General features: G+C 34.5%; 1 long non-coding RNA gene and 1 pseudogene across 1 annotated transcript; both read left to right on the forward strand.

The window, feature by feature from the left end:
* Positions 8614 to 8732, forward strand: RNA5SP347 (RNA, 5S ribosomal pseudogene 347; annotated as a pseudogene).
* On the forward strand, positions 19413 to 27797 carry LOC105369452 (uncharacterized). The gene is made up of 3 exons (XR_947941.2): positions 19413 to 19754; positions 24835 to 24976; positions 27274 to 27797. It is a non-coding gene; the product is annotated as an uncharacterized LOC105369452 (long non-coding RNA).
* Positions 27798 to 68428: the final 40631 nt, after the last annotated feature.

The following is a 68428-nucleotide window of genomic DNA, read 5'->3' on the forward strand; positions in this document are numbered from 1 at the left end:
ATTTCCTTCAATTCAGCTCGAATTTTGGTTATTTTTTGTCTTCTGCTAGGTTTTGGGTTGATTTGTTTTTGATTCTCTAATGTTTTCAGTTGTAATTTTAGGTTGTTAATTTGAAGTATTTCTATTTTTTTCATGCGGACATTTAGTGCTACAAATTTCACTGTTAAAACTGCTTTAAAGTTTTCTGCTACAGATTCTGGTATGTTGTATTTTTGTTCTCATTAGTTTCAAAGAACTTCTTGATTTCTGCCTTAATTTGACTATCCAAAACTCATTCAGGAGCATGTTGTTTAATTTCCATGTAATTGTATTCTTTTCAACGAGTTTCTTAGTCTTGACTTCTATTCTTATTGCATCATTGTCTGAGAGTGGGTTTGGTATGATTTCAGCCCTATTGTATTTGCTGAGGATTGTTTTATGTGCAATTATGTGGTTGACTTTAGAGTATGTGCAATGTGACAATGAGTAAAAAGATGTATATTCTTTTGTTAGGGCAAAGATTTCTGTAGAGATCTATCAGATTCATTTGGTCTAATGTTGACTTTAGGTCTTAAATATCTTTGTGAATGTTCAGCCTCAATAATCTGTCTAATACTGTCAGTGGAGTATTGAAGTCTCCCACTATTATTGTGTGGGAGTCTATGTCTCTTCTTAAGTCTCTAAGAACTTTCTTTATAATCTGGGTTATCCTGTGTTGGGTGCATATATATTTAGGACAGTTAGGTCTTTGTTGAATTGAGCCCTTTACCACTATGTAATACTCTTCTTTATCTTATTTTATCTTTGTTGGTTTAAAGTTGGTTTTGTCTGAAATTAGGATTGCAGCCCCTGCTTTTTTCTGATTTCCATTTGCTTGGTAGATTTTCCTCCATCCCTTTATTTGTAGCCCATAAGTGTCATTTCCTGTGACATAGGTCTCTTGAAGACAGAATACTATTGGATCTTGCTCTTTTAATTCAGCTTGTCACTCTGTGCCTGTTAAGTCGGATATTTTACTCAATTACATTCAAGGTTAATATTGATATGTATGGATTTGATTCTGTCATTGTGTTGCTATCTGGTTATTGTGCTGGCTTGTGTGGTTGCTTATAGTGTCACTGGTATGTGTATTTATGTGTGTTTTAGCATCAGCTGGTAGCAGTCTTTCCTTTTTATATTTAGTGCTCCTTTAAAAATCTCTTGTAAGACAGGTCTGGTGGTAACAAACTCCCTCAACATTTGCTTATCTGAAAAGGATCTTATTTGTCCTTTGCATAGTTTGGCTTGATATGAAATTCTTGGTTGAAGATTTTTATTTTTTTAATATTTAATGTAGGCCCTCATTCTCTTCTTGCTTCTAGAATTTCAGATAAAAGGTATGCTGTTAGCCTGACAGCTTTCCCTTTGTAGGTTACCTACTCTTTATTTCTAGCTTCCTTTAACATTCTTTCTTTTATTTTGACCCTGAAAAATCTGATGATTATGTGTGTTGGGGATATTCTTCTTGTGTAGAATCTTGCAGGGGTTCTCTGTATTTCCTGAATTTTACTCTTGGCCTCTCTAGCAAGGTCGTGGAAGTTTTCATAGATGACATCCTGAAATATGTTTTCCAATTTGTTTACTTTCTCCCCTTCTCTTTCACAGATGCAAATGGTTTGTAAAGTTGGCTTCTTTACATAATCACGTACTTCTTGAAGGTTTATTCATTCCTTTTCATTCTTTTTTTAAAAAATTTTGTCTGACTCTTACTTCAGAGATGCAGTCCTCATGTTCTTAGATACCTTTCTTAGCTTGGTCTATTCTGCTGTTAATACTTGTGAACGTATTGTGAAATTTTTGTATTGTGATTTTTAGCTCTGTCAAATCCATTAGGTTCCTTTTTATACTGGCTATTTCATCTTTTACCTTCTGTATTATTTTATTGTGTTTCTTAGTTTTCTTGAATTGGGTTTTGCCATTCTCCTGAATCTCAGTGATCTTCATTCCTATTCATATTCTAAATTATTTTTCTGTCATTTCAGCCAGCTCAGCCTGGTTAAGAACTCTTTTTGGAGAACTAGAGCAGTAGTTTGGAGGACATCAACATTCTAGCCATTTGAGTTACTGGAGTTTTTGCATTGGCTGTTTCTCATCACTGCATGTGAGTGTTAATTTAACTGCAGTGTAGATTGAGTATAGTCAATAGACTTCTTTTCTGGATATTTTCACAGGGCCAAGGCTTTGTTCAGTGACTTTATTTGAAGCTGATTTCTTGTCTTGAATTTCACAGGAAAGGATTTTAGGGAAGTATTTTTGGTGTGGAAGCTTTAGGGTGTGATCCAGTAGGTGGCACTTAGGTGTACTGGTGAGTTGGTAAACTCTTGCTCAGTTGTGTGGCTCCCCTATATTTTCTCACAGTTTCAGCCATGTTTTCTCTCAATGCTCTCAAAGTGTGGGTTCCTCTCCTCCTTGAGTGCTGCCTGTAGATCATGGTTTGGTGCTTCTTGGCTGCCCACTGCCCACCTTGGAGGAGAAAGGGACCTTAGTAGTCATTGTGGCCAAAGGTCTTTTGCTTGTCTCCTGGAGTTTCCACCTAAGAGAGATAAATGTCCATAATCACTCAGTCCAATCAGTCCAAAATGGAAAGCCTGTGCTGTGGGCCCAAGCCAGGGATTCCCTGTCTGGTGATGAGTTGTGGTTTGGGGGGACAGTGAGTGGGACCCATGGGAGAGTGACTGGCCTCCTCTCCTTGGGTCAACTGCAGCTTGTTAAGGGTATGGATAAGGCACTTCGAGTCTTTGCTGTTTCATTAATCCAAAGATAACAAGGGCAGTTCCACTACAGAGGCAGTGACAGAGATGCTTTCAGTTGCCTCTGGCTGCTCTGTCCAAAGCTGATACTAGCTCAATAGCCCTAGAAAGCGTTGGCTTGAGGCCTAGGCCTGGAGGATCTACCCAGTTAGGAGACATGAGAATGGGCACCCACGGAACAGTGTGGCAACTTTTCTATAGGGCTGCTGTGGTATGCTGGTGGTCCACTCCATTTTCTAGTCACTGTGGATTTTCCAGTATCTGGAGGTATCAACAGCGAAGACTGCAAAACAGCAAAGATGGTGGTCTTCCACTTCCCAACACTGAAGGCTGAAAACAGCAAACATGGAACTCCACCCCAGGGAGGTATGGACATGTTGCCGGGCCAAATGCCCCTATAGGAGGTTGCTTGGGATCCTGGTTGGGAGGTCCCACCCAGTGAGGAAGAACAATACTGGGGACCCACTTAAAAGAGTAGTCTTGCCATATTTTCACAGAGCAGTTGTGCTGTAATGGGGGTCTGCCTCAGCCCCTGGTCACCTCAGACTCCCCCAAGCCCAAAGGTTAAAATGGCTAAGTTGGCTAAACTTCAAAGATGGCAGCCCACCTCTCCATCTGGAAGCTCTGTCTCAGGGAGGTGTAAGGCTGCTATGGGTGGCTGGCTGGAGTTTCAAGCCAGTGGGTTTTATCCTATGAGGTGCCATGGAAGCAGGGCCTGCAGGCTGTTGCTGCTCAGCTCCCTGGATTCAGCCCTTTTTCTAGGAATTTGTACAGGAATCTAACCTCCTGCTTTGCCAGAGTTGTAGCTGCTTTTGCAGGGAAGCCCTGAAACCCCAGGTATCTAAGGTTCCCAGGTCTCTGCGTATGCCTGAATGGCTACTCTGCTGAGACTCCATGTAGCTCTGTGTGTCAGACTGAAGGCCCTGGTGGAGTGAGTTGGTGAGAGGATCTCCTGACCCAAGGGTTGCAAAGATTCATGGGAGAAGCATGAGTTCCCAGGGTCACACATTCATTTACCACTTCCCTGAGCAGGGGAGATTCCTTTGGCTCTGTGTCACTCCTGCATGGGTTATTGTCCTGCCTTGCCTTTTCTCTATTCCTAGTGGGTCAAGTTGTTTTCTTGATTAGTCCCAATGTTTGTACCTGGATGTTTCAGTTGGAAAAACTGTATTTATTTCCCCTTCCATTCCAGTCCATAAGACCAGTGCACACTAGCTGCTTCTAGTTGGCCATCTTGGACACCCCCACCAGGTTGGTTTTTAAACTATGTAAAGGCAGCCTCTGAAATTAACCTTAGCCTCCCTGAATGCTTTGTAAAGTGTAATTTTCAAAATTTATAATCTACCCTTGAAAAATTGCTACATATACCCAGATTTTATCTTTCACTATGCTCTATTAATTTTAGAGTGAATTTCTATTCTGTTAGCCAATCTTGCTTTTTCTACAAAACAACAAAAAATTATGCCATTACATATCATACATTCATCCAAACCACAAAAATACTTATAATAAATATAATTGTATAATATTATTTATTATAATAAATATAATTGTAACTGTAATTAACTTCTATTTTAGTCAGAAAACACAGAGAAAAGTCATATAAACTTTGTCATATACACAAATTTTAATGAAAAAAGCAAAGTTTATGAAAAGAAATAACTTTTTTACAACTATCTTCCCTTTTCATCATCTTATATTGACAAAAATTAACATCTAAATTAACATGCCTCAAATAACATATGAGAAGCAAAGGCATTCAAAATCAAAATTTTGCTTGGTAATCCATGTTTCAATATTTCATTTTACATAAGAATTGTGTAAGTTTATTAATTATCCTATGGATTGCTGTCCAATAATTGTTATCCAATAATTATCCATTAATTATCCTACAATTTTTTCCTTTAGTTTATCTGAGGATCTTGGGAATTACGCTCAAATTTACAAAATACAAATCATAATTACTGTTTAAAAGCATTGACAGGAATATGATCCAATATAATAGATCACAAATTTATGATTCCGTATTTCTAAATGTTATGAATGTATAACCTTAGCTTATTTTATCAGTAAACCAGTATAAAATATTTAGGATTAATTAGGCAAACAAACAGCATAGTTTCATTACATTTGTCAGGTTAGTCCATGTGGGTATCTTGTTTGATCCTTTAAAACTGCAAAAATATAATTTTCAAAAGATAAATTACATCCTATTTTCAACTGTAAAATGCCATTTGCCAAATCTTTTATTCAGTACGTTAATTAATGAGGAAGGAAGATGTTAAAATTGATTGAAAGATCATTTGAGGGCTTACATATTTATAGAAAATATAATAGTGGTATGTTAAGTTTCCTAGATTAATTTCAAAACTGACTTAATGTCGTGTTAAGCAATAATTCTCAATATTTAAGTTAACTTTTCTACTATGCATAAATTATTTGAATTTTAACCTGAACATTTATGTAATTTAATAATAACTTTACTAAGTCTAGCAGCTTCTTGCAATAGTACACAGTGACTCAAACACATTTCCTTAGAAAATTCTTAGATGGACTTGAATTATCATGTGACATTAAAATTACATCACCCAACTTTTGCCTTATTTCTATGTTTTGGATTATTTTCCTAAAAATTTCCAAAGATTAAATGATCTGAAGAATAGTTACTATTCGAAAAAAGTAAGATAGCTATGTTTGATAATGTTTTAAAAATTAAAAGAAAAGATGGAAATGTTGCCAATACATAAAATCCTATTCTCATATCTTTGTCCTCAGTTAGGATCATTTATGGACTGGACATTCTTTTTCACAAGATGAACATGGTTGACACCTAATATAGTAGTAACACTTTCTACTTGATTATGACTCTGTGTCTATGTTTCCTTTACATCCATATTCAGAGAGTTGGAAAGTTAGAGTTAGGTTTAAGAGTATGTTTCAAATCAGAAATATTTAGGGCTACTAGAAAAGTTTCACGCTGGGGCAAGTTTCCCCTAAGATGATCCATTAGGGTCTGACACTATCTGGTACATCTCCTTCAAATTCCTGCTTGGAAGCAGCTGCATGTGTATGTGGTGGGAGCAGGGTAGACTCAACTGCAATAATCTGGGATTTTAGGAATGCTCTTCTTGTTAGCTCATACAGAACAGTATTAATATATTTGCATTTTATTATATATTGTAGGTCAAATTATACTTACTATCTCAATATTATATTTGTGAATATGACTTTCACTTCTTTTTCAATAATAGGTTATATCTTTACATAACAGCAGAAAACTCCCAATAAATAGGATTAACATCTCTTTTTCCATTGTCAGATAACCATAAACAGAAATTTAAGAGCTAGCTTACATAATACTAAATATGGCTACAATTGTCAAATATCAGCCAGGTGTGTGGATTCATGCCTGTAATGCCAGCATTTGGGAAGCCGAGGTGGGTGGATCACTTGAGGTCAGAAGTCCAAAATCAGCCTGGCCAACATGGTGAAACCCCATCTCTACTAAAAGTAAAATAATAATAATAATTAGCTGGGCGTGGTGGCACACATCTGTAATCCCAGCTACTTGGGATTGCCCACTATGTAAATTAGAATCACTTAAACCCGGGAGATACAGGTTGCAGTGAGCCAGTATTGCGCCACTGTACTCCAGTGTCGGCAACAAAGGAAGATTTTGTTTCAAAAAAAAGAAAAAATTATCAAATATCTTCTAACATTAATATGCTAGCAATCTAACCAAATAAATAATATTATTACTGAAACTGTAATAATATACTCTTACATTAACACTATAATTTTAAGATATACATCTTAAATATATATGATATATATATAAATATATCAAATTTTATTCTCACAAAAATTACATGAAGTAGTTGAAATAGGTAGTACTAACTGATTTAATGAGTACGAATGCAATAATAATAAGAATTCTGTTTTAAATTCATATGTTTAGTTTCCAAACTAGGTTGCTTATCTGCCTTTGAAACTCGTAAGTTATAACAATAATGTGATAAGATTGACTTCACAAAATATGCATGATGTCTCAAAATATTTTAGACTAATTTAGGTTGCATTTGGGTAATTCTACAGTATTTGTGGAAAGTAAAACTTACATACTCATGCAATTTTATTATTTCTGTTTATACTCCCCATATAAGTGAGCAATAAAATAAATATCAACAGTGGAAAAGCCTTAGATCTTGGGGTAGGATTAGAACACATAAGAAGTATAGCTGTTTATTATTAAATAAGATTGTAGGCACACCAAGATTTTTAATGTAAGTTTTGTTGGACAGGTCTTACTGTATTTTAGTTCTGCACAAATTATTATTTCAGGGAAATAAAACCCCAAATAGAAGATGGCTCATATTCAGGCATGTCATTATTGTTCAAAGATTTAGGTCAGAAGTCAACAAATTACAGCTGAAGAGCCAATTCTAACTCTGACATATTAATTTTAAAATAAAGTTTTATTGAAGCATGACCATGCTTATCCATTTCCATATTCTCTATGAGTACTTTATCACTACAATTATAAGAAGCCATATGACTGGCAAGCCAATTTATCTGACCCTTTACCACAAATACCTGTTGATATCTTTTATAGCAGAAAACATGTTGCTATTTTTATTATTTATATTTTAGTGAATACATACATAATATTAGGTGGGAAACAAATTTTTGAATTTAAAATATCATGTAATTTTTATACATTTTATGCTTGTTGCTAATTCTATCTCACTATTGGCCTCAAATCTCTCAGGGTATGCATTTTTACCTCTCTATTCTCTTATCAGTGTGCCTATATATAATAATTGGATACGTCTTAGGATATGTTGATGTTTCACACAATACAGCTGATGAATGATTCATTTCTTAAGAAGGAAGTCAAAGTTAATACATCTCATTGTAAAATGTATGTCACTCTAAGATACTCAATTTTGGTCACTTAGCCAAGGTAAACTTGGTGTTGCTTTATATTATTTACAGAGTTCAAATTCAATAAGAAATCTCATGTGATCCACGAGTAAGCACCAGTGAAATGATCTTACTATTATTTTTATCTTTTCTACAGAAACTAGCTTGATAATAGAAACATTCTAGGTATATACAGAGATAAAACAAAGTGCCCACGGGAACAACTCAGAAGCACACTTTTCTTACATTTCACTCTGTGGTACTGCTCTAGGATTTAGACATGACTGTGATCAGAACAATTATGTGTCAAGGATGTGTACTTTTACTATCTTATAGAATATTCTGTAGACTTTATACACACGTACTGTTTATAATAAAAAGCCAACCCAGAATTAATGCCAATATCAAATTGAACTATCAACCATAAAAGAAAAGTGAAAGTGTAACTTTAACAGTTATAATGACAAAAATCATAAGAGAAAATTTGCAATGTAACTTTTACAATCTAGAGACTTTCTTTCTTGGTATAAGAACCTCTAGAACTTTGCAATGGAGTTTCAGAAAAAGGCTTATTTTCTATTCATCCAGGACAAGGCATTCCAGAACAAAAACTAATTAAAAATGCTACACCAACACAATTTCTTCTCCATTCCTATTCATTTAGTGTTAACTGGAAATGAATAATTTCAATGCTAATAAACTATAATGATTTATTCCTATCAACTCTATCTTAATGTTGCTTTCAAAATTACTGATGATAAAATTTGCCCAAAATGACCTGTAATAAGAACCAATTATAATTGCCAGTTCATTATATTATGCATAACAGAGCATACCACATTTTTTACTGAAACAGAAAAGACAGAAAAATCTATTGTCTTTACTATTATTCATGAAAATTACCACTATGTAAATGATATCAGTCTACAGCCAAAACACATTGAATGTGCCCAATCTCATCTGATCTCAGAAACTAAGCAGGATTGGGCCTGATTAGTACTTGGATGAGAGACCACTTGTGAAGACTGGGTGCTGCAGGCTTTTTTTTTTTTTTTGAAAATAAAAAAAATTCAAAAATATCAATAGATGCCATCGTATAGTATAGATTTAATATGTCTTTACAGACTATTCAGATCTTTTCTGTCCTGTATAAACGGTAGGACCTCTTATCTATCCACTGTTCCTTTTTAATATATTATAACCAAATCTGTATTAGTTCATTTTCATGCTACTATGAAGAAATACTTGAGGCTGGGTAATCTATAAAGGAAAGAAATTTAACTGACTCAGTTCTGAAAGGCGGGGGAGGCTTCAGGAAACTTACAATTCATGTTGGGAGTGGAAGCAAACACATCCCTCTTCATATAGCAGCAGGAGAGAAAAGTGCAGTGTGAAGGCAGGGAAAGCCCCTCATAAAATCATCAGATCTCATGAGAACTTACTACCACAAGAAAAGCATGGGGAACTGCCCCCGTGATCTAATCACCTCCCACGAGGTCCCTCCCTCAACACATGTGGATTATAATTTGGATTACAATTCAAGGTGAGATTTGGATGGGGACATAGAACCAGACCATATCAAAATCCAAATGATTGGTGAAGTGGAAATATGACCATCAATTAAAAGTTGTATAGGCCAGGCGCGGTGGCTCATGCCTGTAATCGCAGCACTTTGGGAGGCTGAGGCGGGCGGATCACCTGAGGTTGGGAGTTTGAGAACAGCCTGACCAACATGGAGAAACCCTGTCTCTACTAAAAATACAAAAAAATTAGCCAGGTGTAATGGTGCATGCCTGTAATCCCAGCTACTCGGGAGGCTGAGGTAGGAGATTCACTTGAACCCGGGAGGCAGAGGTTGCAGTGAGCTGAGATAGCACCATGGCACTCCAGCCTGGGCAACAAGAGTGAAACTCCATCTCAAACAAACAAACAAAAAAAAGTTGTATAAATGTTTCCTTCAGATGGTTATTCTGAGATTAATGTGAGGTTATCATGCAGCTGTAATTTGTAACTAAGTGAAAAGGAGTAAGCTATATCCACATTTAAAAATTATCTAATTACAAAGTCCCTTCACATTTAATTATAGGAAGGAAAAAGAATAGAAGACTCATTATTATTGCTAAAAATTTATTTGATTAGTTGCTAGTTTACCAATAACATAAGACACATTCCACACATGATTTCTACTTGCATTTATGAAATCCATCTAATCAGCCCTACTTGTGACTGAATACATGCATTCTCTAACCAGTTATTATTTTTTGATGTTCTAGTTTTTTATTAAAAATTTACTTTATTGAAGTATGATTGCTATACAAATAACTGTATACCCGTCACCTCTAAAACCTCTCTCCTGTGTTCTTTATTATTATTACTGAGTGTGTGATAAGAACACTTAATATATGCTGGGGTGGTGGTTCATGCCTGTACTGCCAGCACTTTAGGAGCCTGGGTGGGAGGATGGATTGATGCCAGGAGTTTGAGACCAGCCTGGAAAACAAAGTGAGACTTCATCTCTATAAAAATATTAAAACATTAGCTGGGTGTATTGGTGGTCCCAGCTACTTGGAAGGCTGAGGTGGGAGGATCACTTAAGCCTGGGAGGTTGAGGCTGCAGTGAGTCATGATTTTGCCACTACTGCATTCCAGCCTGAGTGACAGAGCCAAACCCTGTCTTGAAAGAAAGAAAGAAAAGAAAGAAAGAAAAGAAAGAAAGAAAGAAAGAAAGAAAGAAAGAAAGAAAGAAAGAAAGAAAGAAAGAAAGAAAGGAAGGGAAAGAAAGAAAGGAGGGAGGGAAGGAGGGAGGGAGGGAAGGAGGGAGGGAGGGAGGGAGTATAAGATGTATCCCCTTAGCAAATGTTTAAATACACAGTATAGTTAACTATAGACATTATGCTCTACAGGAGATTGCTTGAATTCATTCATCTGTATAATTGACAATTTGTAACCATTAACGAATACTTCTCCCCCTCCTTCTTCCTCCTGAGCCCTGGCAACTGCCATTTTATTCTCTGCTTCTAAGAGTTTGACTATTTCAGACTTATTATATATATCATTGATATGGTTTGGCTGTGTCTCCACCCAAAGTCTCATCTTGAATTGTAATCTCCATAATCCCCACGTGTCAAAGGAGAGACCAGGTGGAGGTAATTGAATCATGGAGGAGGTTTCCTCCATGCTGTTCTCATAATAGTGATTAAGTTCTCATAAGATCTGATGGTTTTATAAGTGTTTGGTCATTGCTCCTGCATCATTTTCTCTCCTGCTACCTTGTTAAGAAAGTGACTTGTTTCCCCTTTGCTTTTCACCATGATTGTAAGTTTCCTGAGGCCTCCCTAGCCATGTGAAATTGTGAGTTGAACCTCTTACCTTTGTAAATTACCCAGTCTAGGGCAGTTCTTTATAGCAGTATGAAATTGGACTAATACAATCATGTAATATTTTTCCTTCTATATCTTCTTTCACTTAGCATAATAGCTCCAAGTTTCCTCTATGTTATCACAAATGATAGAATTTCATAATTTTTAAGGCTAAATTTTATATATATGATATGTATATTTATATATGTACCAAATTTTTAAATTCATGGACAGAAAGTTTGTTACAACATCTTGGCTACTGTGAGTAATGCTTCAGTGAACATAGGAATGCAGGTGTATCTTCGAGATTCTGACTTCAATTCCTTTGAATAAATATCTGAAGATATTTAGCAATATTTTTAGCATTGCTAAAGCATTTGGTATTTCTATTTTTAATTGTGAGAAAAATGTTTTTTTATAATGTTGTACAATTTACATTCTCAGTAACAGTATACTAGGGTTATCTTTTCTATACATCCTTGCTGACACATCTTTTATCTGTGAAAACAGCCATTCTAATAGGTAGTAAGGAGGTATCTTACTATGATTTTGATTTGCATTTAACTGATGATTAGTGATGTTGGGTACCTTTTTATAATTTTTGGCCATTTATATGACTTCTTGAGAGAAATGTCTATTAAGGATTTTGTCCACTCATGGGTACTAACAATTTTTTTATTAGACTTCTCACCATTTTCTATCTATGAGATCATGTTATGTGTAAGTAGTAATTGATAAAAGACATCATTGCATTATCTTGGCACCCTCGTCAAAGATCAGTTGTCATGGTTTATTTCTGTGCTCTCTATTCTGTTCCATTGGTCTATATGTCTGTTTTATCCAGCACCATACGGTTTTGACTACTATAGCTTTGCAACATGCTTTGAAATCAAGTAATGTGATGGCTCCATCTTTGTTCTGCTTGCTTAAAATTGCTTTGCTTATCAGGGGTCTTTAGTAGTATCAGATCAATTTAATTTATTTCAATCTTTATAAAAAATTCCATTGGGATTTTGATAGGGGTTGCATTAAATCTTTAGATTGCTTTTCGTAGTGTGTACATTTTAACAATATTAATTATTTTGATCCATGAACATGGGATGTCTTTACATTTATTTTGTTTGATTTAATTTTTTCATCAGTGTTTTATAGTTTTCAGTATACAATATAATTAAGCCTTTAGTTAAGTTTATTCCTAAGTGTGTTATTCTTTTTGATGCTATTGCAAATGACATTGTTTTATTAATTTCTGTCTCAATAACTCATTGTTAATATATAGAAATGCAACTGATTTTTGTGTGTTAATTTTGTATCCTGCAATTCTTACCTAATTCTTTTATTAGTTCTAACAGTGTTTCAAAGTGAATGTGTGTTTATGGTTTTCTACATATAAGATTATGTCAATCCTAGCACTTTGGGAGGCTGAGGCAGGCAGGTTGCCTGAGCTCAGGAGTTTGAGACCAGCCTGGGCAATATGGTGAAACCCCTGCCTCTACTAGAATACAAATATAGATAGATAGATAGATATTTATAGATATATAATATTATATATGTAATAAAAATATATATGCATTATATATAATGCATTATATATAATATATATAATTTTTATTATATATATTAAATATTATTTATATTATTTATATATAATAATATATAAATAAATAATATATATAATATATAATATATAAATTATAAATAATATTACATATAAATAAATATATTATTTATATATAATATAAAATATATTATATAAATATAATATATAAAATACAAATATATATGCATTATATATAATGCATTATATATAATATATAAATATATATAATATATAAATTTATATATAAAAATATATATAATATATAAATTTATATATAAAATATATAAATTTATATATAAAAATATATATAATATATAAATTTATATATAAAATATATATAATATATAAATTTGTATATATAAATATATACATTTATATATATAAATATATATTTATGTATATATAAATATATACATTAAAATATATATATAATGCATTATATATATATGCATTGGCCAGGCATGGTGGCATGTGCCTGTAGTCCCAGAAACTCAGGAGGCTGAGGCAGGAGAATCGCTTAAAGCCAGGAGGCAGAGGTTGCAGTGAGCGGAGATCATGCCACTGCACTCCAGCCTGGGCAACAGAGTGAGACTCCATCTCCAAAAAAAAAAAGAAAAAGAAATTTAAAAAAAGATTGTGTCATTTGCAAACAGATAATTTTACTTATTCCTTTTTGACTTGGCTATCTTTCAGTTTTTTGTCTTCCTCAATTGCTCCGACTAGTATTGAAACAGCCAGGTTGAATAGTAGTAGTGAGAGTAAGCATCCTTCTGTTGCTCTGAATCTTACAGAAAAAGCTTTCAATTTTTCACTAATTTATTCAGAGTTTTTTTTTGTCATGAAAGAATGTTGAATTTTGACAAAGACTTTTTCTACATCTATTAAGAAAATCATATTATTTGTATCCTTAATGACCTTAATGTATAGTATTACTTTGACTAATTTGTGTACGTTGTACCATACTTTTTTCAAAATTTAATGCATATGATTTATTTTAAGAAATCAAGGGTTTTTTGCCCAAATATAAGCTTAACAAGTGCAAATCCAAGAGCCTTTGAAATAAGGAAATTCGCATAAAGGCAGACAGTAAGACAGATACAAATAAAAGAAGAAATATATTAGCATTAGAGATATATTTCCAGATAATTGTCCTTTTGCTTGTTTTTTTGTTATAAAGTGACAGTTTGTATACATTTATGAGGTACAAAGCGATGTTATGATTAAGGAATACAATGTAGAATAAAATCAAGCTATTTAACATATCTATCACCTCAAATACTTAACATTATTGTGGTGGGAACATTAGCAATTTGCTCTTAGCAATTTTGAAATTTATAATACTCTATTATTAGCGATATTTACAATGCTGTGTAATAGAACTAAAAAAAAAACCCAAAAACATATTTTTCCCAATTTTCCTCATCCTGCAGACTCCATAACCACCATTCTACTCTCTGCTTCTATGGATTCAATTATTTAGATGCCACATATAATAGAGAATATGCAGTATTTTAATAAATAATGTTTCATAAAATATCCATAAATATTTAAGAAGTATTGGAACAAATTATTTTTAAAAATAAATTTGTATTAATAATAATCCATATTTTTAATAATTCCAATCTTTTAAATTTAAAGTAAAAAGTATAAATATATTCACAAGAAAAATCTAAAGATGTTTAATGACATTGTTGCAATAAGCAATTTCAAAAACAAAATCTTGCCCATGTTCTGAAATTAATTGTGCTATTGTAGTTGATACTAGCGTATAATACAATGTAGATAATACTATGTAAGAAAAATATGTCATTTATGTAAGAGTAATTTTTAAAATCCTTTCATTATTTCTACTCCATCTGGAACCAGCATACAAAATAAAAAGAAAAATATATTCCATTTTTTAATCTATGTGGATATCCTATTGATATAGCAATATTATTTGTAATGATCATTGTTTTTCCTGCTAAGGTCATGTTTAATGATCACGTAAATGTGTTTGATTCTAAACTATTTATTTCTATTAAACTATTTCTCTATTCTTCCACCAAAGAAACACTAAAAGTCCCTGCTTTAATAAAGCATATATTATAGTGGGCAAAATAAATAAAATAAACTGGATATTTTAAGAGAATAGTAAGTGTTATAAAGAAAATAATACAGGTCAAATGATAGAGAGCTGTAGGAATTGGGTACAGAAGGAGCTTTATTGAAAAGGCTGCATTAGAAAGTCTGAATACATGAAGAGGCAGTCCATAAAAATTGTGATGTGGTAGTATTCCAGAGGAAGTGAATAGCAAAATACCAGGGTTGATGCAGGAATAAGTCTGATTAGGTGGAGGCCAAAACCTGTAGAGCATTATTAGCCATGTTAAATACATTGGGTTCTATTTTTCATTTCAGGGGAAGATTTGGGAAAAATTTAAGTTTGGGGTGCGTAAAATTGTCTAAAACTTTTAAAGATTACTCTGTCACATAGAAAATTAACTATAGTAGATCAAGTGTAAAAATAGGGCAAGAAGTTTGGTGGTTATTCAGGTAGCCCAAATAATAAACACTGATGTAAATACTTAGATATTAGTACCAGAGGTGGTTAAATTCTGAAAACACTGAGAAATTAGAGATAAGGACAATCACTGATAAAATAGTGGGATAAAGGAAGAAATAAAGAAAGACTTACAGAAAATAACCCATAGAATGTAAATGAATACTGGTGCCGTTAGCTAAAAATGAGAAGACAGGAAAAGGTGTTTGGTTAGCAGGATTGGTACGGATCTTGAGTTCAAGCCTCAGTAATTCTTTGTTGGATTGTTTCTATTTCTTCTCTCCTAGTGTATAACACATTCTTACAAGTTTGCCAATGTATAATTTATATACATGTGGGTAAAATGTACCACTTGACAAGTTTTGAGATATATAAGTATAGATCTCCATCTTATATATTTATATTTTCATGAAAACATCACCAAAATTAATATAAAAATATACCCATTAGCTGCTCATTCTCATATCCATTTGTAATCTCTCACTCTTTTCCAGCCCTCTCTCATGCCCAAGAAACCAAGCACTGCTCTGCTTTCTGTCAAAATAAGGTTGAATTGTGTTTTCTGAAAACACGTATAAATAGAATCATACCATTTGTTCTCTTGGCTGACTGAATTTTTTCACTCAGAATAAATATTTTAACATACATCCATATTGTATAAAATCAACAAAATCAAATCAAATATATTTCTAATAGATAAAAGGCATTTCTTTGCAGGTATATACCACAATTGAAATATCAATTGAAATAAAAATAAATGTAAAGAGATTGAATGATGTAGTTAAATAAAGTTTGTGCTAAAACAATATTGAGACAGCCAAAGTATTTTCTGGACTCATATTTAATACTTAGGACAATGTTGGTGAAGAATAAAGTAGAGCTTGTCTTAATTACCAGAATTTTTTAGAAAAACATAGACTTACATGGAAATTTCTTAAAAGTCTATATTCAAAAACAAACAAACAAACAAACAACCCCCTGAAAACACAGTCTGTTTTTTATACAACACAGAGCTGATCAGAAATGGAAGATACACACATGGGAATATTTACCCTTAGAAGAAAATAATCATATACTAGTTAAGGAACAACATCTGCTCAGCTAGCTGCTGCTGATAAGTTGTGTCACCCAGGAGGGAAGGAAAACCTCAGGGAAAACAAGCAGCAGGGATGTGGTGCAAGTCAAATTAGCAAAGCAGTTCCTTTAGAATAACAAGGATTTGCAGCTTCCGAGTCTAAATAGTCTAGGGAAATTAAGGTGTTTTCCCTAAGGTGAAAAACAAAAATCTGGCTATATTTTACTGAGGACCATGGCTCAAATACCTTATTGAAACTCTGCATTATGAACCAATGATTGCTAGGACCCAGATTTTTTGGATATTCTTAGGAAAATTTTATGTTTCCTTCAACAGTCCTATTCCTCAAAATTAAAATTCACCATGCCAACTTGCATGCCTGAAATTAACAGTTAATTCTAAAATTAAATTTGTATCAGTACTTCTTTTATTTCCTTTGGGGTTATTAGAATTAAACATGCCAAAATCATGCCATTGCTTTCATACATTTGCTCCAAGGGATAAACGCAACTGTCTTTGCTTTCCAAAGACTCTAATTTAGTTGCCAATAAATAAGTACATCCATAAAATAATTTAAAATTTTTATTATGACCAGTGTACACATACATATAAAACTGAATGAGTGATTAGAGTAATAACATAAAAGTCACAATCTATTACTAACTGCATACTTTTCATAAAGCCAAAATTGTACTGAATTTCGTTTTCATTTGCATACTTTTCAAAAATAATTTTGCCACATGGCACAATGTTTTCATTTTTCAGAATTTCATGCTTCACAATTTTACAATTTTTTCAGTTTAGACGCAACTGACATCTTGATGATGAATTCAGCTATACAGCGTAAGTCACTATTGTTTGCATAATTGAATGTTAAGTAATTATTTTATTAATAAAATAATTTCAATGTGCTCATATGGAAACAACCTTTATATTACTAATTTAAGAGGCTTATTTTAAAAAACTAAATGCTTCTGTGTTAACTTGTTTACTTTCTTATTTCCTATTATTTCAACTCCCTATATTTCTGATTACCTTCTTTGAAACCTATACCCAAACTTTCAGGACTGCATATATATCTTTTCAATACATACATTATATATTTTACATATATATATGTAAAAGAAACATATTTGATTTTAGAACAGTCTGAAATATACTGAATCCCATATCTAATTTATTGCTTCTTTTTAGTGGAAAAGTGTCTTTTAATCATTTAGGAGAAGCAACATTCTTACAGCCAATCACAAACACACACACAAAAATCTTTTTTTCCTTCAGAAAATTGAAGTGCATTCAAGTGATGGTTGTTATACTTTTTAATTTGCTAAAGATAGGGATTTTATAAAATTCCATGTGTGCTTATTAACTATCGTCTTTTAGCTTCAAAGCCATCTTTCTATAAGTGATTTGTCATGCTGGGGCTGGGACTAGGAAATCACATTTTCCCTTGCCAGTTGCTCCCTGTTATATCCTCTCTGTGGTAGGTGGAGTGTGGGGGCGGTGTTAGGAAAGGAGCGTGTTGGGCTTGAGGAAGGAAAACAGGGCTCTTTCTTTTTGTTTGTTGTCTGTTCCTGAAAGCTTTACAGAGCAATAATTGACACAAAGGCAGTGGGTATCCGTTTTAGTAACCGTAACAACAATTTGTTACAATTTCCAGTTATTTTCTTTTTTTTTTCAGACTCCCTAAACCAGCCTCATTGTGTGCCCTTAAGATACCACATCAGCCAAGCTCTAACCACTCCTCAGAAATCCACGCTCAATTTCCAGTCGGTTTCTCCTCCAGCCTACTGAGAGGTGACAATGTGCTAGCAGCCCTTGCTTGCTCTCCTCACCTCCTTGGCCTCGGCGTCCACTCTAGCCATGCTTGAGGAGCCCTTCAGCCCACCACTGCACTGGGGGAGCCCCTCTCTGGGCTGGCCAAGGCCGGAGCTGGCTCCCTCTGCTTGTGGGGAGGTGGGGAGGGAGAGGCATGGGTGGGAGCCAGGGCCACGTGTGGCCTCGCAGGCCAGGGGGAGTTCCAGGTGGGCGCAGGCACGGTGGGCCCTCTGCACTCAGAGTGCCCAGCCAGTGCCACCAGCCCCGGGCAGTGAGGGGCTTAGCACCCGGGTCAGCAGCTGCGAAGGGTGGGCCGGGTACCCCAGCACTGCTGGCCGGCCCGTGCTGTGCTCGAATTCTTGCTGGGCCTCAGCCACCTCCCTGCGAGGCAGGGCTCGGGACCTGCAGCCCACCATGCCCGAACCACCCCCTGCCCCGTGGGCTCCCACGCGGCTGGAGCCTCCCGGACAGGCACCGCCCTCTGCTCCACAGCGCCTGGTCCCATCAACCACCCAAGGGCTGAGGAGTGCAGGCACATGGCGTGGGACTGGTGGGCAGCTCTGCCTGGGGCCCAGAACCTCGTGGGATCCACGAGGCGAAGCCAGCTGGGATCCTGAGTTGGGTGGGGTCGTGGAGAACTTTTATGTCTAACTACAGGATTGTAAATGCACCAGTCAGCACCCTGTGTCTAGCTCAAGGTTTGTAAACGCACCAATCAGTGCTCTGTGTCTAGCCAATCAAGTGGGGACTTGGAGAACTTTTGTGTCTAGCTAAAGGATTGTAAATGCACCAATCAGCACTCTGTGTCTAGCTCAAGGTTTGTAAACACACCAATCAGCACCCTGTCAAAATGGGCCAATCAGCTCCTTGTAAAATGGACCAATCAGCAGGATGTGGGTGAGGTCAGATAAGGGAATAAAAGAAGGCTGCCCAAGCCAGCCGCGGCAACCCATTTAGATCCCCTTCCACACTGTGGAAGCTTTGTTCTTTTGCTCTTTGCAATAAATTTTGCTGCTGCTCACTGTTTGGGTCTGCCCCGCCTTTATGAGCTGTAACACTCACCACGAAGGTCTGCAGCTTCACTCCTGAAGCCGGAGACCACGAACCCACCGGGAAGAACAAACAACTCCAGACTTGCCGCCTTTAAGAGCTGTAACACTCACCGTGAAGGTCTGCGGCTTCACTCCTGAAGCCAGAGAGACCACGAACCCACAAGAAGGAAGAAACTCTGGACACATCTAAAACATCTGAAGGAACAAACTCCAGACACACCATCTTTAAGAATTGTGACACTCACCACAAGGGTCCGCGGCTTTATTCTTGAAGTCAGGGAGACCAAGGACCCACCAATTCTGGACACACTACTAAGGTATTTGTCCAGCCAGTGCGGACCCATTCTTCGGAGACTGGGTCTCAGCTCTGCCCCAAGATTTTTTGTTTCCTCAGTTCTGGGGATGGCAATTGTTTTATAAGATTACCACCTCTGTGATACCTCAGTGCCCTAGTTTTGCCTGTTTAATGCATGTGAAGACAGTTTCTTATGTATTAAAATACCTGATGTGGTTTTTATTTTCTGGAGTAACCTTAAGTGAAACACCATGACTAAAGTCTCCTAAGAATGACCTTCATAAATTAAGATATTTTGTCTTTCACAGTAAACATGCTTCCGGTAAGTTTGCCTTTATTTTACTGTAGCCATCAATAAAAACATTATTGTGGTGGTTCCTGTTCAAATCCCAGTTTCTCTGTCCCTTTACATTATGAAATATATTAGATGAAAAATAACGAAGTTTTGTTTGTGGTTTTGGGACTGTATCATAGAAAGGATGATTTTCCCCCTTAATTCTTAAAACAGCACAATGCATAAAGATTATAAAATATTATAATCTGTATCTAAACACTGACTTAAGCTGACAGTATTTTAAATCCAGTATTTTGTTTTGAATCCCGTTATTTTAAACCAGATTTTAGAGTTTAGTTTCTTCAAGCCAAATAAAACAAAACACATTCTTATTCTCTCCACTCCTATGTATCTTGTGCATAAATCTATGGTGCATTTTAGACGGAGAGGATGTGCTGCTTTACATTCTTCCCACTCCATACATGTTAAACTAAAAGGCCCAGAAAGGATATCATTGAGTGAAAAGAAAATATTGAAAAGGCCAGAAACATCAGAATTTTTCTAATACTAGAATACATTAAAGGGAGAAAAGAAAAGAAATAAATTTAAAAAATAAATTTAAAGGGATGATACAAAACTTAAAAAGTGCTATTGTCTAAAAAATATGAGTGCATGAGTAATACATCTCAGTGCATCCTAAGGATATAGCAATATTGTCTGAAATAATAAGGGAATTCATATATCTTTTGGAATGTACACAAACACATACGAATATACATCTGTTTAACATTGTCTGAATAAGATGAATAATGGCATAGCCCATGACCCAGCTCTTCCACTCTTGGGGTTTGTTTTATCTTACAAAATTTCATGCCCTAATACCCATGTAAAACAGGCATGGAACAGCACTTAGGATAGCCTCAAAATGAAAACAACCCACATATTCATCAGCAGTGGAAGGGATAAATTGTGATGTATTAGTAGTATTAAATACTATTCAAGAAGCCACAAAAGAGAACATACAGTATAATTTTATTTATGTAAATTATCAAAACCTGATAAAACCAAACTACATTGTTTTACTCAAAAAAAAATGGAGTATACACAATCTTTTCCAAGTCAGAGAATTATAATTGTTCTTTACCATGTTTATGGGTGTTTTGTTTTGTTTGGAGATGGAGTCTCACTCTGTCACCAAGGCTGGAGTGCAATTGCACAATCTCGGCTCACCGCAACCTCTGCCTCCCGGGTTCAAGCGATTCTCCTGCCTCAGCTTCCAAAGTAGCTGGGACTACAGTTGTGTGCCACCACACCCAGCTGATTTTTGTATTTTTAGTAGAGACATGGTATCACTATGTTGGCCAGATTGGTCTGGAACTCCTGACCTCAAGTGATCTGCTGGCCTTGGCTTCCCAAACTGCTGGAATTACAGGCATGAGCCACCATGCCCCATCTACTTATGTTTTATATGCTATTTCACATATATGTTACTTTTCAAAATAGTAATTTATATAAAACTAATTTTATTTTTCAAACTTAATTGCAATATTCTAGAACATTTTTAATTTCAAGTTACTTTTTAAAGGCTTCTTTTCATTTTTGTTTTCATTTTTATTTTTCAACTTCATTGAGATAGTATTTATATACAACTAAATGCACACATTTTAACTTTACAGTTTCATGAGTGACGGCAACTACATACAACATTGTCAACTTGTAATTACTACCTCTACCTAGGAGTAGATAGTTCCATCACACCATATAGCGCTCTTTTGCCTTTTTGCAATTATGCCTACATACATGCACACACACAGTCCCAGGTAATCACTGATCTAGGTTCTGTCAACAGAGGTTAATAAAAATGGAGTCCTGCAGTACTACAGTACACATACTTTTATTCCTGGCTTCTTCAGCATGTTTTTGAGATCCATCTATGCTTTTAAGTGTATCAGTAGTTTATATTGCTGAGTAATTGATTATTTTATATAGGGCAAACGGATAAAACGTTTGTGATATATAGATTTTTGGGTTACTTTCAGCATGAATTGTTAACATTTGTGTAAAATTTCTTATTTCTCTTGGATATTACTTAGGAGTGGAATTGCTGAGTCACACAGAAAGTATAGATTTTTTTGAAAAAGAGTCACGCTATTTTCCAAAGTGATTTTATCATTGTACACTCTCATGAAAATGCATGCAGGTTCTAACAATGATACATACTGTGCAGTGCTTAGTATTTTTTTTATTATGGAGATGGAGTGTAAGGGTTTTTTTGTATCTACTGCACAAAGGCACTTTGTCATACATACGTGCAAATATTTTATCCCAATTAATGACTTTTTAAATTGTTTCAAAAGAGTTTTTAGAGTGTAAGTTTTTAATTTTCATCAAGTCCACTCTATCAATTTTTTATGTTGTGCCCTAATGATTTTTTGCTGAAACATGTCAGGAAGATTTTCTATTAACATTTTGTCAGATTATATATATATATATATATATATATATATATATATATATATATACACACACATATATACGTATATATATGTATATATAGTTTTTTTTCCCCACAGTATGAAGTCTCAAAGGCCACTGTAACCCCAATATTGCTAAGGTCAATAGGTCCAAATAAAATGGCCTAGAACATTAATTGGAACGGAGGTCACTATTCCTTTTTTTTTCTTTTTTTTTTTTTTTTTTGAGACGGAGTCTCGCTCTGTCTCCCAGGCTGGAGTGCAGTGGCGCAATCTCGGCTCACTGCAAGCTCCCCCTCCAGGGTTTACACCATTCTCCTGCCTCAGCCTCCCAAGTAGCTGGGACTATAGGCGCCCGCCACCTCGCCCGGCTGGTTTTTCGTATTTTTTAGTAGAGACGGGGTTTCACCGTGTTAGCCAGGATGGTCTCGATCTGCTGACCTGGTGATCCACCCGTCTTGGCCTCCCAAAGTGCTGGAATTACAGGCTTGAGCCACCGCGCCCGGCCCACTATTCCTTTATGAATACTATCTCAGAATTAGGAAGCCATGAGAATAAGTCATTTAAAGTTTTCGGTTTATAATTATTCATGTTATAATAATTACCATGTGTCCGGCAGTGTTCTATGTGCCTTACAAATATTTCTTATAAAATCCTGATAATCATTGTATAAGAAAGTGATTTACTAATTTTACAAAGGGGCAAAGTAAAGCCCATAAATCTTTCATAAAGTCATTGACTCATACATGGTGCCAGAATCCTAGAAGGCAGATTCCAGAGCATATTCTCTGAACCACTATACATGTTTTAACATACTTCCGGTAATGGAGTATTTTCCACAGTTTCTTTGTCAAGCGCATCTCTTCTTATTTAACTTAACATAGTTTAACATCCTACACCTTGGTTAGTCCTGAGTATGAATCCTATAAAATTAGGGCCCTGTTTATGGAAGACAATATTTTTTTCTGATTGATTTTTGTTTGTTGACTTTTTCCATTTTCCATTTAAGTAGGAATTCATTGTCATTCAACTTACCCATGAAAGTCAAATAAAAATTAATGATATTCTTCTAAACACAAAGGCTAAAATTTAGCAATAAGTCACAAAATAAAAAGAGAAAGAAAAAATCAATACAACATAACAAAAAAACCGAATCACAATAACACAATATGTTCTGACAATTCCTAATTGGCTTTTGTATAGGTAAAGAAAAGAAGGGGAATGTAATTAGTTCCATAAGGTTTTGTATTTATGTGGAAGTATAAGAATTTTTTCTTTTGTTCAATGTTCAAATGAAATGGCAGATGGTCCATTGGACTGCTTTTGAATTCACCAAATACAAATTATGTACAATGAAGTTTTTTCAGAGGTTGAGATTCTTCAAAAAGCAGATATGTGAGACTAAAATATAGATTATTACTGCTAATGTAAAACTATTTTAAACTTTGAACTGATGTTGCTTGAAAATACAGGATTACATTTCTCTTTTCCATAACAGTTGTCACAGACTCTATAGGCCATTTAATTAATCATAATCAAAATGATATGATTTTTCTTGGTAATATATGAAATATGATGTCATTTTAGAATTTTAGAATCCTTAGAAATTAAACAATTTGGTAACTTTCTTATGAGTTCTATATTAAATACATTAATTGTCTAATTCCAAATCACTACACAACAGCATGACACATGGGCAGATGAACTCGGGCAGTTTGAATAATAGTCACTCCGTTTAAACTTCATGTGTTGAGGTGGCTGAAACTTTATGGTTAGATTGGCTTAGTCTATCTTTCAAAGAATGAAATTGATGTGAGGCAGATTCCTATGAAAAAGCCATTTCGTTTTACCTGGCCTCCACCCCACACCCACTGTCAACCTCCAGTACTTCCCCAGCACCCTACCTTGAAAGGTAACCTTTATCTAAGGGATTACATCCGTAGATTATTATCTAAATTATAAAGATATTTCTAGGATTTGATTAATAAATGATTAATTTTAATGAGATAAAGTTGCTGCTACCTAACTAAATTCTTCAACAAGAGCTCACACACTCAAACTATTTTTCCTTAATCAAATTTACTGAGCCTATGGCTATTTCACTGTCATACACATACACACACACACACACACACACACACACACACACACGCAGCAACACATTTTTCACAATTTTTCAAAATTCCTATAATTGCCAGTGATTAAAGCTGCTAAAATAAAATACGTGACTAGAAAGCATCCTTTTTTTTAAGTAGTCTTCAAAATGTATTGGGTATTCCTTCTTAGTGAGACAACTGGTCATTCTGGGAGCATAGAATTTTACCTCAAGTATTCCTTCATTGTACTTAAAGCACTGAATAAAATTTAGATTTGTGTGTCATCATACTTCATTAATATATCAAATAGGATAGAAATTATTAAAATCAGTTGATGATTTATGGATAAATACATAAAGGGAATTTGATATTTCAACTAACTTTGGAGGAAGACTTAAAACCTGCACATTACCCTCCTGATAGGTCTAGAAATCTTAGATTTAAACTCTTGACTTTTTCTTGTTGTATAGATCACTACATCAAAACTAACATTGCTTATCATTTGAGCAGGTTTCCTGTGTTCAATTCCCAAACATAAATTTTTTTATTATCTTCTAGTAGTCAGAAGTGACACACGGCCAACTCAAAATAGTTTGGGGAAAAAAGGAACTGCATTGGCTGAAAGAATCGAAAGAGTGATTGAAAACCAACGGTAGGAAGTATGGTTATTCAACACAACTTCAGGAATAATTGAAAGCAGGTACCTACATCCAATAGAATAGGAAGATCTGTTTTCTATCTCCTTTTCTGTCCAAATTGGCTTTATTGTTTTGTTCTCTTTATGTGGACTGAGTTTCTCTACTAGGCAGAAAAGTTGGTTTCCTACAGTTCAGATCTTCTTCTCATATACATACATATATATGAAACACTTTCTCCACTAAAAGCGGATAATCATTGGTATCAGTTTGACAGTGCTGCAAGTCCTGGCAAAGAAACTCAGGCATAACATGAATTAGGTGCCCTGCCTGAAATTTGATATGGGTTGAAGGAATAAATAATAATACCAAAAATATATTTGATTCTCACAAAAAAATTATTACTTGTGAACTACCAGTATCTAAATTTTACAGATATTTAATCGATTTAGAAATATTAAATAACTTCCTCTAATCACAAACATCACCCTTAGTGGATTCAGGGTAACTCAACAGCAGTATTTGTGGAGATATTTGAAGGGCAAGGAATGTGATGTCTATTATCTCAGTAAAAGGGAAAGATTTTAGATAGACGTTAATATAAATGTTCATTAAGGTCGTTCCTAGAGCTCTGGAATATCTTGTGAATTTTTACACACCTGGACAATTAGATGGGGGAACAGAGGAGGTAAAAGGGGCAAACTCATTTTACACTTTAAAAAAAGAGGACACAAATTGAATTATCCAAATTGACCAACTATGCCATTTGCTTTATTGTAATAATTAAATAATTATTTATCTATAATATACCACAGTCCATAAAAAGATCACGTTGTTATTCAATATATGGATTAAAAAACTGAAATTTTCCTCCCAGGTGGAAAAAACAATCAAGGAAACTTAGGAGGCAATTTTTAGCATGCATATGCGTGCACACACACAAAATGAATTAAAAATTTATTCAGTTGGCCCAGGGCAGTGGCTCATGCCTGTAATCCCAGCACTTTGGGAGGCCGAGATGGGCAGATCACGAGGTCAGGAGTTTGAGACCAGCCTGGCCGACATGGTGAAACCCCATCTCTACTAATAATACAAAAATTAGCTGGGCATGGTGGCACATGCCTGTTATCCCAGCTACTCAGGAGGCTGAGGCAGGAGAATTGCTTGAACCTGGGAGGCGGCGGTTGCGGTGAGCCGAGATCGCACCATTGCACTCCACAGTGGGCAACAAGAGCGAAACTCCGTCTAAAAAAAAAGAAAAATTTACTCAGTTACATTAGCAAAGGCATGCCAGTTATGGATCAATAAAAATTGTAAGTTTTGTCTGCTCTCAGTCGCTTAATTAAGAAATTCAGGCAGTCAGATGGTTTGTAGAAAGAAGCTTAACTCTTCTGTCATATGAGAATGTGCTCTGAGACAAAAGCTAGTGCAAGGTGACTGTTAGGGAATGGCCGTCTCACAAGTTCAACACAGAAAAAGCATGGTAGCCACAGTTCAAATTCTATTTTGTGCTTGGATTTCAAGAGAGTGCATACAGTAGAGGAAGACTTCCTTAAGCCAAATATCATTTAATGACATTGAACCAAAGCAAAGAAAGTTAAAGGTATGGGTTTAACAGGAATATTTTATTATGATTTACTAAACATTAAAAAACTGATTGTAATGACAAAACAATTTTGTATTCTCATCCTTAGTGTTCATGACTTTTAGCTTGTTTTAAAAAATTGGTCTTTAATGTAATGTAAAAAAAGGCAAATTATTTGTTAGGTTGAAATTTGGTAGATACCAGTAGTTAAATTTTTCTCAATAATACAAGTTTTTTTTTATAATTTTATTATTTATTAGTAAAATTTAAAATAGGTTGTCATCTTTGTCCATTTTGTGCTGCTATTGCAAAATACTTGAGACTGGACAAAATTTTTTTTCTTTTTTTTTTTTTTCGAGACTGAGTTTCGCTCTTGTTGCCCAGGTTGGAGTGGAGTGGTGCGATCTCATCTGGGTAATGTTTAAAAAGCCCAAAATTTATTTCTCAGAGTTCTGGAGGCTAGGGAGTCCAAGATCAAGGTGATGGCATCTGGTTTAGCGACAGCCTTCATGCTGCATCCTAACATGGCAGAAGGTGGAAGGGCAAGTTAGCCAAATGCTCGCCAAAGCTTCTTTCACAAGGCCCTTAATCCCATGGGTGAGAGCCTATCCCTCCTGGCCTAATCACCTCTTAAAGGCATCACCTTTTAATACCATCACGTTGGCAGTACCTGGAGCTTTGAGGGGATAAATTCAGACCTTAGCATCTGCCTTCGGTATGCATTTTGTAACAACATTTTTTTCAATGCTCTTTTGAATTTCATTATTATTATTACAGGGAAGATCTGAAGATAACTGAAGGCAGAAGAGAGATTTTAATCTGTTCGTGGATCAGTAACAGGCTAGACCAAGATTCCTATGTAATGAGCCATGTGTTCATGTCACCGTTCCTTCTGTTTCCTTAAATAACAGAGAATCATTGAATTTAAAATGCACCATCTTACTGACATTTCTGTCTTTTGTCTATGTCTATCAGAAAATGTGTAATTGCACCTTGTGAGTTTGTGTGAAGGTTACAGTGGACTTCTGTATGAAGAGAAAATAACTTTAACAATAAGGTGTCCTGTACTGTATACTGTATTCTCTTTATATATATATATATATTACTCTCAAAGTCAACTGCATTTCATCTTAACACAAGCATACAGGTTTCAAATAAGGAATACATAATATGACTTCAAAGGAATTGCAGTAAGCCTAGCAGAATGTCAGATATATATGCATATAAGAAGCAGAAGATATAATTTTAAGAACTCGAGAAGAATAAAATTAATTCTATTCCAAATTGTTTTCTACTGCTTCTTTGGCATTTCCTTTCTTGGTATTTGAGATTTTATTTAAGAGTGTATTTTATGGTTATCAATACAAATGTCACTGTCTAATAATATCTTAGGAAAAAATGACACTTTTCATGTATATGGAACTTTATGTTTCACAAGACCTTTTTTCATGTATTACTTGTGTAAATTACCAAATTAACTTTTAAATACACTCTATTAAATTTATTTATAGGAAAAGGAACTAAATCTTATAATATTTAGCCACATTATTAAGTACTGTATTTTATAAGTTGCAGTGTCCCGAACAAATATTTGTTTGTCCTTGAAGTAAGAAGCCATGTGCTAAGATCTAAAGTGCAATGCTCATTAATATTAATATTGAATGCATAAATAAAGGAATAAGTGAAAGAGTCTGGGACAAGAAACCATCTCTTTTGACTTTAAAGGCAATGTTAACATTCACAAGTTATTTATTATATAATATTTTACTTTATCAGGCCACCTTTGGTATGATCACTGGACAAGATCATAGTCAACAGCTGGTATCTGAATAATCACATTGCAAATTTGAAGCTCCAGTGTTCTACAGAGTTTATTTGGGGGACAAATAGGACTGAAAAGAGTTATTTTGCTTATATAGCCTCAACATTGATTTCAGTTTCCTGTGACTTTTTATTTCACAAATAATCCAGAAAAGAAGTAATTTAAGAAACAGATTTATTTATTTTTTGTGGGGGATGGAGGTATAATAGGTTTATTAGTTTTAAGGAGTGGCAGGCAAGAAAACTAGTTTCTAGTTCGGTATATGATATTATAACTTCTGTGGGTACATAATAGGTATAGATATTTATGGGCTATATTAGGCATGCAATGCATAATAATCACATCATGAAAAATGGGGTATCCATCCTCTCAAGCATTTATCTTTTGTGTTACAAATAATTTAATTACACTCCTTAACTTATTTTAAAATGTACAGTTAAATTATTATTGAATATAGTTACCCAGTTGTGCTATCAAATATTAGGCCTTATTTACACATTATATATTTTTTGTACCCATTAACCATCCACATCCCCTCAACCCACCATCCACTACCTTTTCCAGCCTTTGTTAACCATCCTTCTACTCTTTATGTCCATGAGTTCAATTGTTTTGATTTGTAGATCCTACAAATAAATGATATGCAATGTTTTTCTTTCTGTGCCTGGTTTACTTCACTTAACATAATGAATGACCTCCAGTTCCATCCATGCTATTGCAAAAGTGTGAATCTCATTTATTTAGTGGCTGGAAAGCACTTTATTTTGTGCAAGTACCACATTTTCTTTATCCATTCAGCTGTTGATGGACACTTCGGTTGCTTCCAAATCTTGGCTATTGTGAGCAGAACTGCAAAAAACATGGCAGTGCAGATATCTTAAATATACTGATTTCATTTCTTTTGAGTATATACCCAGCAGTGAGATTGCTGGATCATATGGAAGCTCTATTTTTAGTTTTTTGAGAAACCTCCAAACTATTTTCCATAGTGGTTGTACTAATTCACATTCCCAACAAAATATATGAGGTTTCCTTTTCTTCACATCCTTGCCAGCATTTGTTATTGCCTGTCATTTGGATAAAAGCCATTTTAACTGGCGTAAGATGATATCTCCCAGTAGTTTTGATTTGCATTTCTCTGATGATCAGTGATGTTGCGCACCTTTTCATATGCCTGTTTGCCATTTTATGTCTTATTTTGAGAAATGCGTATTCAGATTTTTTGCTCTTTTTTTGACTGGGTTATGACCCTTCTTTTCCTGTAGAGTTCTTTGAGTTCCTTACACATTCTGGTTATTAATCTCTTGTCTGATGGGTAGTTTGCAAATATTTTCTCCCATTCAATGGGTTCTCTCTTCACTTTGTCGATGGTATATTTTGCTGTGCAGAAGCTTGTTAACTTGATGAGATCCCATTTCTCCATTATTGTTTTGGTTGCCTGTACTTGTGCGGTGTTACTCAAGAAATTTTTGCCCAGACCAATGTCCTGGAAAATGTTTCCAATGTCTTCTTGTAGTAGTTTCATAGTTTGATGTCTTAGATTAATGTCTTTAATCCATTCTAATTTGAATTTTATATCTGGTGAGATATAGGGGTCTAGTTTAATTCTTCTGTACATGGATATACAGTTTTCCTAGCACCATTTATTGAAGAGAATGTCTTCCCCAGTGTCTTTTCTTGGCACCTTTGTTGAAACTGAGTTCATCACAGGTGTGTGGACTTGTTTTGGGGTTCTCTATTCTATTCTATTGATCTGTGTGTCTGTTTTTATGCCACTACCTTGCTGTTTTGTTTATTATAGCTCTGTAGTATAATCTGAAGTCAGGTAAAGTGATTCCTCCAGATTTATTCTTTTTGCTTGGGACAGCTTTGGCTATTGTTGGTCTTTTGTGATTCCATATAAATTTTAGGGTTTTTTCTATTTATGTGAAAAATGTCATTGGTTTTTACATAGGGATTGCATTGAATCTGTAGATTGCTTTGCATAGTATAGACATTTAGCAATATTGATTTTTCCAACCCATGAACATGGAATATTTTTTCCATAGATATTTAATTCATTTGTGGCTATTATAAATGGAATTACACTTAAATTTCTTTTTAGATTTTTCACTATTGGTATATAAATGCTCCTATTTTTTTCTATATATATTTTGTACCCTGCAAAATATACTCAATTGGTTTATCAGTTCTAATAGTTTTTTGATGGAGTCTCTAGGTTTTTCCAAATATAAGATCATACAATCTGGAACAAAAATGATAATTTTACTTTTTTATTTCCAGTTTTAACAGGTGATAACAATATATGTCTTATAACCTATTATTTTATGCTGAGAACAACAACATTGTTTGCATAAACAAACAAGTAACAAGGAAACTAACAAAGACTATGCCTTAAATTTATTCCCCTGCTTTTTAACTTTTTGTTCTTAATTTCTCCTGTCTAATTGCTCTAGCTAAGACTTCCAGTACTACGTTGTATAACAGTGGTGAAAGCAGGCATCCCTGTCATGTTCCAGATCTTAGAGGAAAGGCATTCACGTTTTCCTCATTCAGTATGATACTGGCTGTGGGTCTGTTATATATGGCTTTCATTATTTTGAAATATGTTCCTTCTACCCCCAGTTTTCAGGGCTTTTATCAAGAAGCGATGTTGAATTTTATCAAATGGTTTCTCAGCATCAATTTAAATGATCATATGATTTTTATCCTTCATTCTGTTGATATGATGGGTCACATTGATTAATTGGCATATTTTGCACCATGCTAACATTCCTGGGATAAATCTCACTTGGTCATAATGAATGATCTTTTTAATGTATTGTTGTATTTGATTTATAAGTATTTTGTTGAGGACTTTTGCATCTATGTTCATCAGAGATATTAGCCTATAGTTTTCTTTTTTTAAGGTGTCTTTCTCTGGTTTTGGTGACAGGGTAAAACTGGCCTCATAGAATGAGTATGGAAATATTCCTTCTTCCTCTATTTTTCAGAATAGTTTCAGAATGGCAGGATTGAGTAGGAAGAACTAAACCAAACATTTAGTTCTTCTTTAAATGTTTGGTAGAATTGAGCTGTGAAGCCATCAGGTCCTAGGCTTTTCTTTACTTTGAGACTTTTTATTAAGGCTTTGATCTCATCACTTGTTATTGGTCTCTTCAGGTTTTGGATTTTTTTGTGGTTTAATCTTGGTAGGTTGTATGAATTTGTCCATTTCTCCTAAATTTTCTAATTTATTAACATATAGTTGCTCATAGTAGCCACTAATGATCCTTTGGTTTACTGTGCTATCAGGTGTAATGTCTCCTTTTTCATCTCTGTATTTATTTGGATTTTCCCTCTTTTTTCTGATAACTGTCTGGCTAAAGGTTTGTCAATTTTGTTTCACTTTTCAAAAAGCCAGCTTTTTGTTTCAATGATCTTTTGTTTTGTTTTCCTCATTTCAATTTCATTTTTATCTGCTCTGATATTTATTATTTCTTTTCTTCTACTAATTTTCGGTTTGGTTTGCTCTTTCAAATTTTTAAGATTCATTGTTGGGTTGTTTATTGAAATTTTCTTCTTTTCTGATGTAGGTACTTATAACTGCTTATAGCTATAAACATCCCTCTTAGTATTGCTTTTGCTGTGTACCATAGGTTTTAGTATGTTGCTTTCAATATCATTTGTTTCAAGAAATTTCTTCTTAATTTCTTCATTCACACACTGTTCATTCAGGGGCATATTGTTTAATTTTCATGTATTTGTGTAGTCTCCAAAATTTCTCTTGTTATCTAGTTCTAGTTCTATTCCATTGTGGTCAGAGAATATAATTGATATTATTTCAATTTTTTAAAATTATTTAAGACTTGTGTTGTGGCCTAACATATGGTATATATCCTAGAGCATGATCCATGTGCTGAGGAAAAGAATGTGTATTCTGCAGCTATTGGATGAAATGTTCTGTAAATATCTATAAGATTTATTTGATCCATAGTGCAGATTAAATCAGATATTCCTTTGTTGATTTTCTGTCTGGAATATCTGTCTAATGCTGAAAGTAGGGTGTTGAAATCTCCAACTATTATTGTATTGGAGTCAAGCTCACTCTTTAAAATAATATTTGCTTTATATATTTGGGTGCTTCAGTGTTTGGGGCATATATCTTTATAATTCTAATTTTCTCTTGCTGAATTTACCCCTTTATTATTATATAATAATATCCTTTGTCTCTTTTTTTTTTTTTTTTTTTGAGATGGAGTCTTGCTCTGTCACCCAGGCTGGAGTACAATGGCGTGATCTCGGTTCACTGCAACCTCCATCTCCCAGGTTCAAGTGATTCTCCTGCCTCAGCCTCCTGAGTAGCTGGGATTACAGGTGCCCGCCACCATACCTGGCTAATTTTTGTACTTTTTGTAGAGATGGGGTTTCACCATGTTGGTCAGGCTGGTCTCAAACTCCTGACTCATGATCTGCCTGCCTCAGCCTCCCAAAGTGTTGGGATTACAGGCTTGAGCCACCATGCCAGCCTCTTTGTCTTTTTACAGTTTTTGTTTTAAAAATTATTTTGTCTGATATAAATATAACTACTCCTGCTCTTTTTTGGTTTTCATTGGCATGGAATATCTTTTTCCATCCTATATTTTCAGTCTATGTGTGTCTTTATAGGTGAAGTGTGTTTCTTGTAGGCAACAGATGAATGGGTCTTGTTTTGTTTTGTTTTGTTTTAATTTATTCAGCCACTCTATCACTTTCAGTTGGAAAGTTTATTCCATTGACATTCAGTGTTATTACTGGTAAGTAAGGGCTTACTCCTGCCATTTTGTTATTTGTTTTCTGGTTGTTTTGTGTTCTTCTCTTCCTTCTTTCTTTCCTTCCTGTCTTCCTTTAGTGAAGGTGAGTTTCTCTGTTGAAATTATTTAGTTTCTCGGTTTTTATTTTTTTGTGTTTCTATTGTATGTTTCTTGGTGAGAAGTTACCATGAGGCTTGCAAATACTTTCTTATAACCTAATGACACTGTTTGCATAAACCAACAAATGACCAAGAAGAAAACTAATGAAGACTTTATACCTTAAATTCATTCACCCACTTTTTAACTCTGTTTTTACTATTTATATCTTATTATAATATGTCTAGAAAATATGTTGTAATTATTATTTTTGATTGGATCATTTATCCTTTCTACTTACAATAAGTATAGTTAACACATCACTGTTACAGTGTTATAATATTCTGTGTTTTCCTGTGTACTTACTAATACCAGTGAGTCTTGTACCTTCTAATGATTTCTTACTGCTCATTAACATCTTTTTCTTTCTGACTGAAGTACTCTCTTTAGCATTTTTTGAAGGACAGGTCTGGTGTTGATGGAATCGGCTTTCATCTGGGAAACTTTAATTCTTTTTCATGTTCGAAGAATAATTTTACTACATACACTATTCTAGGGTAAAGGTTTTTTTTCCTTCAGCACATTAAATATGTCATGTTATTCTCTCCTAGCCTGTACAATTTCCTGAAAAGTTTGCTGCCAGAAGTAATGAAGCTCCATTTTATGTTATTTATTTCTTGTCTCTTACTGCTTTTATGAAACTTTTTTTATATCTTTGACCATTGGAAGTTTGATTATTAAATGCCTTAAGGTAGTCTTCTTTAGGTTAAATCTGCTTGGTGTTCTATAACCTTCCTGTACTTGAATATGCATATCTTTCTCTATGTTTGGGAAGTTCTCTGTTATTATCCCTTTGAATAAACTTACTACTCCTATCCCTTTCTCAGTCTTCTCCTTGAGGCCAATATCTCTTATTTTCCCGTTTGAGGCTTTTTTTTTCCTGGATCTTGTAGGCATGCTTCATTGTTTTTATTCTTTTTTCTTTTGTCTCCTCTAACAGGCTATTTTCAAATAGCCTGTCAAGCTCACTAATTTTTTCTTGTGCTTGATCAATTCTGCTATTAGAGGATTCTCATGCATTCTTTAGTATGCCAGCTGCAGTTTTCAACTTCAAAATTTGGTATTGATTTTTCTAAAATTACTTTAAATTTTTATTTAATTTAACTGATAGGATTCTGAATTCCTTTGCTATGTTCTCCTGAATTTCTTTGAGTTTCCTAAAAACAGCTATTTTGATTTCTCTGTCTAAAAGGTGCCATATCTCTGGTACCTGGTACCTTATTTTGTTCATTTGGTGAGGTCATGTTTTTGTGGATCATCTTCATAATTGCAGATGTTTGTCTGTGTCTAGGCACTGAAGTGCTAGGCATTTATTGTAGTCTCTGCAGTCTGGACTGTTTGTACTCATCCTTCTTGGGAAGGCTTTCCAGATATTTGAAAAGATTTCGGAATTGTGATCTAAGCATTATTTGCTTTTGAGAGGACCTGGAGCTTGGAGTGGTATAACACCAGCACCCCTGTGGCCACCAACCCTAGGACTGCGCTGGGTCAGATCTGAAGTTAACACACTGCTGGGTCTTTCCCAAAGCCTGCTGTAACCACTCTTTGTCTACTACTCATGTTCACTTAAAGCCCTTAGGCTCTACAATCAGCAGGTGCAAAGCCAACCAGACCTACGTCCTTTCCTTCTGAGCAGGGAGTTTCTCCAGGCCACACTCAGGTCTAGAGGTACCATCTAGGAGCCAGGGAGTAGAGTGAAAAACCTTAGAAGTCTACCTGGTTTTCTATTGTACTGTGGCTGAGATGGCATTCAAACCACAAGACACACCCCTTCCCACTCCTCCCTCCTCCTAGTCAGAGGATCCTCACCCCGTGACCACTGCCACCTCAGGCCTACAGGAAGCACTGCAGGCTACTGCTGATGTTCCCTTAAGGCTAAGGGTTCCTCACTCAGTTTGTGGTGAATACTTCCTGGTTTGGGACTCACCCTTCAGGGAAATGGTCTCCCCTCTGGCCCGGAGCAGGTTCAGAAATGACATCCAAGAGCCAAGCACAGAATCAAGTGCCCCAAAAGCCCACTTTGTTCTCCACACCCCTGTGGCTGAGCTGGTACCTAAGGCATAATACAAAATCCCCTCTACTTGTCCCTCCACTTTTCTCAAGCAGAAGGAGTCTTGCCCAATAGGCACCACAGCTGACCACAGCTGATAATGTGCTGAGTCTCGCCTGAAGCCAGCAAGTTAGAGTCTCACTCAAGACCCTCAACATAGTACCTGGGTATTGCTGCTTGCCATTTAGGCCCCAAGGACTCTTCAGTTTGCAGGCAATAAATCCTGCCAGGACTGGTTCCTTCCCTTCAAGGCAGCTAATTTCTTTATGGCCCAGGGAGTGTCTAGAAATGTTCAGGAACTAGCAGGGTGGAAAGGGGGTCTCATGACTCTGACTGGTGCCTTATACTGCTTTGGCTGTGCTGGTATCCAAGATGCAAGACAAAGTCCTCCTCACTCTTCCATCTCCTCTCCTCAAGCAGAAGAAAGAGGTATCTTTTGGAGCTGTGAGCTGTGCAGCCTGGTGTTAGTGGAGTGGTGATGCCAGTCTTCCCTTTGCCATCCTGGCTGGTGTCTCAGTAGGTCACATGCCCTCCCAGTCTACTGTCTCTGGGCCTAGTTCAGCCCTAAGACTTGCCAAAGAGCTGCAGTTCTTATGGCCTAGACTGCCTTTCAAGTTTATTTGGGGCCCCAGGGTACTTTAGCTCACAGTGGCAAGGTTGGCAGGAACTCACATTTCAACCCCTTATGATTGGCAATCCCCCTATGCCTAGGGCTGGTTTAAATGCTCCCTCCATGGGCAGGAATCAGTTTGATCTCATTTTGCTTTCTGCTATAACGAGGGCAGCACTGAGTTCAGTGACTCACAATTGCTGGCTCTCCCTCTCCCCGTGGCACAGAAACACTCTCCACATTAGGCTGCTGCTGCTGCTGAGGGATGAGAGAGGGGTGGTATCAGCAATTAATGGATGTGTTTTAAAACCCCTTCAGTGTCTCTTTCAATGATAGGAAGTTAAAACTAAGTATTATGAGTGCTCATCTAATTTTTTTTTAACGTGCTTTTTTTTGTGTAGATAATTCTTAAATTGTAGTTGTTGTTGTAGGGGGGTGATGATTGGTGATGCCTTCTATTCTGCCGTATTGCTCCACCTATTCCAGGAAACAGATTTAAAATTAAACTTTGGGACAGCATTCTAAATGTATTTATGGCTCATGATATGATAAGGTCTCACAACAAAGCCAAAATCTGTAATGATGCTAAATGAGTAAACAAGGTTTCCCTTTTTGTGAATTCGTATGAGTTTGAGTTTAGATGGCAATGAATAAATACATTAATTAATGTAATATAATTTAATATATATGGTCACAGCATATATATCTATATATGCTGTTACTACATATTAAATCATTTCAGGCTTTAAATTCATAGTTTTATCTTTGTAAATATAATTTAGGCATGGTATCTGATATTTTTAATGAAATAATTCACTTTTTAATTAGTGAAGGCTTGAGATAGACAAATTACAAGAGGGCAAGGAAAGAAAGATTGTTGTGGTCTTTCTGAGAGTCAATACTTTGGGCTCCTAGATCATCTAGTCAATGTATATGCTTGGTAACCTTGGACTATGCATTTATTTCATATATATTTAATAATACTAATGTTATAAAAAAAGCCTACTATAGGCTTTTTTCACAATAAAATGTTGTTTGTGCTTACTCAAATATATTTGAGGCACAGAATACGTTAAGTCTCACTGCTGGAGTTGGATGTTTGTCCCTTCCAAAACTTATGTTGAAATTTGATCCCCAATGTTGCAATGTTGGGATGTGGGGGCTGGTAGGAGGTGTTTGAATCATGAGGTGGTATCCTTCAGGAATAGATTATTGACCTCTCTTCAAAGTGAGTGTGCTCACTGTTAGTTAACACAAGAGTTAGTTGTTAAAAAGAGCCCGGCCCCTCCCTCTTTCTTGCTTTCTCTCTCCCTGTGTGGTATCTTGCCCATGAAGGCTGCCTTTTTACTTTCTGTTGTGAGTTGAAGCAGCCTGAGGCCCTCAGCAGATGCACAGGCCCAATCTTGAACTTTCCAGCCCCCAAAATTGTGAGCCAAATGAGCCTCTGTTCTTTATAAACTACTCAGTCTCAGGTATTCTGTTATAGCAACAGTAAACAAACTAAGACACTTATTAATGAATACATAGATACTTCCAAGTATCCATGGTAATGGGAAGAGATGCAGATAACCAAGTAATATCTGTTTTGATTTTAAATTGATTACCTGAAAATTTTATATTGTATCTTTTATATCTTACTAATATTTTTATTAGAATGGTATTTATTAGATTACAAAACTGAATCATGTACAAATGGTGACACAGAGAAATGAACTCTAAATTAGTAAAAGAAAGCAAATCTGGAGCAAAAAATTTGCTGCAGAAAAATCCACAAAATTGAGACGCTTATGGGTATTATTATAATGTACCACTACTAATATTATTAATAATTATCTGATGCTGATTAGTGAATGCTAAGCACATTGTATGAATTATTTTATTTTTTAAAACACTGTTTATTTTTACAGCAATGCTACAAGATACGTATTATTATTATTCTCCCTTTTCTCATAAGAAAAGCTTAGAAATGCTTTAGGCTACAGATAAAGTGGTTGTCAAAACAAGGATATAAATCCTAACTATAGCATCCGTATTCAACCATGACACTTTTCTACCATTCTACCAGTCATTTATTCACTGTATTTAAATAGAAATTATATCTTTGTAAAGTGCAATGTTCTGGGTACATCTGTGGTTCAAGGTAATAAGTAATCAAGGTAACAAAAATATATGCATTCTACTTTGAAGAACTGTATATATAAGCCTTCATGGAGCTAGAATGTAATATGCAGAGTTAAAAATCATTATATGAACAGACTTGTGAGTATTCACATTTTAAGCAATTTTAATTTGGAGTTTTAGTAATCAGTTGTGGTAAAATCTACAATGGCTACCTTCTCCCACCCTCTGTTTTCTCTAGCCAAGCCTTAGTGATTGTCTTTTAGCCAGGGAGGGTGATGAGGTACAGCATGGAATTTACTGAATCTATAACACTGTAACAGAGGGGGTGCCCAGCAGAGCAGAATGTAGGCGGGACTTAATTAGAAGCTAGAGGGAGACTGAAGGCCTATGACAAGAACTAATCAATGTTTTTGATCATGAGAACTTGCAGAGGCCAGGCTGCTACTGTAACAGGAAACTGGCACAAGCAATTGTCTTCAGAGGCCTTGACAAGCTGTGATACGCTCTTTGGGTCCTGGTTTATAAGAGATCTTTTGACGCTCTATTGTAGCACGGCCATCCTCTTCCTTCTCCCCTTTAAAATGGGAGAAAAAAAAACTATTCTTCTACTGTGGCTTTCCTTAGAAACATCCTCTACATTCTGTAGACATGTGGACATTAAACAAAAATCGTTTAGAGACTGAAACATAGTAAAATAGCGTCACTAAAGGCAGTAGGAGTTTGAATTCTGTATGGTATTTTTCATGTTTGAATCACTCGGAGGGTTTTATACTGGATAAACTGTAAAGCTATATATAGCTTTTAACACAAAAGTCCAATTAAATATATTATCTATGAATATAAACTTTCCTGTGTAATTTAATTTATTTTTTAACCATATAAATCGTTGAAAGTTACTAATTACTAGAAATCAGAAAAGCAGGAATTGTTAAAAGAGTAGTTATCTGTAAATATCTTTAAGATTGTTGATGTCCTTTCACTTTAGACTTTTCCATGTCATAAAATAATTACACAATAACTTCTACTTTGTCTTCAGACTCCTGTCTAGGCATACATTATTAATCAGTAATTATCATTGCAATGGCATTATTGTTGCTCTTTTATTTCAAGTGTCCTCTTATTAGTTTGGCCTGAGAAAAATTAGCTACAAAACTTAAGCTTACTTTTAGGCTATATCCTTTAATTATTTTACTGTGGTATAATTTCCTACCCCTCAGGACCAGTCACCGAGCAAAGAACAAGTTATGTCACACAAATTAAGCACACATTCTGCTCTCAGTGGGGTGTAAAATCATAAGTGGTTGTGAAATAATTACTAGTTTCCTCAGATATTGCACATTCTTATTTGGTTAGTTTTTCCAAATATACTATTTTTCTGATGGAAAAATTCGTATTAATGTTCAAGCCTCTTGTATTTTTTAATGATTTTTTTGCTAGTGAAACAATCACAAAGCTAAATAAAAATATATAGGCATTAGGAAACTAAATTATGAGAAATAGTTTATACATTAAATGTGATACTAAATAATATAGAAAACCTGATGCAGTATTTTGAATAGTACAACTTTTTTTTTTCCTTTTTCTTTTCTTTCTTTTTTTTTGGGGGGGTGGGGACAGAGTCTGGCTCTGTCACCCAGGCTGGAGTGCAGTGGCACAATCTCGGCTCACTGCAAGCTCTGCCTCCCGGGTTCACACCATTCTCCTGCCTCAGCCTCCCAAGTAGCTGAGACTACAGGTGCCTGCCACCTCACCCGGCTAATTTTTTCTATTTTTAGTAGAGACGGGGTTTCACCGTGTTAGCCAGGATGGTCTCAATCTCCTGACCTCATGATCCGCCCACCTTGGCCTCCCAAAGTGCTGGGAATAGAGGCGTGAGCCACCACACCCTGCTCAAAAAGTACATCTTACTGTGCCCGATAACAAAGAGCAGGTATGTGCTAATGATCTTTAAGAATACATCATTATCCTGATTAGTCTGCGACCTCTTTACCATACTCATTGATGAGAAAGTCTTATTTTCATCGTGCTAATCTCAAATACAACTACTACTACTAATTTAAAAATTATCCTTGATTGTAATTTGCGCTTCAAAATTCCTTCCTTGTCTCTGCACCTATATATTAGAACCTCTCATTCTCTATTCAGTCATAATTTCAATTGTTGCAAGAGTTTATCTAAAAACAAACAAAAGAATAATGAAAACGTAATAAAGAACAGCAACATTAATTACTATAACAATAACCCCTTTCAATGGGCCAGGCTTGGTTCTGTGTACATTATATGGTTTATCTCCAAGATAAAGATACTGTTGTTATGCCTATTGGGAAAAGAAGAAAATAAGGCTATAAAAAGCCTAAATAATTTCTCTAGGTCTCAAAAATGAAAAGTGACAGCATCATAATTTGTACCCATGTTGTACCCATGACCACATTCCAAAGAAAATGTTATTAAGCAAATAGCCAAAATATCCCCTACTGCTCATATCATGTTCACCAAGTTCTAGCTATGTGCTTATTCCTATTCTAAACTAAAACAAGTCAATTTTTCACATTCAGCAGATGACCACATTATTTCTCCCCTTCCTCCCTAATCCCAATGCCTCAGTTTTCTTCAATTATCTCTCTTATCTCCATATTCAGAGTAGAAATTCTGATAAGTTCAATCCAATTAATGTACGGCATTTTCCAGACAAGTTTTTGGTTTAGGTCTCCTGAACTAAATGGGGTCAATTGTGTCGAAGGGAAAAATTTTGTTGCTGTTGTCTTGTAGTGTTGCATATTTAAGAGAATGCTGTTTAGCTATCTCTCCAGAAGAACACTATGCAAGGAAATATGTCCTCCACTAGTCATTTTTTTTTTACCGCAATAGGAACCAGGTATAGAAGAACACAGAAAACTGTGGAACAAAGAAAAAGAAAGAACTTTGACCTGATGACAATCCTGACCCTTTAATCATAACAAACCTACAGCCTACCCTAACACTTTTTATTGCCATTAATTTTTATAAACCACTTTAAGGGTTTTCTGCCACCTGCACCTAAAAGAATCCTGATATCAAGATTTAACAACATGTTAGGTTAATGTAAAGATGCCTTCTAATTCCTGGTATGTTTTAACTACCACTTGTTAATTTGCACTGGCCTCTACATCCCGATGTTTTTTTTTTCTTTTCGTTTCCCATTTGAACATGCTACCTTATTGCACTCCCACATTTCTCTATGTCTGTTATCATCAGTCTGCCTGGTGTCTGTTGTGCTTCTTGCTGTGATTCTCACTATTCATCTGTATCCAAACTCTTGCTCCTCAGGGATTCTTTGAACTTTACTGATCCTTAAGTTTGATTCAGCTATCCTCAATCTGGCTATTGCGACTCACAACTCAACAGGACACCTCTCATAAACCTTCCTGCTAGCCATCAAACATTTCAACCATTTTAAAGTTAAATAAAATAAAAAAAAACAAAAGCACATCATTTCTAGATGATAGAATGGTAAGCTAACTCAGTTGCTATTCTTTGATCATTTTAGCTATGCTAAGAACATTTTATGTTTATGGACCTAAAGTAGAAATTTGGCCAGCTGGAAGTACAGACAGTGCCTCCTTATAAATATTTAAAATTGCATTATGGATTTTAAAAATATATGTGTGATAAACAATGCTAATAATGACGATTTAATTTTGATTTACTTGTTTTATCCTACAAAGCTGAAGCTCTATAGCTAAAGTTTTGGTTTTAGAAATGTTAACTAGAGTAGCTATTGTCGATATCCTTGATACCTCAATTCTTAAAAATTATCTCTTCAGCCACTTGTTCTATTCATGTCTATTTTTCTTTCTAAATAGTGTGCATTATCTTTTCATATGATCGATAGACTCCTATATTTTTTTCTTATTATAAATTCTTAATTTATCCTTTCATTGTGGAATATTTCTTTATGGCTTTATTATAATTAATAATTAAATTTTAAAAAGACCCCCTTTTGAGTCTCACATTAAAAATACACTACAGTTAAAAACATAATAAAATAAACATTAAAATTGAATAAAATATTTAAAAGCTCGGCAAACTAGCATCAATAAACCAATGTGAAAAAAATTTTTTCACCCAGACTGCTGAGAAGGAAACCAACCTGTAATCACATTTGGTGGTTCCTTATTTCAAAGGAAGATGCTTCTTTTTAACTGCTTCCTGCTTTTGTAGGCTTTTATTTTCTCAACTATTATTGGTTATTCTGTCATCTTGAGGAATAAATTTTTTAAAAAATTTCTGGACTTCAAAATATCTGGAGACCCTGCTCCTCAAACAAAATTACATTAGTAAATGTACTTAACAATCTTTTAATAGCTAAATTGGATGACTCTATGTCTGGCTTTATTTGACTAGATCCAATTTAACTGATGCCTTCAGCATAATTAATCAGAAAATGCACTTTAGTGAATACCATCATTTCATGTCTTGAGGATAGTGCCAAAGAGACTGGTTTTGGTATCTTGGGTCTTGCTTGTCATTCACGTGACCATCTAGCTTTATTTTATTCTTCTGAGATTAAAAAAAAATGCTAGAATAAAAGCTCTGTAAATGGATATCCACTGTTTGAGTTGACAAATGAAATAATGTTTGATGTATTTTCCTCTTTACCAAAAGAAAAAACAATCAGAAAAGTATTAAATGTCAAGAAAGAAAATAAAGATCCCTAGAGAAGAAAAATAGCATATTTGCATTGTCTTTAAAAAATATAGACACAATATTTTTGCAGTGAAAAACTGCAATTAATGACACACCTCAGAATTGTAAAGACATCTGTTCATAACTTTGTCCCATGGCATTTAACTGTATAATTTGAGATGAAAATTAAAATTCAAAAAAAAAGTTTACCAACAAGCTAATTCAAACATCCCCAAATTAGATGATTTCTTATTCTTTCTCCAATAAAATACAACCTCTTACTTTGCTCTCCAGACATACCAATGGCCACCCCGTCTCTGGACATGTCATAACATGTCACAAATTATAATTCTATTATTTGTATATTCCCCCAAAAATCTTTTGCTTGAAGATATGTCTCTATTTTTATTTCAAGTTGATTATTTTATGCTATCACTCCTAAATCTTCATTTTTCATTCAACCTTGAGTGTCAGGTAATCAATATTTTTTCTGCACTCTTTGATAATCTGGAAACACAAAAAAACCCCTGCAATTATTCACTATTATTTACTCAATAAACTAATTAATTACTAATTAAATACCCATGTAATTACCATGTGATATACATATCAATTACCAGGTGATATACATACCACTTATTTATTAGTAATATTATTAATGATTCCTTATTAGCTAATTATTGGTATCTCACGTTAATAGTACTATTATTAATATTTTCATTATTATTATATATATTTTATTATAATATTATCATTATTATTCTGCTTCTATCACTATCATTCACTAAGGCTGAGACCAGCAACTAAAAGGGCAAACTGAGAAGATCTGCTACTAACAGGAAAAATCCGAGATACATTAGGGAAGCCTGGATTTGGAAAACATCTCTCAAATTTCAAAAAAAAAAAGGCTGACAAACGAGTAGAAAGCTAAGACATTTTTCACAGAAGCATATACATCATGTAATTAAGTTAGGTTTGTGTAATCTCTGAGGAATAAAAATGTTATGAAGGTACGCTCTAATAGTGACATATGGTAACATGGCATACCCGGAACTCAAGAATGACTCAAGGTCACTCATTCTTCAAGGTCACATAAATGACATATCTAAACCATGAGTCCCACTTATTCCTCTTGAATCAAAGATGAAACTCTTAAAAATATTGCTTATAGTAATCACCTGCATCTCAGCACGTAAATTTTCAGCATGTGATAATTATTTTTGAAACTCATGTCAAAAAGTGTGCTTTTTCTGAATTTTCCATCCACTTCAGTAAATATATGTTTTTTTAAAACAATTAATTTATTTGATCTTTGAAATTTTAGCCAAAAAATTTTAAAGAAAACTGCAGATATAGTCAAAGTAGTCAGGATTAAAAGTGTGGGTTTATGTTTATATATATATATGTTCTGGGATACATGTGCAGAATGTGCAGGTTTGTTACATAGGTATACATGTGCCATGGTGGTTTGGTGCACCCATCAACCTATCATCTACATTAGGTATTTCTGCTAATGCTATCCCTCCCCTAGGTCCCCAATCCCCAGACAGGCCCTGGTGTCTGATGTTGCCCTCCCTGTGTCCATGTGTTCTCATTGTTCAAGTCCCACTTATGAGTGAGAACATCTGGTGTTTTGTTTTCTGTTCCTGTGTTAGTTTGCTGAGAATGATGGTTTCCAGCTTCACCCATGTCCCTGCAAAGGAAATAAACTCATCCTTTTTTATGATTGCATAGTAATCCATGGTGTATATGTGCCACATTTTCTTTATCCAGTATATCATTGATGGGCATTTGGGTTGGTTCCACGTCTTTGCTATTGTGAATAGTGCCTCAATAAACATACATGTCCATGTGTCTTTATGGTAGAACGATTTAAAATCCTTTGGGTACATATGCAGTAATGAGATTGCTGGGTCAAATGGTATTTCTAGTTCTAGATCCTTGAGGAATCGCCACACTGTCTTCCACAGTGGTTGAACTAATTTACACTCCTACCAACAGTGTAAAAGCATTCCTATTTCTCCATATCCCCTCCAGCATCTGTTGTTTTCTGACTTTGAGAAAACTCTGTCTCAGCCCAAAATCTCCTTAAGCTGATAAGCAACTTCAGCAAAGTCTCAGGATACAAAATCAGTATGCAAAAATCACAGCATTCCTATACACCAATAACAGACAAACAGAAAGCCAAATCATGAGTGAACTCCCATTCACAATTGCTACAAAAAGAATAAAAGAACTAGGAATACAGCTTACAAGGGATGTCAAGGAACTGTTCGAGGGGAACTACAAACCATTGCTCAAGGAAATAAGAGCAATCACAAACACATGGAAAAACATTCCATGCTCATGGATAGGAAGAATCAATATTGTGAAAATGGCCATACTGCCCAAAATAATTCATAGATTCCATGCTATCCCCATCAAGCTACCATTGACTTTCTTCACAGAATTGGAAAAAACTAATTTAAATTTCATATGGAACCAAAAAAGAACTTGTATAGCCAAGACAAACCTAAGCAAAAAGAACAAAGCTGGAGGCATCACGCTACCTGACTTCAAACTATACTACAAGGCTACAGTAACCAAAACAGCATGGTACTGGTAACAAAACTGATATATAGACCAATGGAACAGAACAGAGCCCTCAGAAATAACACCACACATCTACAACCATCTGATCTTTGACAAACGTGACAAAAACAAGCAACGGGGAAAGGATTCCCTATTTAATAAATGGTGTACACTTATACAAAAAATTAACTCAGATGGATTAAAGACTTAAACATAAGACCTAAAACCATAAAAAGCCCTAGAAGAAAATCTAGGCAATACCATTCAGGACATAGGCATGGGCAAAGACTTCATGACTAAAACACCAAAAGCAATTGCAACAAAAGGCAAAATTGAAAAATGGAATCTAAATAAACTAAAGAACTTCTTCACAGCAAAAGAAACTATCGTCAGAGTGAACAGGCAACCTAGAGAATGGGAGAAATTTTTTGCAATCTACCCATCTGACAAAGGGCTAATATCTAGAATCTACAAGGAACTTCAAGAAATTTACAAGAAAAAAAAAAAAACAACCCCATCAAAAAGTGGGTGAAGGATATGAACAGACACTTCTCAAAAGAAGACATTTATGCGGCCAACAAACATATGAAAAAAAGCTCATCATCACTGGTCGTTAGAGAATTGTGGTTGTTTTTTAAAGCATCCATGAGACAGTTTCTTGTTTTTATCTTTTTAATTATTATAATAAAATAATGTGTATATTTTAATTTTGTTGTACTTCATATCAATTTTTCTATATACATTAACTTGTTTTTCAAAACCACTTTCCAAGCTATTATAAAAACCAGACTTAGACTAAATGAGATCTTTAGTGATATGGTTTGGATCTGTGTCCCCACCCAAATCTCATATGGAAATGTAATCCCCAATGCTGGAGGTGGGGCCTGGTGGGAGGTGGTTGGATCATGGGGCAGAGTACTTATGAATGGTTTAGCACCATATCCCCTTGGTACTGTATAGTGAGTGACTTCTCAGGATATTTGGTTGTTTAAAAGTGTGTGGCACCTCCCCTCTTCCTCCTGCACTGGCCATGTGTGGTGTTCACTCCCCATTTGCCTTCTACCATGATTGTAAGCTTCCTGAGGCCTCCTCAGAAGCTGAGCAGAAGCTAGCCGGCAGAACTGTAAGCCAATAAAACCCCTTTTCTTTATAAGTTATCCAATTTCAGGTAAGTTTTTAATAGCAGTGCAAGAACGGACTAATATATTTAGTACTATTTGGATCTAAATGATACCAACTTTGTATGAATATGATCGCTCATGATGAGGCCACATATCTTCCCCACTCTGTCCAAAGCAAAATACTTTTATTTAGGATACATACACAAGGGCTGAAATCCATGAAAGAAAGATGGAAAGAAAGAACAAAATAATATAAAATTTAGGAAAATAATTTATTCAGCAGGAGTGAAGAAAGCAAATGCAGCAATGAAGGAAAAGTTTATGAAATGTTTCCAGTATATGATGGTATTTTTACCACTAATACATCTGGTTTTTGCTTTGTTTCTTTTTAAATTTGTGCCACCTGAAAGAACACAGATTAATGTTTATGTTTCATAGTATTTTAATTATTTTCAGATTTCTAATTATTTCATTTTTACTAATTAGCTTTTTGCTTTAGATTTGCTCTTTCTTTACTTGCTTCTTTGTATCTCATTGTTGTCCCCTCTTTTTTCTTATTTTTGTTTTATGTAAATAATATACTATATTTCTCTATTTTCAGAAAAATTAAATTTTTAATTTTATCATGTATATATAATTTATCGAAGTCTACAGTAAGTCAATTCACATATTATCCTCTAATCAAGGCAAGGTATAGTAAGTCAATACATATAACATCCTCTAACCAAAGAATATATGTTTGATACCACACACAACCCTTTTGACATTGATGTCATTCTTGTCATATATTTAACCCTAACTTATCCCCTGTCATTCAGTATTAATGAATATTAGGTAGCTGCTTTATCTGCCTGCTAATCATCTCATTATGCCTACTCAAGAAAATAACTCCAGCCATACCTGCCCCCAATTTCTTTGGAAACATCAGGGGGTTTTTTCCCTATTGGGTCTTTCACAGCAAACAAAAAATTCTGTTGTTTCTCACTTCTTCACTCAGCTACTATCCCACTTTTTAAATTCATTTTCAAGAATAACTTCTCTATTTTTTTCCTATACCATTTTCAGATACTTTTTCCTCATACTCTTATGAATCTACTTTAATAGACTCTTCCTTACAATTCTTAAAAATCTGTCTTGCCAAGGTCACCAGTAACATTCATAAAATATCCAAAAGAAAATTCTTAAGTCTCATCTTAAATCACCAGCAGAATTTGATTTCTTTCCTCGTATTTGACTTTCTTGGCATAGGCTTCTTGGTGACCACACTTGTCTGGTTTCCATCAACCTCACTCCCTGTTCCTTCTCAGAATCCTCTTCATATTCATGACCAATGTTTGCCTGTCTCAGGCTTCAATCTGTGTTCCATTTATATACTCTATGTATTCTCACTTGCTTGGAAATTTCGCTCAATTCCATGGTTTCAAATATCAACCAATAGACAATATCTCATAATCTGTTTTTATAGCCCAGCTCTTTCCTCTGATATTCATACCTATATATCCAACAGGTTATTTGTAGAAACTTATCTTCTCTGAAATTGAACTTCTAATCTATTCCTCCACGTTTTTTCTTCCCAGTCTTCCCTATCTTAGTTAATGGCAACACCACACTCTTTGTCAGGTAACATTTTGAGAGTAATTTTGACTTCATTATTTCTTTCAACTTGTAAATTTAGTATGTCAGCATATGCCATTATGGTTATCTTTAAAACATGTGTGTTTATCTTTAAAACATCTCCGCCTCCCAGGCTCAAGCAATTCTTGTGCCTCAGCTTCCCAAGTATATATTTGAAAATAAAAAAAAAAGGATTCTACTCAAAATTACACTGGTCAACAGATTAGTATACTAACTGGGATTCTCATGGACAAAACTGGATATATATAGTTACCCTACTTGAAAGGTCTTGCCAAATATGGTTTCCTGTTACCCTTTTAACTTAGTCTTCCTCTATTTACCCTTTTATTCACACTTTCAGCCATACTGGTCTTCTTGCTTTTTCTTCAAAATGCCAGGAGTATGTGCAAATTTGTACTGGCTGTATTATTTGCCTAAAAAGTGTGTCTCTAAGATATACACACGGATCACTCCTTTACAGATCATTTCTTAAGTGTCATCTTTATGCTAGCTCTCTCTTACTAAGGTATTTAACATGCCAACTTCATAACACTGTCCCTCTTGCTACTTTATGTTTTCTCCATAGCATTTATCACCTTTACATACATCATATGTTTATTATGTTTATTGTTTGCCTCCCTCCATTAGAATATATGATTCACATAAAGAGGTATTTTTGTATTAAGAATCTTTCTTTCTTTCTTTCTCTTTCTTTCTTTTCTTCCTACTTTCCTTCTCTTCTCTTCTCTTCTCTTCCTGACAGAGTCTCGCTCTGTCACCCAATCTGGAGTGCAGTGGCGCAATCTCCACTCACTGCAACCTCCGTCACCTAGGCTCAAGCAATTCTCGTGCCTCAGCTTCCCGAGTAGCTGGGATTAAAGGCATGCACCACCATGCCCAGCTAATTTTTGTGTTTTTAGTAGAGATGAGGCTTCACCATGTTGGCCTAGCTGGTCTCAAACTCCTGGCCTCAAGTGATCCACCCCACTTCAGCCTCCCAGAGTGTTGGGATTATAGGCGTGAGCCACTGCACCCGACAGAGAATGTTATTTTCTAACCCATTTGGAATTTAGATTTATGAAGAGGCATTTATCGACCTTTGTGTTGGCTTATCTGGATTATGTTTCATCTCTCTCAAGCCACAGAAGTGTAAAAACTCTTATGTACAAATTTATGAAGTTTGACAAATGCCCTCAATGCCTGATTAACTAAGTATGAATTGCTTTAGTACCAACTCAAGAACACATTTAAGAAGTTGCTTATCTTGTCAGCTTGTTTCATTTTTTCTAAGTGGGATGATTGAGGAAAGGGGAAATGTCAATGCAAGAGTTTATTCCAACACGTTGCCAGGAAATAAAGTTTCCTAGATAAGATTTTTAAAATTGATCAAATCTAATAAATAATTGCCTTGTGCTTCAATTCGATCTTAAAGTGCTGCCAGATCTGAAAAGTTTAAGTATTTATTAAAACTAATATCAATACTCATGTTACCTTTTTATACATAACTCATGGAGTTAGGACACCAGTTACTTTCATAACATTCTTTCTCATTATTTCTTAGAATCCCCATCCTGTCTCACGTTTCTTTGGGTTCTGTACTCAAAAAAACCACTAAAAAGAAGTAGCATCAAAAAAAGTGAAACAAGTAGCATCAACTGTTGCTGATGTCTTCCAAGAAAACTGTACTTTTTAATCTAGGGTTCCCCCAAGCTGAAAAACTCTTTTTATACCAGAACAATGTCATACTATGTCATAATTTGTTACTGTAGTGGCAGTGTCCAAAGTCTCTTAAGAAGAATTTCTTCCGCAATTTCCTCTTTCTCTTCTCTCTCCAGAAAGGATCACAGTTAATGCATTGACCAGATAAAAGAAGAGAAGCCATGCCATTATTTTTCTACTCATCCTTTTTGCTATTTAAAAAATTCCCATGCACATAAACTTGTGAAAAAAAGGCTAAGAATATTTGCCATTTAAAATTGGGAACCAATTTTGACTTTGGCTAAAGACACGGTGATATTTGCTAACGGTAGATTAGCTTTATTATTTCTTACCTTTCAGCACATATCTTCTAAGGAAATAATTACCATATTGTGAACAAAATATTTTCTATATATTTATATAATTTTTATTGTTTATCTTCATCTACATATTTTCTAAAATACTACTCATTTTTTAATAAATGAAGAAAGATAATTATTCTAGTCTATGACATGTTTTTAAAAGATGTTATGACATTTCTTTGTTAATTAACTAATAATTCTTTAAAAATCAGCTGCCTCTAATCTCAAGTTTAACAAAGATGACAATTTTTTTTGCAAACTTCTAAAATACGTAACTATCAGAGGAGTATAATTTAGCATTTTCTCACATAATATGCAGTTAAATACAACCCCCACAGACATTTCTGTTCCTTGTATGATTTAATCAAAAGAAATATATGTTGACTCTTCTGATATTCAAATATTGTCTAAATATTCACACACATTCATATGTTAATTTATAATAGATTTCCAGTATCTTCTTGAATGTTCTAAGAATTTTGTGAGCACCAATTTTTTTCAATGCAGTGTTATCTGATAGAAGGATAGGAACTTTAGATCCAAAATGACTGGGCTGTTATTACTACTTCTTAATTCATATACTACATAATTGTTGAAAATTAAACTTCTCTCCCCTTGCCTTCATTTGGGCCTCTAAAAATATGAATTACACTTATAATTGTAAATATTTGAACCCAATCAATCCTGTGAAAGAAAAGGGGAAATCGTGTTCATGTGAAGCAAGTTTTCTAAGATACCTGATAAACCTTGAGAACAGTCATGTAGCTGAGACTCCAAATCAACTGGTATCAAGTCCTGGAGCACTGTAAAGAAGCCAGCAAGTCACTCAAACTTTATGTGGTGTATCATTTGCTGTGCATTATTCTTCAACTCTAGAGTGTCATTTTTAGCTTATAAGTATACACGGGCAGAAAAATGCCCCTTAAAAACTCAGCTGTAAATTTTATTAATTTACAAATATGTTTAAACTTAGGCTAAACTTTCCTGCCTCAATTTCAAATGCTCAGTTCATAGACAATTATTGACTGATTTTGTTCAAGTGATCACCCCCAGACCAAACTTCTTGGGGCCAGAGCATCAGCTTCAAATTTTATGAACAGCTGGCTTCTGCTGCAATCAAATGAACAAAGTAGAATTAGGTGAGAAAAGATACTTAAATAGAAAAGGATGCCTGACTTTACAATAGTTGCTTAATACTGTCAAGAAGCTACTGTGAAATTTGAAAATAGTAGGTGTGATGTCTGGCTAGTAGTTGTTATTACGCTTACATATATAAACATTGCCATTCCAGTTAGGTAGCTTCTTGTATCACCCTTCTGAAGTGGCATAGTACTTTCTTTAGCAGTTTAATAGACTTCAGCCAACCGAATATTGGCCCAAGAGACTTAAGAATAATTTAGAAATTAGATATAATTCAATAGAGTAAGAAAAGGAATAGAGCACCATAGTAGATACAACGTGGTGATCGAGAATACCACACTTGGGAGCACACTTGAAAAAATTCCTGTGATTTATCTAACAATTAATTATTTAGATGTATGTTTTAAGGGAGGCTGGAAGTCCTGTAATATTAAGCAGGCACAGAAAAAGAGAAATACTGCTTTATAAATGATATTGTTGTAAATGCGTTCAGATTGGCAGAAGTAGTTCTGAGTTAGTTTGGCTAAGAAACACTTATAAGCATAGATAACTGCTGTGATATAGAGATCAACATTAGCTCTTATCTTTTTGTGCACTCAGCTAAACTACAATTCGAAAATCTTGCTTCAAGCTGGAAACTGTGGCTATGTTCTAGACAAGGGTAAAAATGCCCAATCCTGGCTATATAATGTATTATATGCCATTATCTGCTTGGTATGTCTAGGTTTTTGAGGCTCTAGAAGTCAGCAGGGTCACATAGTACAAGAAATCTCTCCCTTGGTTCCTGCTTATTGCAGTTACTCGGGGTACATAATAAGGGACAACCTAGCACGTGTAAAAACTAAACTTTATTATGCTAAACCACTGAAACTTGATTTGCCTGTTGCTACATCTAATGTTTATCATGGAAATGGAAAGAGGTTTATAACACAAAGTAGAATAAAACTTCCAGAAGTTAGGACCAAAAAACAAAGATAAAAAATGGGGCACAAATAAATCAAATTAGAGATCTAAAAATCTTAAAAAAAGAGATCTAAAAATCCAATCAATAGGTGTTCTCAGAAGAGGAAAGATAATAAAATAACAAAATATTTATTTTCTATTTTATTTTATTTTATATATTCTCTCTTAATTCCTTATGCTTTTCATTGAAAATTGTTAAAATTGAGGAAAGTACAAAGAAAAAGCGTTCATTACCCTATCTCCCCAAAATAGCTACTGCTAATATGTGACATATTTTCTTTCACTTACTGTTTGAGGCTTAACTATACTATACCATATATACTATACTATAAGGATTATATTACGCACATAATATTTATCTTTTTTCTTAACATCATGACATATAAAATTGTCTTTATGATAAATTTTTTGTAAGTATAAATTTAACAATTAATCATCTCAGTAATGCCAATAATATATTTAACAATTTTACTTAAGGCTGTGCATTTATTTTTTATATACCACATTTAATGCTGCATTAAGTGTCTTTATACATTAACATATTCTGAGAAAATTAATATGACAAAATTATCAGAAATGGAATGATCTCATTTATGAAACTATAATTCTTACTTCCCAAAATACGTACATCTAATCACTAATATTAACACCTTTCCATAAGCATGCTTTGATGGTGGCAATTAGCAGAGTACAGCCCCTCATCAGTGGAAATGACCTCCACATATGTTAGGGTTTCAATTGTGTCCCCGTAAATGACATTAAAGCCCCAATCACCAATAATTTGAAATGTAATGTTATTTAGAAATAGGGTTGTTGAAGACTTAAATAGTTAAAATAATGTCATACTGGAGTAGGGTAGGCATTGAATCCCATAAGACTGGTGTCCTTATAAGAAAAGAGGAAGAGAGACATATTACTAGATTTAAGTTCTGCAGCTATGAGCCAAGGAATACCAAGGCTTGCAGGCAATCCATCAGAAACTGTAATGAAACAAAAAAATTCTCCCAAACTACTATCAGGGAGAGCACGGCCTTGATGACATCTTGATTTTGGATATCTAGTCTCTAGAACTATATCACAGTACATTTGTATTGTTTTAAAACACTGGACTTGTGGTCGTTTGTTATGACAGCTCTGGGAAACTGGTGCGACTTGCTCATTCTTGCATGTACACCATCTCACACTTCTACTCCCCCATCCTCCAATACAATCCCTATTCAACTTTCCTCTACTTTATTGTTAGTACTCTTCTACCCATTCTTCTCTGTTTATAGTATTGACTCAAGCAAATTCTTTATATTTTATTCTTTGGGCTGACTTGGATCTTGCCACCCAAGTACTTTCCCAGGCAGAAGTTCAGTTTTCTTCAAAACCTCCAGCATTCTTTCTTATTCATTTCTAGGACAGCAAGTATCTTCTTCCATTTTCTGATTCTTTAAAAAATATCTTGATATCCTTCTTTTATTGATTTCTTCATTTAACCTTTTTATATTTAATCACCTCTTATCTTTAAATATCTTTTCTCATTCTCCAAAAGTCTTTTCTAACTTTACTTAAACATTCATTGAATCAGTATTCAAAAAACCGCCTCAATTTTTATTTTATTTTAGTATCCTTCTAACAAAAAAAATAAAATTTACATAAAGTTAGAAAAAATATGGGAGGTTCTAGTATATTTATTATGAAAATATCATTTTTACATATTAAGGGAAAATATCTTACAGCTACTAGGGATCAGTACTGAGCTTATTCAATGAGTTATAGTTTGGATTAAGCTGTTATTTACATTTGAAGACTTCATTTTTTTCAACTGAGATGTTTAAAAATGAATTTTAATAATAAACTGCCAAATTATTCATTTTAGTTGATTTATAGCAATGTTTAGAGGACTTAGAAAGTTGATTAAAATAACTTGCTGTTGTATTTGCCATCCAAACCTATAAATTTTGTAGTACTTTAAAAATTTATTTGCTCAAATAAACTAAGCTTTTCGTTTGTACTCATTCAGGGGTGGTGTAAAGAGGAAAGGGAAGGCAGCTGCTCCATAAATTTTATCAAGCCTCAGGGCCTCAAATATACAATCTAAGTGAAAGCAGTTGTTTTCTAGGCAAATGCATCATCTAGATAAGCCTCTTGGTCTCTCTTCTACCACCATTACCCATAGCTATACTCCTTGGATATGGAAATTCTGAAGTCCCCACTGATGTTATTCAGCTTTTCTCAAAGGTGATAAAGTCTCTGACTGAACTTTGCTTAGGCTCCTCTGAGCTCTTTTTCACTAGACCTCAACCCTGGGCTTTATGTTCTTCCTTGTAGAATCCAGTTTTAGCAGTAATCATACTAAATTGATGTAGTGACAATTCCCACTTTCGGTATCTAATCAAATCCCTCATCCCTCACCCTTGTTATCTGATCACCCTGCTCCTCCTTTAGCAAGAATCCTGTCAAGTCAATTAAGCCAGAGTCCCCCCTACCCTTGATATTTCCTCTTAGTAATTTTCCATCCACTGACCCTCACCCTACTCCTTGGCTATAAATTCCCATTTATCCCCATTGTGTTTGGAATTGAGCCCAGTTCTATACTGAGGCGTCTTTTCTCCTACTGGAATCATTTTATTTGTTTGTTTGTTAATAAAATTTATCTTCACTATTCTAATTTCTGTCAGCTCTGGTTTTCTTTAACAAAAGTAAGGCATTATTTAGAAATATGTAAAAAGGGGAGTGATATATTTGCTGTAAACACATTATTTTTTTCTTGTAAATAACTAACTTAGGACTTGCTGAGAGACAATTTTCCATGTATCTCATGTTTCTAAAGAGTCCAGGTCCTCTTAAAGTCATTTACCGCCAGCTTAAGAATGTTTATAGAGAGAGAGAGACATTGCAGGATAGTAATGCTGAGGAATATCTTACTACCTGCTGAGGTCCAAGAGGTAAAAGTATAGAGCTCTCCTTCCCTAAGTAAATTCCAGAATAATGATAAGTCTCTCTCTTTCTCTGGAGGGGAGAATGTAGCCATTAGGCTTCTTAATTTCAGGATGGCTTTCCTGTAATGCACTTGAGTACATGTGCAAGTACCATCTGTTCCGTACCACGTTCTGTTTTTGAGATTAGAGCTTGGGGTACTGAAGCAAGCTGTTGCTTTGGCTTCTGATTTTGCAATGAGTAATAAACTGTCTTTGTCTCTGAACCAGAGGCAGACATTTTATGTGCACACACACATGTGTATATATACATATTAATATATGTATTATATGTATCTATATAAACATTTGTATACTGTATGTGTATATATACTACACACACACACACACACACACACAGTGGGAAGCAAATTTGTTAGCACCTAAGTAGATTAAAAACTCAAATTCTTCTGACTTAACTTTCTGAATTAACAGGTCTCTGTTACCTTGTCCATAATACTGATACAGGTTTAAAATTGCTTTCAGCAAATTTGTAATATGGACTGTACATTCGATCATCATATTTTATAAAACTAAATTTTCTGATTTTGAAAATGTGCTGTGGTTATGAAACAGACTGTTCTAGTTCTTAGAAATGCACACTGAAGCATGAAGGAGTAAAGGGGCATGATGTCTGGAACTTACCTCAAGTGAATGAGACAACATAATTCAAAAGAAAAAGATACTAATAAAATAAATGTAGCAAATGGTGAAACTGAGTGAAGATATAAGGGAGCTCCCCAAAAGACCACCAGAAAAGCTTATTGATCAGCTATAGCTCCTGCATTAACAGAGAATGCCACTTTGACCGAGTCTTAGTAATATCTCAAAATGAGTAAATTAAGAGGATAAGTAAGGCAGGTTTTTCCAGGTATGAAAGTGTTTAGAATGGAAAGGAACTGATAATAAATTGCCTTTCGATTGGCAAGCACGGCAAGAGAGTCTCAATGAGTAAACTACAGGTTTTAAGTAATCTGTTATGTTTGTTTACAGTCTTATCTCGAGTAGTTATTTCGTGGAGAAGCAGCTAACATATTTTGTTTGATCCCAGTATTAACACTGTGGCAGAGAAGTACGTTGGTTTCAGTTACCATCTTGTAAATTTTTAACACATTTGAATCATAGCAAAATAAAAATTTTTAAAAATGCACATGATCCTGAGCTATGTATGTAGTCATTAGGGGTAAAATATTTAAAAGCTGGAAAGGGTGTCTAAGAATAGAGACTGAGAAACTAAATGATGAACAATTAAAGGCCTCTATGAGTTTAGTCATCATAATTTTACATTCAAACAATATGAGACTAGCATAATGCATCACCTACATTTTTCTCAGTAGTTAACTTGGATTACTGATTAAAGCGGTCTACAATCCCTGTACTTTCAAGATCAATTTCTTTTGTTTTATGCAGAAGTCAGAAATCAGGCATGAGTGCACAAAAAACATACATTGCAGGAATACATGTAATGTCATATAAAACTGTAAATGACTCAGAAATAACACCACACATCTACAACCACTTGATCTTTGACAAACCTGACAAAAACTAGCAATGGGGAAAGGATTCCCTATTTAATAAATGCTGCTGGGAAAACTGGCTAGCCATGTGTAGAAAGCTGAAACTGGATCTCTTCCTTACACCTTACACAAAAATTAATTCAAGATGGATTAAATTTTAAATGTTAGACCTAAAACCCTAAAAACCCTAGAAGAAAACCTCGGCAATACCATTCAGGGCAAGGACTTCCTGACTAAAACACCAAAAGCAATGGCAACAAAAGCCAAAATAGACAAATGGGATCTAATTAAACTAAAGAGCTTCTGCACAGCAAAAGAAACTACCATCAGAGTGAACAGGTAATCTAGAGAATGGGAGAAAATTTTTGAAATCTACCCATCTGACATAGGGCTAATATCCAGAATCTACAAATAACTTAAACAAATTTACAAGAAAAAAACAACCCCATCAAAAAGTGGGCAAATGACATGAACAGACACTTCTCAAAAGAAGACATTTATGTAGCCAACAGACACATGAAAAAATGCTCATCATCACTGGTCATCAGAGAAATGCAAATCAAAACCACAACGAGATACCATCTCACACCAGTAAGATGTCAAGAATATCAGCAACCATAAATACATTGTAAGGTTTCTTCTTTCACTTTCCACAATACTTTTAAGTTTATGAATTTGCTGGGTGAAGATGCTCAATGATATTAAAATGTATCATAAGACTCAAGACAATCAATGTTATCATCTTAAGTTTTAAAATTTCTAGGCATTTCCCTGCCATGATTGTACAACTGTGTAAGTTTTATACTGAGGTCACGATGATCCCAAATATGAAAGTCCAATATTCTATTTCCAAGCATCCCCAATATGCTAACTATTTTACAACTTATGTTTGCATACCAATATGTGTTTATATGTAAATATTTATATAATGTCACACACATATCACCAGCTATTTCATATATTATAAAATATAATTTCTAGCAATGAATATTCAACATATTAATGTCTTCAAAATTAACAGGCAAAACAAATTATTCCTAACCCATTATATATAATGTTTATCTCTCTCTCTCTCTCTCTATATATATATATATATGTACACACACATATGTAGCCATATGCTTCATTAAGAGGCAAATTTCTCAGACCTATTTTTTATGTCACCTTCTGCTCTTTAACATGTTTACTTCCTCAGAAGTTGAAGTACCAATTCTCAGCTACTTAAATATTTTCTAATGTTAGAGGGGAAAGAAGCAAAAGTGTTGTGTAAAACATGCACAATGAAGCTTTTTTTGAAATGGATGGGCATGGATTGTGGAGCCTCATTTGCATTTTTCAAAACCACATTTACACATTTTCCTGTGGTATGAATCTGTGGATCTGTGGTGACATGTTGGTATTACACTTCTTAAAGCATGATCACAGAAATAGATCTATCAATAATTGAGAAAACGGAGCTGGCCTAAACCACAATAATATAATGTATTCATAAGTAACATATCTGCACTTATATATTTTTAGTGATGTAGAATTTTTTACGCTAAATTCATAAAATAACTGTCACATTAAAGATTATCTCGATCACCACCAGTCTACCAGGTTTATCCCTAATAATTTATTTGGCTAGATCTATTTTAAATAGTTTGTCAAGACAAACAGTTTTGATTTTTTAAACCATATAGTCCTTTTAAAGAACAGGCAGCAGTAAATTATATTTTAACAAATCCACTTCCGACTGATGAGGCAAATTGCAGGTGCTACATCTACTGCGCAAGTTTAGACATATTATTTAACTTTGTGATGGTTCTTTTTATTTGTCTTTAAATAAGGCTGCATGTTAGTAGCATAATTAAATTACAGTTAAGAGGAAGGCTGGAGCAGACTTAGAATCCATGTTCTGATACGTACTACCTATATGACTTTAGCAAGCACAAGTATCCTTGTGCCTTGGTATTTTCATCTGAGAAAAAATTCCCTACTTCATAGGGGTATTATGAGTATTAAATGAGTTAACTCATGTAAACATTGAAAATAGTGCCTTTTCTATAATAAATACTCAATAAACACAGATAGTTAATTAACCAGCATATACGTATTGCAGACATGAATGCTACACAGTATTTCTTAGATAATAGAAACAGCCACTCTCATATATTGTTTACAGGAATCAAATTTTAAAATGTATTACCTTTAAATTAGCTAGTAAATTTCTAGGAATTTATCTCATAGAACTTATTCACACAAGTTTGCAAAGATAAATGCCTAAAGTTGCATTACTGATAATATTAAAATATGGGAAAATAACTAAATTTTCACATTAAAAATATCAAAATCTTGTCAATCCTATAGTTAGTTAACTTGGAGTTGATGCAAAGATGACAAAAAGTCTATATATGTTGTGAATAAGGGAAATACCGAATAGTATGATCCCATTTAGGAAATATGTATGTGTAAGGAAAGGTAATTTCAGAACACTATTTTATAATAACAAGAAAACCCTTCAATATATCAACTAACCCATATAGAAAAATGTCTAGCATAGCAGCATACTATATTCCAAAGAGTCAAAACTAGGTATCTTTGGTCAGAGACATGCACGAAATTATGGTTGTCTATTTTATATATGCCTGTATTATTGAACTTTTAATAGTAAACATTATTTTTATAATAACAATAAAATTTGATATTAAATCTACTGAAAAACCATGATAAGCAATGTACAAATAACAGTTTGGGGGTTTAACCAAATCACTATGTTACTCTAATGTCAAAAATTAATGTGTTCATTTTTACTTCTTACTTTTACCTAGCCAATCATGGTGAATTCAGTCTATCCACTACTTCCAAAGTACCTTCACTATACCCACATTTATAGCTTTGTTCATGCTGCTATACCTGCCTGCACTTTTCTTCTCTATTCAAATTTTGTCTTATATTTTTACCACACATTCTTTATGAAGCCTCATTCACCTGTTTAATTAACAATCCTTTAAATCCCTTTGAAATTTCTTGCTCTGCCTTTCAGTTTGACTGCCATATCTCTTAAATTGCAATACTCTATTGCTGTATCTGCTTGTATATTTATATATGTAATATGTAATATAATATATATATTCTTCCTACTTGTTGGTTACCTCTTTGAGGGGGTGCCTATTATTAATAACTGTATTTCTTTTTCTCCTCACAAGATCATCCGTAATTGTGTCTGCATAATGCACAGTTGGAATTGCTTACTTAATTGATTGATTGACAAAGTAATTATAACGTGAATGGAATAATGGTCATTTTAGCCAATATTTACATATTGAAGAAAATTATTCCCAACTCAAAGTGACAAAAAAGTGCAGATTCAAAATTTCCTATTACCTGAAGAAAGAAATAATGAGGTCTCAGTCTACAGGGAAAAAATCTTAAAAAGTCATTTTCGCAGAGTGCTTCTAGCAAAATAGACTTCATCTATGCTCCTGAGAAGTCCCTAATATCCAGGAAATCAGGAGACTTAAGAAGTCCCAGAATATTCTTCAAGGTTTGGCTTTGCCTGGAGCAACTCGGTGGAAGTTACACCAGCCGCGGCTGTTGTCTAGTAGGCAAGGTCGTATTTTATTATTTTTTAAAAGTGTTTTGATTTTTTAAGCAAAACATTTTTCCTTTGAGAAAAGAGCAGTAAGGAAATGAACTGTGTATATTTGTTTACTGTATGAGCCAGCCATTGTACTCATACCAGGAATGCAGAAAGCAACACAAACCCTGTAAATATCATGGTTAAGAACTAAGCTGTAGACCACAAACATCCCCACAAAAAAATTAAATATGAAATTAAAACCTAATATGAGGCATCAGAAATAATAGGTGAACTCGATCTACAGGATCACAAGGTATTTAAAGCATACCATCTTGGTACTGAAGTAAGTGATACAAGAAGAAAATATTTAGTGTCAATAGAAATCACCCTCTAAATAAATTAAATAAATGTGTTTCTGATCATGAAAACTCCTTAGGTCTAGTCATAGATTCTTTATTCATTTACATTTAATGAAAAGAAACTTATAAAATGACTGTATTAATACTCATTTTAGAAATGAGAAAATTGAGGTCCAGAAAGGTTAATGGACAAAAACAGTTAGTAGTAGAATTTGTTTCAAGATCTCCCTATTCCATGTTGTCTTCAAGCATCTTTCATGGCTAAATGTTGTTGAACTCATCCAAAATATTACCGGAAGACCTGTTAATAAAGTAAAGCTAAATTTATTAGGTCTTATTGCAGTCAGGAAGCACACTATTTTGACAGTGTCTCAAAAGGGGAGAAAGAAGAGCTTTTCCATTTGGTAAGCGGATTAATGCACATCTTTCTAGGTGTTGAACTTATTAGGATTGGGCAAAGTTTGTGATATAATAGCTTAGGATTGGTGGACACAATGAAGTAACTATTTTAAAATGAGTCTTGATAAGCAAGCTATACTTGACAATTAAGCTCTGTGTCCACTTCCAATAATTCTGGTAATTTTTTGAAAAAAAAAAGTGTGATAAAGATATTTATTGCTTTACAGTGTTACCTTTCTCATGCAAAGTTTTCCTGGAACACACAACTAAGTCGTGTTGAAGCCAGTAATCTACATTTTCATGTAAATTATGTTAACATACGATCTCAATTCTCAGTTCTAATTTATAATCATTCTTCAGCCCAAGATGGAATTAGATTGGAAATGTAATCTAATCATTCCAATCCACACCATGTTTTGAAGAGTCATCTGCACACATCAGGTTTCCAGTCGCAGTCGTTTCAAATACTACATGTCAGATTATCCTGCTCATTTTTGTTGGATAGTTCTATATTGGAACATTTAATCAAACAATAGGTGGTTAATAGCATTTTAAAGCTATTTTGAACATTGAAGCACAGACCAATGTAAGAAAAATAATTAAAAAAAAATTAAACTAAGACAACAGATCCCATTCCTAATCCAAAAAAGCTGACAAAAGACCATATGGATGTAATAGCCAAATTACTAATTCTCATAAATTATGTTGTTTTCTGGATATGATTCGTACTATTTCAAACTCACATAAAAGCAGTGACATAACATTGTTCCTCTTAAATATATGATGGTATTCCTTTTGGAATATACCCAGTAGTAGGATTGCTGGGACAAGTGATATTTCTGGTTCTAGATCCTTGAGGAAATGGTTGAACTAATTTACATTCTCACCAACAGTGTAAAAGTGTTCCTATTTCTCCACAGCCTTGGCAGCATCTATTGTTTTTTGACTTTTTAATAATCCCCATTCTGACTGGCATGAGATGGTATCTCATTTTGGTTCTGATTTGCATTTCTCTAATGATCAGGGATGTGATGTTGAGCTTTTTTTCATGTGTTTGTTGGCCACATAAATGTCTTCTTTTGAGAAGTGTCTGTTCATTTCCTTTGCCCACTTTTTAATGGGGTTGTTTTTTTCTTGTAAATTTATTTAAGTTCCTTGTAAATTCTGCATATTAGACCTTTGTCAGATGAGTAGATTGCAAACTTTTTCTCCCATTCTGCAGGTTGCCTGTTCACTCTGATGATAGTTTCTTTTGCTGTGCAGAAGCTCTTTAGTTTAATTAGATCCCATTTATCAATTCTGCTTTTGTTGCAACTGCTTTTGGTGATTTCATCATAAAATCTTTGCCCATGCCTACGTCCTGAATGGTATTGCCTAGATTTTCTTCTAGGGTTTTTATGATTTTAGATACATATATGTATTGCAGCACTATTCACAATAGCAAAGACATGGAGCCAACCCAAATGCCCATCAATGTTAGCCTGGATAAAGAAAATGTGGTACATATATACCATGGAATACTATGCAGCCATAAAAATGAATGAGATCATGTTCTTTGCAGGGACATGGATGAAGCTGGAAGCCATCATCCTCAGCAAACTAACACAGGAACAGAAAAAGCAAACACCACATGTTCTCACTCATAAGTGAAAGCTAAACAATGAGAACACAGGGACACAGGGAGGGGAACAACATACACCTGGGCTTGTTGCAGAGGGGGGAAGAGAAGGGAGAGCATCAGGACAAATTACTGATGCATATGGGGCTCAATACCTAGGTGATGGGTTGATAAGCACAGCAAACCACCATGGCGCACATTTACCTATGTAACAAACCTGCACATTCTGCACATGTATCCTGGAACTTAAAAAACAAAAAACAAAAAACATTTGTGATTGTGAGAGGTGAATATTACATCTGGGGGCCGCTCTGTTTTCAAATACTACCTTCTTGGTCTCACAGACTACTCCTTGGGTGAAAACTCCTACAAGCTGACATTGTCTACCTATCAATTCTGCCAGTCCTCAAACCATAACCTGCTGGATTTTCACAACTCTTTATGCTTCTTGCAAAGCATAATATGAAGAAGCTTGAGAATAGAAGTAGGCCAACCAGATTTTATCTTAAGATTCTGGAATCAAGATAATTATAACTTTTTTTGAGATGGGGAAAATGTGGGCCAAATGAAATAAAGTTTATCATTAGGAAGGTCCAGAAGAGGAGATGTTGAAAGCTAATGTTAAATCACATTTCTATACATATTTTGATTCACAAGTAAGATGATTGGTTATTTTGTCTTAGTTAGGTTATATGTAAGCGTGACCACTTCAGGAAAGCAGGAAATCCATTGTCTGCAGTAGCAAAGGAGGCCGGGAAATATCTTAATTGCCTCCTAGTTTATATCTCACAAGTAAAGAATATACTCCCTTGGGATAAATTACCTTAATTAATGCATTTAGTTCTGACTAAATTGTAACTCTTTTTGGAAATATTTTGTTGTTTCTGAGTTAAAACATGAAATATATAGATAAAATCATAATTAAGGATCATCTCATCTTTATAACATGCCCAAAGTCATCCAGCTATTTATTGGATAATGATAGATTTACAGGGAAATTTACAATCTTTATGCTCATGAGTCTGGACATGTAAAGAGTAGGAAGGTGCCTCCATAAACCTTTCAAGAATAACTATTCTGATATATTGTTGATTTCTTTTTTGTTTTTGTTTTGAGAGGGGTCTTGCTGTGTCACCCAGCCTGGCGTACAGTGGCAACTTCCACCTCCCAAGCTCAAGACATCCTCCCACCTCAGCCTCCCAAGTAGCTGGGACTATAGGCATGGGCCACAATGCCTGGCTAAATGTGTATTTTTTGTAGAGGTGGGATTTTGCCGTATTGCTCAGGCTGATCTCCAACACCCAGGCTCAAGCAATCCTTTTGCCTTGGCCTCCCAAAATACTAGGATTACAGCGTTGTGGCATGAGCCACCATGCCCAGCTCTGACATACTGTTGATTTTCTTAGGGAAAAAACAAATATTGGCAATCCCAATTTAATGGACCACAAAAAAGGGGAACACAGATCTATAATTATATAATATATAGTTTTGGGTGGTACTGAAGATAAAATAACATCAGGTTGAATACCATAGGAAAATGGAGGATAATTATATTATTTTTGGCCCTAAAGTCCTGAACAAATCAATATTCTTATCAATTGGGTTCAATTACATGAAGAATGTGAGTTTGGCATACTTGACTATGCATTTTAGCCCTTTCTTTGCTAACAGTTCTAAAAGGTATCCTGCACACAGGTAGAATGTATGGTTTTACATGAGGCTTCTTGCATTCATATCAAATCTCAGTGAAAATCTGCCCAGAGTATGGCATCCCATGGAGATCTTGAATTTGGTCATGATTTGAACACAAAGACGTAATGTAGTCATTGCCAAACTAACTAGGACCTGATTATGAATAATGAAATCCCAGAAATCTTTTTTAAAAGATCATTTAGGAGAATATATAATTTTACAACTCTATTTACATAGCAAATTCCTACTTATTAAGGACTGCATGTGGTGTCATAAAGGAAAAAATAATATTAGAGTCCAAGGGTGACATTTATGAGCTAATATTGGGGAATAGTTTATGGATTACTAGAAATACCTCCTGGCTGTGTAACTGACACTGAGGGAGAGGTTGTGTGAGATTTTCAGGGATTTTGATGAATATTATGTTCTTAGTATCAGTACAAATCTACAAGATTTTCATTAATGTACAGAGCAAATTCTCCTAACACATTTAATAGCTTAAAATTCTGAATCCATTATTAAATGTTGTCTGGGTAAAAAAAATAAATAAGGGAATAGTATTATCAATCTTTTAAAATTTAGCCATTCTAGTCCTTGGAATAATCTTTAATTGTGATCTTCATTTACTAATGGTATTGATCAAACGTATATGCACTTATTACTAATGGTAATTACTAATGGTATTCAGCAAAAGTATATGCACTTATTATCAATTTATATGTTTCTTTCAGTAAAGTGTCTATATCTTAGAAGAGTTGGCACAAATAGAAAGCACATAATATAGCAGAAATGAGCAAAAATTAAATATATAAACAGAAACACACGTGCATGATAGAAGGAATACATGCCTTAATTAAGAAACAAAAATTATCAAATATAAAAGCTATCAAAAAATCTCACTTATCAGTATAGATACAAAATTTGTTAATAGAATGTTAGCTTTCCAAACTCAGCAATTTAAAACCGTCAATCCTCAATTTGATTTTATAAAAATAATAGATTTACTTAATTTTTTAAATCAATTTTAGCCACGTTTACACATTAAAGATGAATATGACTATCTTAATATATACAGACAAAATACTTGATAAAAATCACCAGTCTTTAACGGTGAAAGCCTATAGAAAACTCAGAATATACCAGAACTCCCTTAATTTAATTTTTAAAAAGTGCCCACCAAAGAAACTTCATACATTTTCCTCACTGAATAATAAAATTTTGTAAGCCAATTTTGAAGGATAATGGACCAGGTAAGCTTTATCGGTTCACTTCTGTTATATACTGTAGTGAAATGCCTAACCCATAAAGTAAAGAGCAAAAAAGAAATGAAAAGTATGAGGCTTGGGAAAGAGGACAAAAGTCATTATTTACTGATAATATGTAGGATATATAAAAATTTAAACAGGTTTACAAATTGTTTTGATTATAATCCAGACACATTTGTGAATAAAATTTAATATACAAACCCAATTTTATGTTTACATACAGCAATAACATAAAAAAGAAAAAATACCATAAAGGCATTATATACCTAGGAATAATTCTAACACCACCACAAATGCAAGACCTCTAATTCAACACAGTAAACCATAAAATAATATTGATATAATTTGAGACTCTGTCTCAAAAAAAAGAAGATAGACTCTATATATACATATAGAAAGAGTGTATCTATCTATCTATCTATCTATATAAAGACTATTTTAAAAATAATGGTTCTCAAATATATCAATAAATTTTAGCCACTTGTAATAGGAATCATGTAACATTGTAGAGATGGTGAAACTCTGAAATTTATATGGAATTTACAGGAATAATAGTGAGAACCACTTTGAAAAAACACAAGGGATGGCCGCCTCTCCACTACATATCAACATTTGTTATTATTATCATAATTTAGAATAGTATTAGTTCAATTAGTACAACAGAGGCCAGATATAAGCTAAGATATTTCATAGGTGGTTCAGCAAAGCAAAGGGGAAAAAAATGCTCCAACAAATAATTATAGGAAAACTATGTGTATGAGGAGGGTATGAAACACATTCTAAACTAAAACTGTACATAGTCATTAGATATGGGTAGATTTGAGAGCTAAATGTGAAAATGAACACAATAAAGATCAAAAGTAATTTTTAAAAATCTTCATAACTTTGTTGTAAGAATTTGCTTGAAGTCCAAGGTCAAGGAGCTGATAGATTTGGTGTCTCGTGAGAGTTTACAGGTGGCCATTTTCTTGATGTGTCCTCATGTAATGAAGAACAGAACAGAGACAGTGAGGGCAACCTCTCCGTCTATTCTTACAAGAACACTAATCCCATTCATGAGGGCTCCGCCTTGGTGACCTAATTACATATTAAAGTTGCCAGCACCTAACATCATTTCATTATCGGTTAGGATTTCAACATATGAATTTTAGGGAGACAATTGTTTACACCATAACACTTTAAGATTCTGTCCATGTAAAGTTCAAACTGGGAAACAAACACCTTCTTATTTATGCATGTACCCATAGATAGTACCATTCTAAAGAAAACATGGAGTGATAATCAAAAGCCAGTATAATTTTTACCTCTAAGCAAAGTTTGAGGAATTGTAATTGGTAAGTAGCAAAGAAGTAATTAATTGACAGCAATATTTGCATTAGAACACAACAACCTATACACTTAATTTTATGCACTCCAGTGTCTGTTTGATATATTCTACAGTTTTAATACACTCTGATCTTCATTCTTAAAAATATGTCCAAAATTCATTTTTTCCATCATCATCATAACTGTTTCCTAACTCTTTGTATATATCATAAAACTAATTGCAGAGTTAAGTATTGTTATTTCTGTTTTAACATGAGCACTAAGGCCAGGAGAATTAAATATACTATTACACATTCATTGAACAAGTTTATCATGAAAGAGATTCAAACACAGTACATATTTTTTTCAAGACTTGTGTAACTTATCCAATCCTTATTTTTCTCATACATATACTCCATACAGTATGTTTCCTTTGATCATTGCAAGGAATTCTAATACCTAAAATAAAATTATTCAATCCTGGGAAATAAGGCATAAAAATAGAATAATGCCCTAAGAGAATAAAGTGAAATGAAGTCTCAGTAAAATGTACAGCAAAACACATAATAGAAGATTCAAATGGTAGTGTAAAAAGTGTGAAAGTGTCACTTCATTCAAAATAAATTAACCAAAGGTGCAAAAACTACAGGAACAAAGTGTGATAAAATAAATTTTTATAACAAAGGAGAACTCTTCTGATTATTTCACTTGAAATTTTACCTTTGGCGCTTAACATTGTTAATAATTCAGGCCCTCTATTTATACCAACGTCCTTTCACTAAAACAAATAATGTAATACATACTTAATTGAACACATAAAGTCCAATCAGGTAAGACTTCTTAGATTGAAAACTCTTGGCCTAAATATTTTGAGCTTGCAAATCAGTGACAGGCTTACATAATAAGGACTGAAGTAAGTAATAACCTTAAAGCTATTTAGACAACCATGCAAAAACCGACCAAGAAATTTCACCAAGTTTTACTCAGGAATTTTGAGGCTTGAATTCATTCCTTTGTCTTTTGCCCAGTTCTCACAGGCATCACTCATGACTCAACAATCTTTGTATCGATAGCTTTGTCATTTTCACCCCATATCATCACTACCCTTCCTGTCAGTTTCTCATTCTTTCCACATATCACCTCTCATTTTTTTTTTCTGCTGGGTCCTACTGATGATATATTCTTTCAAACCTACATTAAAAAATTAATTGTAGGCCAGGCGCAGTGGCTCACACCTGTAATCCCAGCACTTTGGGAGGCCAAGGTGGGTGGATCACCTGAGGTCAGGAGTTCAAGACCAGCCTGGCCAAGATGGTGAAACCCTGTCTCTACTAAAAATACAAAAACAATTAGCTGGGCATGGTGGCAGGCACCTGTAATCCCAGCTACTCGGGAGGTTGAGGCAGAAAATTGCTTAAACCTGGGAGGTGGAGTTTGCAGTGAACCGAGATGCTGTGTCCGGAATTGGTGGGTTCTTGGTCTCGCCGACTTCAAGAATGAAGCTGCAGACACTCGCAGTGAGTGTTATAGTTCTTAAAGATGGTGTGTCTGGAGTTTGTCTGGAGTTTGTTCCTTCAGATGTTCAGA

This window comes from Homo sapiens, chromosome 11, assembly GCF_000001405.40.
Source record: "Homo sapiens chromosome 11, GRCh38.p14 Primary Assembly".
NCBI lineage: Eukaryota > Metazoa > Chordata > Mammalia > Primates > Hominidae > Homo > Homo sapiens.